This window comes from Salmo salar, chromosome ssa19, assembly GCF_905237065.1.
Source record: "Salmo salar chromosome ssa19, Ssal_v3.1, whole genome shotgun sequence".
NCBI classification, from domain to species: Eukaryota; Metazoa; Chordata; class Actinopteri; order Salmoniformes; family Salmonidae; genus Salmo; species Salmo salar.
In genome coordinates, this window is record NC_059460.1 from 2522178 (window position 1) to 2586157 (window position 63980).

Sequence of the window (63980 nt, forward strand, 5' to 3'; positions counted from 1 at the left end):
TTTATTCTGATTGTGTAATAACATGTTCTTTCTCCCTCTGATTTCCCCCATACCAGAGAAGCTGAACTAGGTTCTCTCATGTTGGCCAGCCCCCTCCCCCCTCATTGTCAGTTGCCGTGCAACAGCAAGTGACAGAGAGTTTAGCTTGCTGTACTACAGTCTGGATGACAGACAACTATCCAGAATATGGTGATAAAGACAGAATGAAAATCCCCTGCCTCTGCCTTTTCACACTCTCCTCCTCCCTCATCCTCTATTTTTGTTGAGGACCTGACTGCTGTGCTGTCTCAGCTTTGTTGTGCTGTAGAGTAGCTGTTGTAACATCACTGTGAGAATGTGCTTTTAGAGTACCCTCCTCTAATACAGTACTGGGCCATTGTGCAGTTTGGACTATTGCCAGATCCTTGTTCGCTCATCCAAGCACTCATACCTGTGGTGTTTTCAATGCTCCCTGATGGTCTCACTTATCGTTTTAGTGATTGTTAGCAGGGTCATTTTGTTACTGTTGTAATTTCTACACAGTTTATATCTGTTTTTACTCATTAAAAACACATTCAATTTAATTGCTGGCCATTGTTCTATCTAAAGTCTTTGATGAGGGAAACAAAAAAGCCAGTATTATACCTTGAATAAGATGAAAATGACAAGCTTTTCTTCCAAATTCTGTTTTGACTCTCAATACATGTAGAATTTAATCACAGATTGAGACAGGAGATTGTGTGATCCATAACTAGCCACAGTCAAAGAAAGCAAAAACAGCTTCTCATGAAAACAATTGAGAGTAACATTTTGTGACTTGTTACTATGCCCTTGTAAACCAATTAAGTCGTGAAGAAAATGCTTGTACTTTGCAGTATTATTGTTTTGAGCACAGCTAGCTAGTATGATGATATTACTCTGAAAATGGAGCAGCAGCAAAAACCTTCCCCTCTGTTATCTTTTTCTCTTTTGAGAGAAATAACACTGATGCTCTCATACAGTAGCTATAAGATGAGAGAGCTGGGAGGTCAGGGGGCTCTATAAGTGTGTACATAGAATCCCCTGTCTCACATATTGTATCTCTGTTTCACCCCCTTAACATCTACTCATATCTTCCCCTCCTCTCATTCTCTCACTGTTTCTCTCTCCCCACCTCCTCTCCCTCTCTCCCACTATCTTAGTCTCTCTCTCACTCTCTCTGTATCTTCCCCCTTTCTCTTCCCTCTCTCCCTCTACATGCTTTGGCTTTGGGCAAAAGAGCGAGTGCTTGCGATTCCAATCATTACTCTTGGTAGGTAAAGGGGGGTTAAAAAAGAGAAAGAGATACTGTTAATTAAAGAAAGAGAGAGACAGGTAAAGAAGGGTGTGAGGGGAAAGAAGAAAAGAGGGGTCTGGAAAGGGAGAGGGAAAAAAGAAAGAGATACTGTTAGTAAGTGTGCGGCAGGCAGTGCTGTGAAGTGGAAAGGGGAAGGCTGCAGAAAAGTGTGGGCTGGGTTAGACTGCTAGCTACTTAAAAGGAGCTGGCTGTGACGGCTCAGCATTCGAGGAACAGACAGTGGCTGTAGGAGAAGAGAAGCAGGAGGGAGACTGGGATGAGAAAAAACCAGGGAAGGTGTTACTCTACTCTCCTCTCACTGCAACAAGTTCATTTTTAGGCACCTTCTCCTCCCTCCCTCCTTCTCCACTTTATTTTCTTGACTTTACTATCCTCTGATTGGAGAGACTGCTCTAGGGCCAGAATGGCCAGAATGGCCAGAATGCTTTGGGCAGCGGTGGTGCTGGTACTGCCACTCTTGGGACTCTGTCAATTTGTCCTGCCACCCGAGTGGGTGCCAGAGGACTACCCTGCCACAGAGGTCGGGGCTGAAAGCTTTGTCACTGCCTACAATACCACCGCCGAGCTTGTCACCTACCAAAACCAAGAGGCAGGCTGGACATACCAGACCAACATTACGGCCCACAACTCCAACAAAAAGGTAGGACTCCTCCCCCGGTCCCCCTTCCCCACTCTGCACACAGCACACAGAGGTGTTTCAATGAAAGGTTGACAGCAGTTGGATTAGTTAGTTGTTAGCCTCTTGAGTCCAGTGCGAACCATTATGTACTAGTTAGAGTTGTGGGTAACACTTTACTGTGGCCCTCCTTATGTATGAATTCATAAAGGCTTTGTAAATGTTGCATAGCTGTTATAAAGGCTTTATGAATGCATAAATAAGGAGGTGGGTACTGTAAAGTCTTACTCAGTTGTGTTTGTCAGGGCTAGACTGGTTCCTTGTATGACAACAGCACCCATAGAGGGTGAAACAGAAACCCCACCTCTTTAAGGAATACCTAGGATAGGATAAAGTAATCCTTCTAACCCCCCCCTTAAAAGATTTAGATGCACTATTGTAAAGTGGTTGTTCCACTGGATATCATAAGGTGAATGCACCAATTTGTAAGTCGCTCTGGATAAGAGCGTCTGCTAAATGACTTAAATGTAAATGTAAATGTAAATGTAATGTTTGTTGGGCTGAGCCCCGCATGGCTTTACAACCAACCCTATTCATCCTCATCCAAAATGATATGCTCAGTTCCTCCCATTTCTGCCAACTCAGCTTGTATGTTTTCTGAAATCATCAAAAGAACCCACCCACATGTGGTTTGAGCGTCTCCGAGTCTTGAATGAAGCCCGAGGGGTGTGGGGTGTGTGTGGAGAGGGTAGAATGGGGGTTGTTGTTTTGTTAGATGCCTATAAGTTCAAATGCCTGATTATTTTCCAAGCATTGTACTGGTATTTGACGAAAATGCAATTTCCCAGGTTGATGCATAACATGGACTTCCTAGTACAAACATTAGAGACACTGCAGTGCGGTTTCAATGGGACTTTTCAGAGTGGAGTAATGAGACATTTGCATGCTAGTGCCGCCTGCTTCTCTTTTACTGTTCCTCCCGTCTCACCATATGCTATCAGGAGACATTTGCATAACCGAATGGGCTGAAGAACAGTGTTAGCTAGAGACTGTGAACATTTTCAAAAAGTAAAGCCATCCAGGCAGTTGGAAGGATCAATGAAACTGCGGAGGTGTGAGGCAGTAATCTGTCGCTCTGAGAGAGAAACTAACACACACATACACACACATGCACAAACACGCATGTGCGCACATACACACACACATACGCGCACCAGGCATCGAGCGTCTCCGCCAGTTAAGAACGCTATTTTTCCCCACACATCAAACATTGGATCAAAGGGAATCAGGGGTTTTGGTGTTCTATAAGATCTGTCAGACAGAGGGTAGCCTTCCTGGTCTCTCTCCGAGTCTCCTCCCCGCAGGCTGTGACGATGAATTAGCATGACCCCCCCATCACGCGAGAGAAAGGCCTATTGACTGGTGGGGATGTACTGTAATGTTAACAGCAACATTCCATTCAACTTGGGCTGGGCCTGGGATTCCTATGTCACTGAGTTAATCTTTGTCTCAGTCCTGTCGTAGTGGATTAGGCGAAAATCTGAAGAAAAAAATGTGCTGTTAAACTGTACCATGGTAAAGCATGGTAAGCAATTAAATGTATTCCCCTTGCACCTCTATGTGTGCACACACACACACACACGCACACACACACACACACACACACACACACACACACACACACACACACACACACACACACACACACACACACACACACACACACACACACACACACACACACACACACACACACACACACACACACACATATGATAACCTTGCAGTCAAGTTATTTGATCTAATTTCAAATGAGCTCAGGCCGAGGAGAGCAAAGGATCAAACAGCAGTCAGATTAGTCCGGAGGGTTAATATCAAGTAGGCTCTAAAAAATGTAATGCTCGAAGATCACCACTGGTTGTGGGCATCAGTTACTTTGAAATGCGGATGGAATATCAACTATCCAAAAAGTACATGAAACGTGAGCACTCAGGGCTGTCAAAGCAGGTCCAAATCCATGGTGTGGTGCTTTCAAAGCGTCTTCTTTCACTTAACTTTCACAGCGCACAAATGAATGAAGCATTCGTTCTCCTCAGAAAATCTGAAATAATATGAAGCGAAGATGCACAATACTTTATGTAGCCAAACACTGAGAGTACCATTTGAAATTGACTGAGATACCTAGTTTTTCAGAATTCCAACGTTCTAATTGAATAGGAACATTTGACTAACTCGTGACAGGATATCTTTCCCTCCCCATTCCCCATTTTACAAATTAACTTTCTCTTGATGAGCTTAACAAGAGTGGACCTTGGGCCCTTTGGTTAATGACACTACACTATACAGTCAGGGCCTCTGAATTACAGTCAAGCTTTCATAAGTGAGTGAACACATTCAACAGCCTTGAGAGAGAGAGAAAGGGGGAGAGGGAGAAATATAGAGAGAAAAAGTGAGAGAGGAGGGGTGGTAGTCAACAGCTTTTCACCTAATCTTTATTATCCTATAGAAAAAGAAAAAGAGAGAAGAGTTCAATCTGATGATATAATTGAGTGTGTGTGGCAGCAAAACCCAGTTTAAGAAAGGGAGAGAGTGGGAGAGAGATCAGAGTTAATGCCTCAACACTGTTACCAGTTTTCCGTCCAGCCCACTGTTAATAATCAGTGGCGGTAGAGACACAGTGGATAAGCTGGACCTCAATGAAAACATCACCTAACAGAAGCTACTGTCTTGTCAGCCCTGACAGGATGTCTATGTCCTGGGCTGTGACAGACAGCCCCAGTGTCCTCCTGACAGTGACTCTATGCTTCTGTGGTTATGATACACAAGTAATGGACTGGAGGTCCTGTTGGATAATCTTCAACCCCGAATACAGTGGACGTAGACAGAGTGCACCGAACATTCCCTGTAGGAAATCACAAACAAGAAAGGCAGCTGGGGAACTAGTAGGTTTTCAATTTGAGTTTTTAATAGCGCGGCAAAAACAACAGTACCCAAATGGGTTAAATGAAAATGTATGGAGAATGCACAAAAGTACACAAAAGGACTGTTTACAATGGGCCAGTCTACCCAGTCTAGGAACAAACACCCAGGAGGAAAAGGAGTTGCTTTGTGTTTTCCCCAAACATGATACTACAGTATAGGGAAACCCAAAACGACTGTAGCTTGTGGCATATTCACCCTAGGCCCACATTGGAGCACACATGGGTGTGTGACTGTGTGTCATCTTGAGGTTATCATTCTCCCTGTTTGGCCGTGTGTCATCTATCTTTGTTATCATACAGTACACCCTGTGTCGCTGGTGAGGCGTTCACTCTACTGTAAAAACACTGTTAACCGATAACAAAACAACACCATCTAATCTGTTTGTAGTAGTCTAGTTCTTGGCAGTATCTGTTCTTGGCAGGTAAAACACGTAAACTGTCAGAAGTAGTCACTAAGGTGAACTGAGGCGGCTTGGCTAAAGCCTCTCAACCCTTTGACGTATCTGTATTCCGCTTCAGTCAGTGTCATAATGGACAGGATAACATGGTATGTGCTATGTGTGTAATGCCTTGACTGACCCAGTCTTCCAGCATCCCTCATGTATCAGCATTATCATACAGCACAGCACAATGTTGAATTGACTGTATTCTACTCTATAGTGGCCTTCCAGGATGATGTCAAGGACAGGTCTCACGTCTCATATTATGAGTTTACGTACTGCCTACGTAGTAAGAGCAAGAGAACTGTATAATGTCTGTGTGCTGTCCTTGAACTGTGAGTGATGCTGCCACTTTCCTAGTTAAGTAGTCGTCTCCACTCCTTAATAAGATGCATACGGAACTTTTTGATCCGGCGGGCCAGGGTTCTCTAGTCTTTATACTCCCACTCAACCCCTGAGCTCTGACTGTTGTCACAAAGAGGGCCTTCTGGCCCACAGCTAACTGTCATGATCCCCATGAATATTCAATATGCTGTGGGCCTTTGCTTGGGATTTAGTGCAATGCAATCAGTCTTACGACACTAGACCAGAAGTAGGGAATAAGACAAATACAGTAGGAAAATGATTATGTGAGTGGCCATGATATAGAAAGGGAGACTGTACAGTTAGTGAATTCCTTGTTTCTGGGAATTAGTTTTGTAATGGCTATTCATAGTTTTCTGAACAAAATATACAGCATCATCAATTTCCCAAATGATTGGATGTCAACGGTACCTGTGTGTTCTACTTCCAACTTGGACCGTGACTACTCAAGATACAGGATGCTGTGACGTGAGGGCCGTTGGGCTGCTACACTATAGTAACCCCGTCACCTGTCTGTGGTTACAGGTGGAATCTGATGGGTTAAAGCAGGCCTTCACCGAAGCCTGGGGGAAGAAGGCCAAAGAAACCTTCTCTGATATGCTGGTGGCCACCTTTAATGATACTCTGCAGAGGCGTATCAAGAAGATCAACATTCTGGGAGCGGCTAACTTACCTGCAGGAGAAAGACATGAGGTCAGTCTCATATTGTTTACATCTTTTTAGAGGAGCGCTATTACAAGCTTTGAGTCAGACTCACAATTAGATGTTGTGTATCAATGTGATACTGAAATGTCAACATGTCTGTAGCAGATTTTATAAAACATAATATGTAGAGTTCAGCTGTTGTAGGAGAGCATCAGGAAGGTCTGAATGGATTCAGAGAGCCATTTTGTCTTTTCACAATCTCCTTATTATTTACCCAGTACAACATCATACTAAGCAAGATGTCTGAAATATACTCTACTGCCAAAGTGTGTCCAAAGCCAGATGAATGCTGGTCTCTTGAGCCAGGTGAGTGGCTGTCTTTGTGTAATTACAGTTATAATTGCAATCTTATGCTTATTGTAAAAAAATGAGGGAACGTTAAGGGAAGAAGGAATAACAAATTAGGAAAAGGATGAGGGCGATTACTTTGAAGAGGTCTCTGGAGGAAGTGGTTCAATTTAAGCTCTTTAGGAACATTGAAATGGCCTACTACTGGTCATTACTACGGTGCAGAGCACACTGACTTCATAAGTCATTCCCAATTACCTAAGTGTTGGTTTAAACCCTGTTTGGGAAACCCTGCCCTACTGTAACACATACTGTGTGTTACAGTACAAATTCAGTTTACATTTCAATCTAGATCATGGAAATGGTTTCTGTTAATGTGTTTACACTCTAAAATTAGAGTCCACTTCCCCCAGATGATTCCTCATTTTACAATCTACTAAAGTTAACATTGGGTGGTCCAGGGTCCCTCATCACAAAACAACGTCAGCCGTTGGATTACCAAACTCACTTTGTTCAGTGGCCTTCAACTTCCCTCTTTCCTCACCTTCACTTCCTATACCCAACCTGTAAAATATATATGTTGTTTTTAGGCCACAATCTGCCTCCGTCGCATCATCATAACTCAAGGCTAATCGCTTAGCAAATGTATATTTTATGCACCTCTCCCACTGAGAGGAGAGCATGAAGTCATCTAAACACTTCTACACCTCATTGTTTAAGAAAAGTTAAGAAAACTACCATTGTTCTCTTTCCGTTGGCGCCATTTGGAAATCCAGAAGTCCCCTGTGTAGGGAGTTTCTGTGTTCTGTAACTGAGGGTCTCTTTGACTTTGCCTCCACAGAGTTGACAGAGATCATGGCCAACTCACGGAGCTACAAGACACTGCTGTACGCTTGGGAGGGTTGGCACAATGCATCGGGTGTGCCACTCAAGGCAGAGTATCCAAAGTTTGTGGAGCTTAGCAACAAGGCCTATAAAGCTGATGGTAAAAATATCACGTTGACCTTACATATGGTTAAACCCCACAACTGTGTCATTGTGAATGTCACTATTTTAGCAGTACGTTTGGTCCATGGTTGTAGTAAGGGAGACAGAGGAGAGGTGGACAAGAGGTGACAGGTAATTGTTGAGAAACATATGGTTGTGTTCTCTCTAGGTTTTGTTGACACGGGAGCATACTGGCGTTCGTGGTACGAGTCACAGACTTTCGAGGGTGACCTGGAGGCTATTTACAAACAGATACAGCCGCTTTACCAGAATCTTCACGCCTTTGTGCGCCGCAAGCTCTACAACCACTACGGCCCAAAATACATCAATCTTAAAGGACCTATCCCTGCTCATCTGCTAGGTGAGTTTACCTTTGAATTTCTTTTTGAACTTATAGCCAATGCAAAATGTTCAATCACTAATTTATCAGCTGTTTTGTCAACTTAATCTCACTCCGTCAAAGCTTAGCATTAATTTTAGGTAGGGCCCTGAGTTTTTCCTGACCACTTGGCCCTGACCTGGGCCCTACTTATAGACGTTACTATCAGACACATAATGTAGGTTAGAACAGGCCCTGCGGTTTCCTGGTCACGTAGTCAGGAAACATCAGATGCTAGCTATAGCCCATTGCTCACAGTGTTTGTGAATAAGGAGGCTCTGCCAGTAGATTTATTAAGCCTCTGGCTAATGCTAAGTGCCTGTGTTTCATTTCTTCAGGAAACATGTGGGCGCAAACCTGGAACAACATCTATGGCATGATGATCCCCTTCTCCAGCAAACCCAATGTGGACGTGACAGATGAAATGATGGCTCAAGTAAGCTGGTGAAATTGGAGATTTGGCTATCAGCTCACTTTACATGTAGATCACTGGGTGGGAAATAGTTGAAAGTTAAGAAATGGCAATATATCTAAAAACAATATCTAAAACTCTCTCTGTGTTTGTTAAAAATAAAATCCCAAACTCTTGTCTAGCCCAGTTGAAATCATTTGTACCAACTCAAAATTAGTCCATTGAAAGTCTGTTAAGCTTGGCTGTATATACCTGAAATACAATGATTTCCTCCTCCTAGAACTGGAATGCTACTCATATGTTCCGGGTGGCTGAGGAGTTCTTCACCTCCCTGGGCCTCATCAAAATGCCCCAAGAGTTCTGGGACAAGTCTATGTTGGAGAAGCCAGAAAATCGGGAGGTGGTGTGCCACGCATCTGCCTGGGACTTCTACAATAGAAAGGACTTCAGGTGAGCAAGTGGAAATGGGGTTATGGAAATTAACTCTGGAGTCGAGAAAAGAGGCTTCAGTTACCCGATGCTATGAAGATGAAATGTCTTCATATGTGATGTTTCCTCACATTCAGGATCAAACAGTGCACCACAGTCAACATGCAGCAGCTTTTCACAGTGCACCACGAGATGGGCCATGTTGAATACTATTTGCAGTACAAGGAACTGCCTTATAGCTTCCGCCGCGGGGCTAACCCAGGTTTCCATGAGGCAATTGGTGACGTCATGTCCCTCTCTGTGTCCACGCCTAAGCATCTGGCCAGCATCGGCCTATTGCCCAATGCGACCAATGACAACGGTACGCAAAGATATATCTATGGCACACGGTTATAAAACAATTCGATTTTTGGTGGTTAGTAAGTTAGTAGGTACAGTGTTGCCAAGTAAGTAACTAACTAAGTAGCTAAGTAAAGTAAGTAAGAAAGTAAATGAGTAAGTAGTATGAAAGTAGTAACTTAAGTAAGAAAGTAAGTTAGTACGTAAGTTAGTAAGTAGTTATTTAGTTAGTTACCTACTTACTTAGTTACTTAGTGAGTAAGTTACTTAGTTACTTAGTTATTGTGGTGGTTATTATTTTTTGTGTGATTTAATTGGCTTGTTCATTGTAGAGAGCGACATCAACTACCTGCTGAAGATGGCTCTGGAGAAGATGGCCTTTCTTCCCTTCGGCTATCTCATTGACCAGTGGAGGTGGAGTGTGTTTAGTGGGCGCACCCCCCCAGAGCGCTACAACGCAGACTGGTGGCACCTCAGGTAAGTGCCAAGAAAACATTTAACATGACGAAAGTTTGTGGAGGGAAATTGTTTATATCCAAGATAATAGTACATTTTATACAATGGGAATATGTTTTTTAAAAAAACATTGTCATTTTGTCTTCCCTTGTTCACTTTTCAAGGACAAAATACCAGGGTATCTGTCCTCCCACCAAACGCACAGAGGAGCACATGGATGCTGGAGCAAAATACCACATTCCAGGAAACACCCCATACATCAGGTAGGATTCTTTTTCAAACCATCTCACTCACTTCTTTCCTCATATCCACATACAGGTATATTTTCATTGATGATTATTATGCACATACACTTCAGGAATAAATACCACTGAGGGAATATAAATATTACAAATACGAATTGATTAATAAAAAAATCGATCCTCAAATGCCATCAATCCTCAAACATTCCCAGAACATTAGCTAAGATTCACATTAAGTTATAGTTTGGGTTTTATCTAACATTAGGATGATAGCCTCCCAAAAACATATTTTAACAAAATAAATGTAATGTTTTAAATGAAATATCCTTGGAATGTTCTCCTAACATTCACTAAAATGTGAACTTTTAAAGAATGCTTTTTTTGCACCCCAAAATAAATATTGTATAATCATCTGGACAGTTCATATTTTGTGATATCCCCACAATGATTCCATAAGACTATTCCCACAACCTAATGAAACATTTTGGGAACCTTTAAAGAACAGACAAAATGTGTTCTGGGCGCGTTCTTGCAATATCAGGTGAATGTTTTATGCAAACAAACCAATTTTGGTTTGCTGGGATGATTGATTCAAGATGTTGTTTGGTCTCCTGCAGATACTTTGTGAGCTTCATTCTGCAGTTCCAGTTCCACAAGAAGCTATGTCAGGCAGCCAATCAGAGTGGACCCCTGCACACATGTGACATCTACCAGTCCAAGGAGGCGGGAAAGATTTTAGAGTATGTGCTCTGTTATTGCCTCTCTTAGAACATTCATTACAGCCATATTAACAATGGTGTTACCTGATCAAGTTAAGAGATGAGACACAAAATATATTTAATCTCAAATGACCCTAAGATGTAGTTCCCCCCTAACTGAATCAGTCATAAAACATTGTCCCTAGACTTGCTAAAGCTAAACCATACAAAGCTACATTAGTAAATGAGGCTTAACACATTTCCCTACGTGGCCTCTGTTGAATTTGAAAGGACGGTCCTTAAATCCGGAGAATCAAAGCCCTGGACACAGGTGCTCCAGGAAGCCATCGGAACAAACAAGATGGATGCCAGTGCCCTGATGGAATACTTTGGTCCCATCATCACATGGCTGGAGGAACAGAATGCAGCGATGAATGAGACCCTGGGCTGGCCAGACTTTAACTGGGTTCCACCCGTACCAGAGGGCTACCCCGAGGATATTGGTAAGCCAGTAAACAGGTTTAACCGAAGGAGGAGGAGGATTTTTCCATCAAATAAAACATGGAGAATTCCAAAAGTCAACCTTTAAATTTGGTGGAGGAAAATGATCATCTTTCAATGTGATTTATATGGTTATTGATGATATAACTGATGACAAGTGCACTATAATTAGCTTTTCAACATGGGTACTTTGCATTGGAAGAAGTCTGCCCCTCCTACTTTTGGCAGATGGATCAACGTTTTTTCCCCACTTGATTGATTCATTCATTTTATTTGTCAGAAAATTAAAAAACATATATACACACAGTACAAAGATTCAAACAGGAAAATATCAAATTCAGTTTATACGATTGTAGGACAAATTGAGGAAAATGTTAATCTATAATCTTTTGTTTTGTTAGATTTTTTATTTATTTAACTATTTATTCTAATTTATTTATTTGTGTATTCATTTTGTTTCTTCTTTTTTTATTTCATTTTCATTTTCTGACTAAGAACTGTGTTACAAACTCTATACCATATATCTATAATTCTAATATGAACACTTCATTGTTGGTGATTCATCTATTTTTGTCGTTGATTGATTCCACTTAAATTTTGATGAAATTGTAGGCAGTGCAATTATTATTGTGATTGTTGTAATAGTTATTATCAATGAACTTGATAACGATAATAATGTTTGTTACTGGTGGTGGGTATTTTTTCCATTGTTTGGACATTACATTTAGAACTCTCATTGTTGCAAACTAAATTGAAACCTCATGCTGAAAATCAATAAAAAGATTCTTCAAACAAATTCACTTCTCTCTTAAATCATGCATGGATGTCACTGGAAGATGAACTTGCATACAAATTCAAGCTATACCCTCAGATCTTAAGTTAGAAACAGGCCGCAGTCACATAGCCATGTAGCTTAAATGTACCTGTACCTTTGTCTTTACCTAGACAAGATTGCAGATGAGGTGCAGGCTAAGAAGTTCCTGGAAGATTACAACAGCACTGCGGAGGGGGTCTGGAATGCCTACACTGAAGCATCGTGGGCCTACAACACTGACATCAATGAGGAGAACAAGCAGAACATGGTAAGAGTTGGTCTGGTGTCTTAATGGAGCATCGCCCTCGCTCATAATGTACACATTGGCAATTGGCTTTCACACAACTAACCCACAGCTCAAAAACTGCTCTTAGTAGTCATGAATCAGGGTTTGGAGGAGCTACAGGATGAGCAGGCTTTTGTTCCAGCCCAGCATTAACACTAGATTCTACTGCACATCCTGCAGCTTTTCTGACCCATTTCTTGCACTTGGACAAATCAATGGACGGTTGTGACGAGTGAGTGTATTCTGTCTCCAGCTACAAAAGAACTTGGACATGTCTATCCACACACTGACCTACGGAAAAGAGGCCCGCAAATATGACACCACAGACTTTCAGGATGGTTCTGTGAAGCGTATCCTGAAGAAACTCAGTGACATCGAAAGAGCAGGACTTCCCGACGAGGAACTGAAAGAGGTAAGAACGGGTTGTGTGCTTTTATTGACCCAATACCTTCAAGATGATCCCCTGTCCACTGACAAAATCAAGGGCAAAATCACACAGTACATTAACCTCAATCGTTAATGAAATTATTCTACAGCTATTTAACAGGTACGTAGGACTATACATTTTTTCTAGGGCAGTTGCAAGTTCTTATGCTGTTGATTGTTTTTTATTAGTACAACAATCTGCTGGCGAACATGGAAACCAAGTACAGTGTGGCTCAGGTGTGCAGAGCTAATGGGACTTGCCATCCACTGGACCCAGGTAAGATCCCACAATACACTTGCTCAATCCTATGCCTGGTTCAGGGCACTAAAACACTTACCTAATTAAAAGGTCCATATATTGTCAATTTTTCTAACTGGTTTGTATTATTAGTCCATGTGATATTTGTTTTACATCCAAGATATAAAAATATATATATATAACAACTTATCTAGATAACATTTGACAAAAGAGGTGGCAACTAACTCAGCAAAACCAGACAAATATGAAACTTCAAAGAGGTTTGTCTCAGTTTTTTTAACTGTGGTCATGTGGTCAAGATACACAAACTTTTTTAAATGGTTGGTCTGGGTCTTGTTTTTTTCACATTTTTGGGTCTTGATCTCATCATGGTCTTTATACACTTGTTCTGGGTCTGAAATGGTTGGGTCTGATCTTGGTCTGAGTCTCGAGAGTTCTGGTCTTGACTCTTTCTCTGGTTTGTGTCTTGTTTCAGACCTCCAGCAGATTATGGCTGAGTCCAGAGACTATAATGAGCTGTTATTTGCCTGGCAGGGCTGGAGAAACGCCTCTGGCAGAGAACTGCGACAGGACTACAAGAGATATGTTCAACTGGCCAACAAAGCTGCCACTCTTAATGGTAAGGTCTTCAAAATAACAGACCCAAAGACATTTCTACAGAGGCTGGCAGTTGGTAGGTTTTCTAATTAGTTCAGGAAGGGTTTCCAGTACTTATATGAAAGAAATAAGCAATGGGGGGCAGCCTTGTCGGCCTCCGCAATCTACTTATGTTCTATTCTGGCATTGAATTGTCCTTCACTCTGATGCTGTTCATAGGACACTCTGATAACGGGGCATTCTGGCGCTCCCTGTACGAGACCCCCACCTTCGAAGAGGACCTGGAGCATCTGTGGAAGGAGCTGGAGCCCCTCTATCTCAACGTGCATGCCTACGTGCGCAGGTCTCTCTACAAAAAGTATGGGGGCAAACACATCAATGTGAGAGGGCCCATCCCTGCCCATCTTCTAGGTGAGACCAAGAGTCAGAATCCAGCATGGATTCCAGCACTAAGGCCAAAACGTTTTTTCTGCATGACCATTGCACATTGATATTCTGCTGTTGTTTTGTGGATGTTCCTTGAGCATGACATTGATTGTAACAGGTCCACCAGGCTAGGGATTGCGCTGGCTCTGAATCTAAACCCCACTGTTTTTAGCTCTGTCAGGGGTGCAAGGCTGAAAGATAGCTAATACCGTTAACATTTGTTTAGTTATGGATATAACAGCATAGCCATGTTTCTCTTGTCCTATCAGGTAACATGTGGGCGCAGACCTGGTCTGGCATCATGGACTTGGCCATTCCCTACCCCGATGCCACACAAGTAGACGCCACACCAGCCATGATAGCCAAGGTAACAAATTTGACCACTACCAGTTTTCTGTTTAACGGTGGGATATTATTGAGTTTCCATGTGACCTGACCAGGAAAACCTTATTGGGTTTTCCCAACTTTCCCCACAGGGCTGGAATGCCACCAGGATGTTCCAAGAGTCAGACAACTTCTTCACTTCTCTGGGGCTGCTGCCCATGCCTCCAGAGTTCTGGGCCAAGTCCATGCTGGAGAAACCCAAGGATGGACGCAATGTGGTGTGTCATGCCTCCGCCTGGGACTTCTACAACCGCAAAGACTTCAGGTAATTTGGAGGGATGTAGAGTCTGTAGCTTTCTTAGTACAGTAAAACACCAGAAACTTTGCAAAGAGCTTTGGAACACTTGGTGTATGCTGTTGAGACTCACATGCATAGGATTGCAGGTTCGAGTTTCACTTGAAGTACCCCCACTCATTGTCGGTATATTCTTACCCATTCAACTTTCAAGATGTGTTTGCGTTCCCCATGAAAAACAAAGATGACTGCACTTTTCGGCCATTAAAATGATGAGTTCATATGCTTAATTTCCAGGATCAAACAGTGCACCGTGATAACCATGGATGACCTCATCACCGTTCACCATGAGATGGGTCATGTGCAGTACTTCCTGCAGTACAAGGACCAGCCCATCTCCTTCCGTGAAGGCGCCAATCCAGGTTTCCACGAGGCCATCGGTGATGTGTTGGCCCTGTCTGTCGCGACTCCCAAGCATCTAAAGGAGATTGGTTTACTGGATGTGGTGGAGGACAACGCAGGTGAGCTCTTACATTTACATTTACATTTACGTCATTTAGCAGACGCTCTTATACAGAGCGACTTACAAATTGGTGCATTCACCTTATGATATCCAGTGGAACAACCACTTTACAATAGTACATCTATATCTTTTTGGGGGGGGGCGGGGGGGGTAGAAGGATTACTTTATCCTATCCCAGGTATTCCTTAAAGAGGTGGGGTTTCATGTGTCTCCGGAAGGTGGTGATTGACTCCGCTGTCCTGGCGTTGTGAGGGAGCTTGTTCTACCATTGGGGTGCCAGAGCAGCGAACAGTTTGACTGGGCTGAGCGGGAATTGTGCTTCCGCAGAGGTAGGGAGGTGAGCAGGCCAGAGGTGGATGAACGCAGTGCCCTTCTTTGGGTGTAGGGACTGATCAGAGCCTGAAGGTAAGGAGGTGCCGTCCCCTCACAGCTCCGTAGGCAAGCACCATGGTCTTGTAGCAGATGCGAACTTCAACTGGAAGCCAGTGGAGTGTGCGGAGGAGCAGGGTGACGTGAGAGAACTTGGGAAGGTTGAACACCAGACGGGCTGCGGCGTTCTGGATGAGTTGTAAGTGTTTAATGGCACAGGCAGGGAGCCCCGCCAGCAGCGAGTTGCAGTAATCCAGACGGGAGATGACAAGTGCCTGGATTAGGACCTGCGCCGCTTCCTGTGTAAGGCAGGGTCGTACTCTGCGAATGTTGTAGAGCATGAACCTACAGGATCGGGTCACCGCCTTGATGTTAGCTGAGAACGACAGGGTGTTGTCCAGGGTCACGCCAAGGCTCTTAGCACTCTGGGAGGAGGACACAATGGAGTTGTCCACCGTGATGGCGAGATCATGGAACGGGCAGTCCTTCCCCGGGAGGAAGAGCAGCTCCGTCTTGCCAAGGTTCAGCTTGAGGTGGTGATCCGTCATCCACACTGATATGTCTGCCAGACATGCAGAGATGCGATTCGCCACCTGGTTATCAGAAGGGGGAAAGGAGAAGATGAATTGTGTGTCGTCTGCGTAGCAATGATAGGCGAGACCATGTGAGGATATGATAGAGCCAAGTGACTTGGTGTATAGCGAGAATAGGAGAGGGCCTAGAACTGAGCCCTGGGGGACACCAGTGGTGAGAGCACGTGGTGCGGAGACGGATTCTCACCACGCCACCTGGTAGGAGCGACCTGTCAGGTAGGACGCAATCCAAGAGTGAGCCGCGCCGGAGATGCACAACTCGGAGAGGGTGGAAAGGAGGATCTGATGGTTTACAGTATCAAAGGCAGCAGATAGGTCTAGAAGGATGAGAGCAAAGGAGAGAGAGTTAGCTTTAGCAGTGCGGAGAGCCTCCGTGACACAGAGAAGAGCGGTCTCAGTTGAATGGCCAGTCTTGAAACCTGACTGATTTGGATCAAGAAGGTCATTCTGAGAGAGATAGCAAGAGAGCTGACCAAGGACGGCACGCTCAAGAGTTTTGGAGAGAAAAGAAAGAAGGGATACTGGTCTGTAGTGGTTGACATCGGAGGGATCGAGTGTAGGTTTTTTGAGAAGGGGTGCAACTCTCGCTCTCTTGAAGATGGAAGGGACGTAGCCAGCGGTCAAGGATGAGTTGATGAGTGAGGTGAGGTAGGGGAGAAGGTCTCCGGAAATGGTTTGGAGAAGAGAGGAGAGGAGGGGATAGGGTCAAGCGGGCAGGTTGTTGGGCGGCCGGCCATTACAAGTCGCAAGATTTCATCTGGAGAGAGAGGGGAGAAAGAGGTCAAAGCATAGGGTAGGGCAACGTGAGCAGGACCAGCGGTGTCGTTTGACTTAACAAACGAGGATCGAATGTCGTCAACCTTCTTTTCAAAATGGTTGACGAACTCATCCGCAGAGAGGGAGGGGGGGGGAGGGGGAGGAGGATTCAGGAGGGAGGAGAAGGTGGCAAAGAGCTTCCTAGGGTTAGAGGCAGATGCTTGGAATTTAGAGTGGTAGAAAGTGGTTTTAGCAGCAGAAACAGAGGAAGAAAATGTAGAGAGGAGGGAGTGAAAAGATGCTAGGTCCGCAGGGAGGCTAGTTTTCCTCCATTTCCGCTCGCAATGAGTCGACAAGACACGGAGCAGGAGGGGAGGACCGTGCCGGCCGGGAGGATAGGGGACATAGAGAGTCAAAGGATGCAGAAAGGGAGGAGAGGAGGGTTGAGGAAGCAGAATCAGGAGATTGGTTGGAGAAGGATTGAGCAGAGGGAAGAGATGATAGGATGGAAGATCCTATCATCTCTTAGCAGGAGAGAGAGAGCCAAGGTTGCGACAGCGCAATACCATCTGAGTAGGGGCAGAGTGAGTAATGTTGGAGGAGAGCGAGAGGGAAAAGGATACAAGGTAGTGGTCGGAGACTAGGAGGGGAGTTGCAGTGAGATTAGTAGAAGAACAGCATCTAGTAAAGATGAGGTCAAGCGTATTGCCTGCCTTGTGAGTAGGGGGGGACGGTGAGAGGGTGAGGTCAAAAGAGGAGAGGAGTGGAAAGAAGGAGGCAGAGAGAAATGAGTCAAAGGTAGACGTAGGGAGGTTAAAGTCACCCAGAACTGTGAGGGGTGAGCCATCCTCAGGAAAGGAACTTATCAAGGCGTCAAGCTCATTGATGAACTCTCCAAGGGAACCTGGAGGGCGATAAATGGTAAGGATGTTAAGCTTGAATGGGCTAGTGATTGTGACAGCATGGAATTCAAAGGAGGAGATAGACAGATGGGTCAGGGGAGAAAGAGAGAATGTCCACTTGGGAGAGATGAGGATTCCAGTGCCACCACCCCGCTGACCAGATGCTCTCGGGGTATGCAAGAACACGTTGTCAGACGAGGAGAGAGCAGTAGGAGTAGCAGTGTTTTCTGTGGTAATCCATGTTTCCGTCAGCACCATGAAGTCGAGGGACTGGAGGGTAGCATAGGCTGAGATGAACTCTGCCTTGTTGGCCGCAGACCGGCAGTTCCAGAGGCTGCCGGAGACCTGGAACTCCACGTGGGTTGTGCGCGCTGGGACCACCAGGTTAGAGTGGCAGCGGCCACGAGGTGTGAAGCGTTTGTGTGGCCTGTGCAGAGAGGAGAGAACAGGGATAGGCAGACACATGGTTGACAGGCTACAGGAGAGGCTAATGCAAAGGAAATTGGAATGAACACTCAATGACACTCAATGACACTCAAATATAACTTTCCACTTTAGAAATGATAATTGATGTAAACTACAGTGGTTCAATGTTACCAGGAATAGGCTCAAACTTAGTTTATTCAGCTAGATAACTTGGTTCAGTATTCTTCCAGCTTCTTCCAGTGCACCGTGTCCTATGACGCCGTAGCTAACTAGCATGCTAGCATCCAATAACACACGGTTAGCACCAATACTTGGTTACAACAAACTACCAATGGATCATTCGTGTCCGTGTCTGGTACCTTTCATAACGCAGAAGTGATTAAACGTTGGCTAGCTAACACAAAGTCAGTCCTGCTAGCTACACAAGTGGACTACACATCTCGAATGTTCAGAAAGTTAAGCTTACGTTGCAAAAATCTTGTTGACTAAAATGATACAGTACTGCTCGCTGGTAGAGTTGTTTAGCTAGCAGTGGCTGTGTTGTTGACTTTGTTTGAAAATGTAGCTGGCTAGCTAACCTCGATAGCTACTCTGTACGACACCTATATCTATGATACAAAGACAACTATGTAGCTAGCTAACATTACACTAATCAAATTGTTCCGTTGTAATGTATTTAGTTTCTACTGTACTGCTAGTTGGTAAGGCTGGCTAGCTAGCAGTGGCTGTGGTGTTGGCTTTGTTTGTAAAACGGCGTCGCTGCGAACGAGTACAGCTGGCTAGCTAACCTTGTTAGTTTCTCAAAGCTACACCTCTATCCTTGATGCAAAAACAGCAAAGACAACTATGTAGCTAGCTAACATTACCTGCTAACATTACACTAATCAAATCGTTCTGTTGTAATGTAATGAAATGTAATAAATGTAATATTACCCGCGGAGCGAAGTACAGCACGACTCCTCACTCCAGCATTACTGTATTAATCGTTTTGACTCTGCCCTGCTTTTTTCCCTGTCATAAATATGAGGAAAATAAAGAAGCAATTTTTGCAAGATACATTTTCAATTCACTACTAAGACCTTCTTCCAACCGGAAAAAATGGTTATGTGATGACAGCATAGCTGCAGACAGAGCATCAACAAAATATAATATTTTAAAGCAATCTGTGTGCCGAACATAAATTAACTAGCTATATGCTGTGATTGCACTGTGAATGTGCTATGCCACTCTAAACGTGAATGTGTCTGTTCATTTCCATAGAGAGTACAATCAATTACCTCATGAGCATCGCCCTGGACAAAATTGCCTTCCTGCCCTTCGGCTACCTGATGGACCAGTGGAGGTGGAAAGTGTTTGACGGACGCATCTCTGAGGAGGAGTACAACAAGGAATGGTGGAATATGAGGTAAAGACTATTACTTTTAGTGAATAACCTCCATCCTCCATATCTCATCTATCTAAAAGAAAGACTGAATTGTTTCTTTGTACTTTGTCTGTCCCTTCCAGAATGAAGTACCAGGGCTTGTGTCCACCTGTGGCCCGCACTGAGCACGACTTTGACCCAGGTGCGAAGTTCCACATCCCTGCTAATGTGCCCTATGTCAGGTACGGTGTCTGCCATGGTGTCTGCCAAATTTATTACTGGAGATGAAAGGAGATGAAATCAGTGGTGCAATGTACATGCTGAAAACAATAGTGAGCCAAATGTTCAACGTTAAGTTACCTAACTTCAATTTGCTCAATTCTCTTTCTTGCTCATAAAACACAAGTAGGCCTACATTGCATTAAATGACATTCGTTCATAAAACAGATTGTTTTGTATGTGAGATGCAGTGGGAACGTCATGTGACTGTGTGTCTTTCTATCAGGTACTTTGTGAGCTTCATCATACAGTTCCAGTTCCATCAGGCTCTGTGTAATGCCGCCGGGCATGTAGGCCCTCTCCACGAATGTGATATCTACCGCTCCAAAGCGGCAGGGAAACTTCTAGGGTCAGTACTGTACACCCGCATACAAGTAGCATTCTATCACCGTGACAGCACTGTCAATATTTTAATGTGATAAACGATGTTGTTTTGAAGTTATCGTTCAGGTATGTAGAATTGTTGTCTGAAACGTATTTGTGAGACGATAGTAAAACAGACAGCCTTTCTGATAGACTCTTGGACTTGTTTTATCTGTTTTATCCATTCCTTGTGTTTTGCAGTGACGTGATGAAAGTGGGTTTCAGTAAGCCCTGGCCTGAAACGATGGCCATGATCACTGGAAAGCCCATCATGTCTGCCAAGCCACTGGTAGAGTACTTCAAACCCCTCACTGACTGGCTGGAAGCAGAGAACAACAAGAACGATGAGGTCAGAGGCTGGCCTGAATACGACTGGAAACCACCAAGTAAGTCTGATAGCTGGTTTTAAACGCTATCTTCAACTACATTCAACTATTCAACTTCATTCATTGAGGGCAATTGCACTTAATTACAACATTATGGATCAGGATTCAGACACCCGCATAACTGATGTTTTGGCATGTCTGAAGTGTAACTGCGTTGGAGCTGTCAAATCGGTCAGCCGATGTTCTTGTGATCATTTGCACAAAGCCACACCCGTCCCACTCGCATTAGAAGTTCAGAACGAGAAAGTGTAGTCTACATAAAAATAATGACGCTCAAATTGAAACTCATTTAACAAAATAATTTTGATTTCTATCAGCCTAATCGAGGTGTAGATTGCGCTTGTGGATTTGACAGCTCTAATGTAGTTTCACCTTGGACAAAGACAAAACAACTGCTATCAATCAATCAAATGTATTTACATCAGCAGATGTCACAAAGTGCTTATACAGAAACCCAGCCTAAAACCCAAAGAGCAAGCAATGCAGATGTAGAAGAAAGGTGGCTCAGAAAAACTCCCTAGTAAGGCAGGAACCCAGGAAGAAACCTAGAGAGGAACCAGGCTCTGAGGGGTGGCCAGTCCTCTTCTGGCTGTGCTGATGGCGATTATAAGAGTACATGGCCATTAAGGCTAGATCGTTCTTCAAGATGTTCAAATGTTCATAGATGACTAGCCGGGTCAAACAATAATTACATTGGTTATAGAGGGTTCAACAGGTCAGCACCTCAGGAGTAGATGTCAGTTGGCTTTTCATAACTGAGCATTCAGAGGTTGAGACAACATGTGAGGTAGAGAGCGAGAGAGGGTCGTAATAGCAGGTCCGGGATAAGGTAGGAGCTCCGGGGAACAGGTAAGGATTCCATAGCCGCAGGCAGAACAGCAGAAACTGTATCAGCAGCACGACCAGGTGGACAGCACGACAGGAACAGCCAGGAGTCGTCAGGCCAGGTAGTCTTGAGGCATGTTCCTAGGGCTCAGGTCCTCCGGGAGGGGAGAGAGAGAGATGAGAGAATTAGAGGGAGCATACTTAACATCACACAGGACATCAGGTAAGATAGGAGAAATACACCAGATAGGACAGACTGACCCTAGCCCCCCGGCACACAGACTATTACAGCATAGATACAGGGGAGGGGTCGAGGGACATCATGGTCCCATCCAACGACACCCCCAGACATGGCCAATCAGGCAGGATATAACCCCACCCACAATTGGCCAAAACACAGCCCCCATACCACCTGTGCCAGACTATACTCAATCATAGGATCTACTAAAGACTTAAAGGTTGAGACTGAGTGTGCGCCTCCCACATGGATCGGCAGACAATTTCATAAAAAGTGAGCGCTATAGGAGATAGCCCTGCCTCCAGCTTAGAAATTCTAGGAACAATAAGGAGACCTGCGTGTTTTGACCTACACATACGTGTAGGTAGCGTACATGTAGGTATGTACGGCAGGACCAAATCGGAGAGATAAGTAGAAGCAAGTCCATGTAATGTTTGTAGGTTAGCAGTAAAACCTTGAAATCAGCCCTAGCCTTAACAGGAAGCCAGTGTAGAGAGGCTAGCACTGGAGTAATATGATTGAATTTGGGGGTTCTAATCAACATTCTAACAGATGTATTTAGCCTTAGCCTTATCCCTCTAGCCGGAGAATAGAACATTGCAGTAGGCTTATCTTGAAGTGACAAAAGCATGGATTAGCTTTTCTGCATAATTTTTTTACAAAAAGTTAAAGATTTTTGCAATGTTACAAAGATGGAAAAAAGCTGCTCTTGAAATATTTTTGATATGTTCGTCTCTTTGTTTTTTTGGACCTAGAACTAGGTCTGTCTCTGTTTTGTCCGAGTTTAAACGTAAAAAGAATTGCTGCCATACACTTATGCCTGAAACACAGGCTTCCAGGGTAGGTCATTTTGGGGCTTCATCATGTTTCATCGATGTATGTATGTATGTCATCTGTATAGCAGTGAAAGTTGACAATGTGTTTCCAAATGACATCACCAAGAGGTAGCATATATAGTGAAAACAATAGTGGTCCTAAAACGGAGCCTTGAGGAACATCGAAACTTACCATTGATTTGTCAGAGGACAAACCATCCACAGAGACAAACTGATACAGGTGGACACCAATCAAGTTGTAGAAACATCTCAATGATAATCAATGGAAATATTGCCTTCAGAAAGTATTCAGACCCTTTGACTTATACCACATTTTGTTACGTTACAGCCTTATTCTAAAATTAATTAAATAACAACAAATCCTGAGCAATCTACAGAAAATACCCCATAATGAAAAAGTGAAAACAGATACCTTATTTACATAAGTATTCAGACCCTTTGCTATGAGACTCAAAATTGAGCTCAGGTGCATCCTGTTTCCATTGATCATCCTTGAGATGTTTCTACAACTTGAATGGAGTTCACTTATGGTAAATTCAATTGATTGGACATGATTTGGAAAGGCACACACCTGTCCGTATAAGGTCCCACAATTGACAGTGCATGTCAGAGCAGGGAGGTGACCAAGAACCCGATGTCCACTCTGACAGAGCTCCAGAGTTCCTCTGTGGAGATGGGAGAACATTCCAGAAGCACAACCACCTCTGCAGCACTCCACCAATCAGGCCTTTATGGTAGAGTGGCCAGACGGAAGCCACTCCTCAGTAAAAGGCACATGACAGCCCACTTGGAGGTTGCCAAAAGGCACCTACAGTAAAGACTTTCAGATCATGAGAGACAAGATTCTTTGGTCTTATGAAACCATGATTGAACCATTTGGCCTGAATGCCAAGCGTCACGTCTGGAGGAAACCATCCCTACGGTATGGTGGTAGCAGCATCATGCTGTTGTGATGTTTTTCGGTGGCAGGGACTGGGAGACTAGTCAGGATTGAGGCAAAGATGAACGGTGCAAAGTAAAGAGAGATCCTTGATGAAAACCTGCTCCAGAGTGCTCAAGACCTTAGACTGGGGCAAAGGTTAACTTTCTAACAGGACAACGACCCTACGCACACAGCCAAGACATTTAAGTCATTTAGACATTACATTTACATTTAAGTCATTTAGCAGACGCTCTTATCCAGAGCGACTTACAAATTGGTGCATTCACCTTATGATATCCAGTGGAACAACCATTTTACAATAGTGCATCTAAATCTTTTAAGGGGGGGGGGGGGTTAGAAGGATTACTTTATCCTATCCTAGGTATTCCTTAAAGAGGTGGGGTTTCAGGTGTCTCCGGAAGGTGGTGATTGACTCCGCTGTCCTGGCGTCGTGAGGGAGCTTGTTCCATCATTGGGGTGCCAGAGCAGCGAACAGTTTTGACTGGGCTGAGCGGGAACTGTGCTTCCTCAGAGATAGGGGGGCCAGCAGGCCAGAGGTGGATGAACGCAGTGCCCTTGTTTGGGTGTAGGGCCTGATCAGAGGCTGAAGGTATGGAGGTGCCGTTCCCTTCACAGCTCCGTAGGCAATCACCATGGTCCTGTAGCGGATGCGAGCTTCAACTGGAAGCCAGTGGAGAGAGCGGAGGAGCGGGGTGACGTGAGAGAACTTGGGAAGGTTGAACACCAGACGGGCTGCGGCGTTCTGGATGAGTTGTAGGGATTTAATGGCACAGGCAGGGAGCCCAGCCAACAGCGAGTTGCAGTAATCCAGACGGGAGATGACAAGTGCCTGGATTAGGACCTGCGCCGCTTCCTGTGTGAGGCAGGGTCGTACTCTGCGAATGTTGTAGAGCATGAACCTACAGGATCGGGTCACCGCCTTGATGTTAGTGGAGAACGACAGGGTGTTGTCCAGGATCACGCCAAGGTTCTTAGCACTCTGGGAGGAAGACACAAGTGAGTTGTCAAACGTGATGGCGAGATCAGAGCTGGCCAAGGACGGCACGTTCAAGAGTTTTGGAGAGAAAAGAAAGAAGGGATACTGGTCTGTAGTTGTTGACATCGGAGGGATCGAGTGTAGGTTTTTTCAGAAGGGGTGCAACTCTCGCTCTCTTGAAGACGGAAGGGACGTAGCCAGCGGTCAAGGATGAGTTGATGAGCAAGGTGAGGAAGGGGAGAAGGTCTCTGGAAATGGTCTGGAGAAGAGAGGAGGGGATAGGGTCAAGTGGGCAACGCAGGAGTGGCTTCGGGACAAGTCTCAATGTCCTTGAGTGGCCCAGCCAGAGCCCGGACCTGAACCCGATCTAACATCTCTGGAGAGACCTGAAAATAGCTGTGCAGCGATGCTCCCCATCCAACCTGACAGAGCTTGAGAGGATCTGCAGAGAATAATGGGAGAAACTACCCAAATACAGGTGTGCCAAGCTTGTAGTGTCATACCCAAGAAGACTCGATGCTGTAAACACTGCTAAATGTGCTTCAACAAAGTACTGAGTAAAGGGTCAGCAAAAATAGGTTTTTAGAAATGTTTAAAAAGTGAAATATTATTCAATGTCATTATGGGGTGTTGGGTGTAGATTGATGAGGAAAAAAACAATTGAATCCATTTTAGAATAAGGCTGTAATGATTTATTTTGTTACTAGATGTTTTTTTAAGCATTATTTATTTGATAATTACAAGATGTTTACTTTTTCAGTTTTGCCTTTTAGTGGTTGTATTTATATATCAAAAATATCAAGTAATCAGAAAACCAAGACAGCTAGTCTGGGAAAGATTTGTCAGGAAATATTCACAAGCATGTGTATTAGTTTGAGGGGGAAAATAAGCTGAAATTTAATTACAAGAATGCAGACTGAAAAGTCAAGGGGTCTGAATACTTTCCGAATGAACTGTATCTACAAAAGTATGTGGACACCCCTTAAAATTTGTGGATTTGGCTATTTCAGCCACACCCGTTGCTGATAGGTGTATAAAATCAAGCACACAGCCATGCAATCTTCATAGACAAACATTGGCAGTAGAATAGCCTTACTGAAGAGCTCAGGGACTTTCAACGTGGCACCATCATATGATGCCACCTTACCAACAAGTCAGTTCATCTGTCCTCGGGTTGCAACACTCAATACCGAGTTCCAAACAGCCTCTGGAATCAACGTCAGCACAATAACTGTTTGTCGGGAGCTTCATGAAATCAGTTTCCAAGGCCGAGCAGCCGCACCCAAACCTAAGATCACCGCAGTGCCAAGCGTCAGCTGGAGTGGTGTAAAGCTCGCCGCATTGGACTCTGGAGCAGTGAAAATGCGTTCTCTGAAGTGGTGAATCACACTTCACCATCTGACAGTCCAATGGACGAATCTGGGTTTGGCGGATGCCAGGAGAACGCAATAATGTTCCAACGTCTAGTGGAAAGCCTTCCCAGACGAGTGGAGGCGATTATAGCAGCAAAGAGGGGACCAACTCCATATTAATGCCCATGATTTTGGAATGAGATGTTTGATGAGTAGGTGTCCACATACTTTTGGTCATGTAGTGTATCTTTCCGACAGATAAGATCTAAACCAGGTTTCCAATCAAAAAGATTGTGGTGATCGATGGTGTTAAAAGCGGCACCAACGCCTAGGAGCACAAGAACAGACTCAGAGCCTTGGTCTGACACCATTAACCTCTTACATCTAGACGTTCCGCTAGCGGAACACCTGCTCCAATATCCAATGATAGGCGTGGCGCGAATAACAAATTCCTCAAAAATACAAAAACTTCAATTTTTCAAACATATGACTATTTCACAGCATTTTAAAGATAAGACTCTCCTTTATCTAACCACACTGTCAGATTTCAAAAAGGCTTTACAACGAAAGCAAAACATTAGATTATGTCAGCAGAGTACCAAGCCAGAAATAATCAGACACCCATTTTTCAAGCTAGCATATAATGTCACAAAAACCCAGAAGACAGCTAAATGCAGCACTAACCTTTGATGATCTTCATCAGATGACAACCCTAGGACATTATGTTATACAATACATGCATGTTTTGTTCAATGAAGTTCATATTTATATCAAAAACCAGCTTTTTACATTAGCATGTGACTAGCATGTGACTAGCATTCCCACCGAACACTGCCGGTGAATTTACTAAATTACTCACGATAAACGTTCACAAAAAGCATAACAATTATTTTAAGAATTATAGATACAGAACTCCTCTATGCACTCGATATGTCCGATTTTAAAATAGCTTTTTGGTGAAAGCACATTTTGCAATATTCTAAGTACATAGCCCAGCCATCACGGGCTAGCTATTTAGACACCCGGCAAGTTTAGCACTCACCAATATCAGATTTACTATTATAAAAGATTGATTACCTTTTGTTGTCTTCGTCAGAATGCACTCCCAGGACTGCTACTTCAATAACAAATGTTGGTTTGGTCCAAAATAATCCATCGTTATATCCGAATAGCGGCGTTCTGTTCGTGCGTCCCAGACACTATCTGAAATGGTAAATCAGGGTCGTGCGCATGGCACAATTCGTGACCAAAAAAATCTAAATATTCCATTACCGTACTTCGAAGCATGTCAACCGCTGTTTAAAATCCATTTTTATGCCATTTTTCTCGTAAAAAAGCGATAATATTCCGACCGGGAATGTCCATTTAGCTAAACAGAGGAAAGTAAACAAAGCTTTCGGTCGACGCGGGCACGAGCCTGAGTCTCACAGTACTGTAACCAGCCACTACCCAAACGCGCTACTTTTTTTCAGCCAGAGCCTGCAAAGCCACGATTCAGCTTTTTACCGCCTTCTGAGACCCTATGGCAGCCGTAGGAAGTGTCACGGGACAGCTAAGATCCTCACTCTTCAATAAACAGAGACAAGAAGAACGACACCTTGTCAGACAGGCCACTTCCTGCATGAAACCTTGTCAGGTTTTTGCCTGCCAAATGAGTTCTGTTATACTCACAGACACCATTCAAACAGTTTTATAAACTTTAGGGTGTTGTCTATCCATATGTAATAAGTATATGCATATTCTAGTTACTGGGTAGGAGTGGTAACCAGATTAAATCGGGTACGTTTTTTATCCAGCCGTGAAAATACTGCCCCCTAGCCATAACAGGTTAAGAGGTCCTTTTCCACCTTCGTGAGTGCAGTCTGAAATCGTATACATTATTTGTCTTGAGGAAGCCAGTGAGTTGCTGAGCAACAGCTTTGTCAAAAATGTTTTAGAGGAATGGGAAATTCGATATAGGCTGATAGTTTTTAACATTACCCAGGTCAAGGTTTCACTTTTTCAGGAGAGGCTTTATTACTACCACTTTTAGTGAGTTTCATAGACATCCGGAGGATAGGGAGCCATTTATTATTTTCAACATAGGAGGGCCAAGCACAGGAAGTAGCTCTTTCTGTAGTTTAGTTCGAATAGGGTCCAGTAGGACAACTGAGGTTTGGAGCAAAATGCATATTGAAAGAGGAGACTAATTTGTTTTCTAATGATCATGATCTTTTCATCAAAGAAATTCATGAATTCATCACTGCTAAAGTGAAGGCCATCCTACACTTGTTGAATGCTGCTTTTTTAGTTAGCTTTGCGACAGTATCAAAAATAAATGTTGATTGTTTTCATTCTCCTTAATCAGGTTGGAAGTGTAGGCTGATCGAGAAGCAGTGATGCCTTTATGATATTGCACGGTACTGTCTTTCCAAGCTATTCATAAGACTTCCAATTTGGTGGAGTGCTATTTCCGTTCCAATTTTCTGGAAGCTTTTTTCAGGGCTAGGGAATTTTCTGTATACCTGGGAGCTAGTTTCTTATGACAACTGCTTTTTTTGCGGTGCGACTGCATCTAGGGTATTACGCAAAGTTCAATTTAGATCATCAGTTAGGTAGTTAACTGATTTTTGTACTCCTAAATCCTTGGGTAGGTGGAGGGAGTCTGGAATGGCATCTATGCGGGTGTCGACTAGTGCAGATCTGATAGAATCTAGCCCTAAAGCTCAATATTGACATTACAGATGTAGGATCTTCATTTGAGCCTTTTTGCTACAGAAGGAAAATAATCCTGCAGCAACAGGAAATGTGAATTATTATGTGAATTATAATGAATAGATATGTATACATACAGTACCAGTCAACAGTTTGGACACACCAACTCATTCAGGGGTTATTCTTTATTTTTACGATTTTCTACATTGTAGAATAATATTGAAGACATCAAAACTATGAAATAACACCTACTGTATGGAATCATGTAGTAACCAAAAAAGTGTTCAACAAATCAAAATATATTTTAGATTCTTCAAAGTAGCCACCCTTTGTCTTGATGACAGCTTTGCACACTCTTGGCATTTTCTCAACCAGCTTCTCCTGGAATGCTTTTCCAACAGTCTTGAAGGAGTTCCCACATATGCTGAGCACTTGTTGGCTGCTTTTCCTTCACTCTGCGGTCCAACTCATCCCAAACCATCTCAATTGGGTTGACGTCGGGTGGTTGTTGAGGCCAGGTCATCTGATGCAGCACCATCACTGTCCTTCTTGGTCAAATAGCCCTTACACAGCCTGGAGGGGTGTTTTGGGTCATTGTCCTGTTGAAAAACAAATGATAGTCCCACTAAGCACAAACCAGATGGGATGGCGTATCGCTGCAGAATGCTGTGGTAGCCATGCTGGTTAAGTGTAAATAAATCACCGACAGTGTCACCAGCAAAGCACTCCCACACCATCACATCACCTCCTCCATGCTTCACGGTGGGAACCACACCTGCGGAGATCATCCATTCCCCTACCACGCATCTCACAAAGACAGATTTTCACCGGTCTAATGTCCATTGCTTGTGTTCCTTGGCCCAAGCAATTCTCTTTCTCTTATTGGTGTCCTTTAGTAGTGGTTTCTTTCAAGCAATTTGACCATAAAGGCCTGATTCACGTAGTCTCCTCTGAACAGTTGATGTTGAGATGTGTCTGTTACTTGAACTCTGTAAAGCATTTATTTGGGCTGCAATTTGAGGTGCAGTTAACTCGAATGAACTTATTCTCTGCAGCAGAGGTAACTCTGGGTCTTCCTTTCCTGTGGCGGTCCTCATGAGAGCTAGTTTCATCATAGCACTTGATGGTTTTTGTGACTGCACTTGAAGAAACTTTCAAAGTTATTGACATTTTCCTGATTGACTGACCTTCATGTCTTAATGTAATGATGGTCTGTCATTTCTCTTTGCTTATTTGAGCTGTTCTTGCCATATTATGGACTTGGTCTTTTACCAAATAGGGCTATCTTCTGTATGCCACCCTTACCTTGTCACAACACAACTGATTGGCTCAAATGCATTAAGAAGGAAAGCAATGCCACAAATTAACTTTTAACAAGGCACACCTGTTAATTGAAATTCATTCCAGGTGACTACCTCATGAAGCTGGTTGAGAAAATGCCAAGAGTGAACAAAGCTGTCATCAAGGCAAAGGGTGGCTACTTTGAAGAATCTCAAATATAAAATATATTTTGATTTGTTTAACACTTTTTTTGTTACTACATGATTCCATATGTGTTATATCATAGCTTTGATGTCTTCACTATTTTCTACATCTAAAAATAAAGAAAAACCCTTGAATGCGTAGGTGTCCAAACTTTTGACTGGCACTGTATGTTTTTTTCCCAATGCATCAGAGCTACCAAAATTCCAATGTAAACTTGAAACCAATGCCTTTGCAGAGAAACAACTGTTGTCAGAGCTTAAGCATTGATTTTAGTGGTTTGAGGCGCCTAGCAATGAAATAAGTCCCTCCAATCCTTCATGTACTTATGAGTTCCTGCTGAAAGGAGGAGTTTGAGATTAGATAGAGGGGAGACAGGACTCAAATGAGAGAAATCCAATAGGTGGAGAGAACAATGGAGAGCAATACACTGGGATGTGGAAAAAACTGAGGAAGAGAACATGATAGAGGAGAAAATAGAATGGGGTTAGAAAAGAGGGGGAGCACAAAATCGAGAGACCTATGTTCTCAGACCCACTGACTGTACAACATTTAAATGGAGGAAAGGATACGAAAAAGATACCCTTTCCTTTCTAAAGATGCATTAAATAAGTTGTTCTGAGTTTCGACACTAGCAATCTTGAAAAGTAATGTAGGATAAGAGTGAGTCTTTTCTAGCGAAGGCTATTGATGGGGGTATGATGCCACAACCTGATTTGCATCACTCACCTCTGTGTGTGTTCCCAGGTGACAGGTCAGAAACGCCCCCCCCAGCCCCAGACGAGGGTAAAGTGGACTTCCTTGGGATGAGTCTGGACGGTGCAGGAGCTGCAGCAGGTCAGTGGGTCCTACTGGTCCTGGGTCTGGTGCTTCTAGTGGCCACCATCCTCCTGGGCTACAAGTACAAGAAATCAAAACGGAGAAATTTGTCCTCATCTGAGCTGGAGCTGAAGTGAGTCCACACTTACTAACCTTATTGGAAGATCCCCTTCACCTGGCAACAGCAGTGTCATCATCAGTGTTTGTTTGAACAGTGCATCCTGATTGGTTCATTTATTATTTTGTTCTGCTTCTCCCCTAAATTTGATGTCTTGTACATTTATTGTACATTTGGAGTCAAAATTATTTTGACTATGCAAAAAACAAAGAAGCTAACAGTTTTGTAATTTATTTGTAATATTTTAAATGCTGAGCCTGGGGAACAAATGCTTCAAGTAATTGTTTGTAAAGTCTAATTGTGTATACATCGTTTTTGTAATATTTGATTTGATCAGTGAATACTTTGCCTTTCTAGAATAAAGAGAGAGAAATGTCAATTTGCTCTGTATTCATTGGCCAATGATGTTCTGTGTGGCAAGATAAGAGGGATTAAAAACAATCAATAACATATTAATGTGTTCAATATTGCAGGTAACAATGAGTAATATATTAAATCAAATAAGGGGTAGTAATAAAACATTTTTTTGTTAATATTTTATTATAGTACATCGAAACAGCACAATATAAATTAACCACCGTACACTATACATCCCCCTTCCTCCCCAGCCACTGTGTGAGTCAATTGAACCTCTGTAGCAATGACCACAGATGAATGGATAAAGAATCTCTTAGCAGAATACCTCTGGTGTCTCAGGTGACGGCTACTGGAGTGGTTACCCAACTGTCTGGATGCATACCAAATGGCACCCTATTCCCTATTTATTGCATTACTTTTGACCAGGGCTCATAGGGTTCTGGGCCCGATTTCCCAAAAGCATTTTAAGGCCAAGTTCATCGTTAGAACCTTCGTAGGTGCATCGATAAATCTCCGAGCTGTTTCCATCTTTAGTAAAAATGCACTTGAAAATGCTCGTTATCAATCAGATCAAGCGTTAACCGGCGATAGCCTACACGCGCATAGCTGATGTTTTGGAGGTGTAACTGCTTTGGAACCTTCAAATCAGTGTGCAGCTGCTCTTGATCATTGTCACGAAACAACATCTCATATTCCAGTGTTCGAACTGGTAAACGAGGCAGCATGGGATTTGTCTTAATTAGACAATGTCCACTTTAGGTAAAATGCCAGGAGCAGCTTGTGGATTTGACAGCTCTAACACAGTTCCACCTCAACACCACAAAAACAACCGCTATGCAGATGTTGGCTTAGGCGGATCTGATTGTATAGATCTGAACAAACAGATATGCTTTCAAAGTGCGTCGTTAGATTTGTAGCTTTTCTTGCCTTTCCCCATCACTTTATACACAGAAGATCTCTGCTAAACATAGAATCAAGCTGTGACAGCCAATAACTTTGTGACGAAGCTGACTACAATTATAAAATTGTCAATGTCTTTGCAATTGTTACAAACGAGCAAAGCATAAAAACATGTTTCAAATGAACTGAGATGACTGCATTAAAAGATACATTCAGTAGGCCTATAGGCTAAACAGGGTTTATACATTTAAATAAATGTCATGTTCAGTCTATTGAGTTATATTTTGCTGATTGTAGGCTACACTGTCAAATTTTTGCCTCAATATACAGTACATTACCAAAACCTGCTCGTCGAACATTTCATTCCAAAATCATGGGCAATAATATGGAGTTGATCCCTCCTTTGATGCTATAACAGCCTCCACTCTTCTGAGAAGGTTTTCCACTAGATGTTGAAACATTGATGCTGGGACTTGCTTCCATTCAGCCACAAGAGCATTATTGATGTCGGGCACTGATGTGTGTGATTAGGCCTGGCTCCCAGTCGGCACTCCAATTAATCCCAAAGGTGTTTGTTGGGATTGAGGTCTGAGCTCTGTGCAGGACAGTTAAGTTCTTCCACAACGATCTCGACAAACCATTTCTGTGTGGACCTCGCGTTGTGCACAGGGGAATTGTCATGCTGAAACAGGAAAGGGCCTTCCCCAAACTGTTGCAACAAAGTTGGAAGCACAGAATCATCTAGAATGTCATTGTATGCTGTAGTGTTAAGATTTCCCTACAATGGAACTAAAGGGCCTAGCCCAAACCATGAAAAACAGCCCTAGACCATTATTCCTACTCCACCAAACTTTACAGTTGGCACTGTGCATTGGGTCAGGTAGCATTCTCCTGGCATCTGCCAAACCCAGAATCGTCCGTCGCACTGCCAGATGGTAAAGCTTGATTTCCACTGCTCCAGAGTCCAATGGTGGCAAGCCACACCACTCCAGCCGACGCTTGGCATTGCACATGGAGATCTTAGCCTTGTGTGCAGCTGCTCGGCCATTGAAGCCCATTTCGTGAAGCTCCCGACATGCAGTTCTTGCGTTGATGTTGCTTCCAGAGGTAGTTTGGAACATTTCATGATGTGTGACAACGTGTGCAATGATGTGCCAAATATGTGATTTAGTGCATTATTATAGGGTAAGCATTAGCCTAAAGTAAGCTACCTAAATATTTGCAGCCATAATGTGATAATATCGCTCTCTAATATCTGTCGTCAGTATTGTGGAATGTTAAGGTAATATTTTAATGGAGAAAGCTGATATGAGAGCAGTGCTGCCTTTCTTTCAATCCTGTCAGTATCGACACATGATCCAACGACGCACTTACCTAACGTTCTTTCTGTGTGCTGTTTTGGGAATCGCTTGCTGCATCTGTTTGTAGGAACAATGCATTTTAAAGCACTTGTAAGCCCAAGGTCCATCGCTATCGGGAAACCTGGCCCTGGTCAAAAGTAGTGCACTACCGTATGTAGGGAATAAGGTGCCATTTTGGATGCAGACAATATCTACTCTCTGTTGACTGAGAACTGCTCTGTGGGCATTAGTTCTGCAGGTTGACCACAATGAGATTTGCTCTGCTGCCTACCAAACATGAAGTGCAGTAAAGAACGACGAAAGAAAACACACAAGTAAAATGTGACAACGTAAATGATTCAGGAGAAATGCAGTCATTCAGTCAGTCAGTCATTTGCACACTAGGGCTCTATTCAATCCGTATCGTGGAAGTTCAGCGCTACAGCGTGATTTAAATTTAAAGGCAATGTTCCCACGTTAGCCGAGACTGCATTCACGGTAAACGCTGCATATGTTCAATCGAACATTACCATCTCGCAACGTGTAGCGCTTCAGCGATAAAGATTGGATAGAGCCGTAGGGTTTACTACTTACTACCAGACAATTAAAACCTAAAATCCCATCAATCACGCTCTATAGGTTGTCTCTAGCCTGCCGATACTGCAGGTTACAGACCTGCAGTATACACTTAGTACAGTGTTACGACTCCCTCTATATGATTACAACTAGATCAACAGCAACGGAGCTCTACTGTCATAACCACACAGTCCAGTGAAATAAATGATAATTTAGTGACGTGCTCATCTTCTGTCAGCCATTCAGAATTCAAGTGCACTCCAACCATCCCATCCCACCACCAAATATTATCTAGTTCAAAAGATGGAGCATAAAAACAAGCAACTACAACGCTATTCTATGTCTTCCTTCTGGGGTGCTTAGCGGTCATAGTGACAAGTAGATATACAGAGGATAGATAGGGCAAGCAGGGTCACCTAAACTATGCACTGCCATTTCATACCACTTCTTTCTCTACTCCTGTAATGTGCTTTCTGTCCAACCAAGATCAACTGCAAGTAACAGGGTCTTTAAACTTCAAATTTCAACTTTTAACCCTGCAAATATACAGTAGATCAAATTAGCCTGTGTTTACAACCAAACTGGGATCTTTGAACACACCCCACCTGCAATGTACAACACTCCTTTCATCAAAATAATTTCAACATTGTGATTTCTGAATCATATTTGGCACATTGCACAAGAAATAACCAAAATATTTTCATGAAATCTATGGAGACAGTGGAGAAAGGTTCCAGAACCAATCAGTCCATGTGCTGTGACCTCCAAGTTGTGTGACATCACAAAAACCCTTTTGTCCTTCCATCACCACACTCCTGAGACTAGTCGAGAGTTCAGGGTCAAAGGTAAGGGTTTCAGTAGTAGTAACGTTGCATCTCTGTCCAGTTGGTGATCCAGTACTTTTTGCCTGCATCCTCCGTCTGGAAGCCAATGTTGAACTGGTAGCACTCCTCATTACGGAATTTCACTCCATAGTACTTTGGCATAATCTGGTAGTAGATGGTCCGCTTGAAGAAGCCAAGCTGTTGGGAAAGACAGACAACACATTAGGGAAAGCCATATTAAAATAGTGTTGATTTTAGAATTGTTGATTTTTTTATGTAACAATTACAAAATCTGGAGGCTAAACTAAGGAATTAGACAAAAATAGACCATGTAGGTCAGTAGAAGAAATACATTTCCCCATAGAGTAAAAAACAGATTGAAGAGGAGAGAGAGTAAAGGCATTCATCAGGAGAGTGAGAGATGCAGTAGAATAGATACTTAGTAAATGAGGTAGAAAAGACAAGGAGAAATTTAGGCAAAGTACAATCTATCAGACTAAAACAGAAGGGTGACATAAAAGCTCATTAGAATTGACAGTGAAGAAAAAAATAGTATAGGAGAAATCGTCCCACAATCTACAAGGCGTTACGTCTAGTGTGCCCGAAGCTGCCAGTGGCAGAGGCCAAAGGACTGCATTACCCAGGAGCCCTAGAGGAGTATCGCATGGTCCCTCAGTGGGGGCCTCTCCTGTCTCAGTAGTCCTCAGTCAGCCTCTCTGTCTCTGAGGGCAGGATCTTCATCTCAGCCTTCTGGGCATTGGCCTCGTACATCTCCCTCCTGCTGGCCCTCCTGAAGAAACCACACTGGGGGACCATGCGATACAGTTTACTGGAGCTAAATGGAGAAGCTAATGGCTAGCTAGCGGTAGCGAACTAGTGCTACTGTCTGTAAAGGGGCAGAACTTATACATACTGTAGGTTATTTAATAGTGGTATCATGCTAAAACTAGCCAAATAGCACAATTGAGTTTAACGGAGTATCACTGTACAGTGCAACAACATATTTGATTAAAAAACAGCCAATATAAAAAGGCACTCACACATATACAGTAGGCTACATATAAATGTTTTTTCCCTTGGTACATTGGGGGAGACGGGATACTATTGTACAGTGAGGGAAAAAAGTATTTGATCCCCTGCTGATTTTGTACGTTTGCCCACTGACAAAGAAATGATCAGGCTATAATTTAAATGGTAGGTTTATTTGAACAGTGAGAGACAGAATAACAACAAAAATATCCAGAAAAACGCATGTCAAAAATGTTATAAAATGATTTGCATTTTAATGAGGGAAATAAGTATTTGACCCCCTCTCAATCAGAAAGATTTCTGGCTCCCAGGTGTCTTTTATACAGGTAACGAGCTGAGATTAGGAGCACACTCTTAACCTGTTAGGGCTAGGGGGCAGTATTTGCACGGCTGGATAAAAAAAAATGTACCCGATTTAATCTGGTTACTAATCCTACCCAGTAACTAGAATATGCATATACTTATTATATATGGATAGAAAACACTCTAAAGTTTCTAAAACTGTTTGAATGGTGTCTGTGAGTATAACAGAACTCATTTGGCAGGCAAAACCCTGAGACATTTTCTGACAGGAAGTGGATACCTGATGTGTTGTATTACCTTTAAACCTATGCCATTGAAAAACACAGGGGCTGAGGAATATGGCACTTCCTATTGCTTCCACTTGATGTCACCAGCCTTTACAAAGTGTTTTGAGTCTTCTGGAGGGAGATCTGACCGAACAAGAGCCATGGAACGATGATGGCCCATTAGACACCTGGCGCGAGTTCATGTTGGGTACCCTCGTTCCAATACGTTATAAAAGAGTATGCATTCGTCCACCTTGAATATTATTCATGTTCTGGTTAAAAAGGCCCTAATGATTTATGCTATACAACGTTTGACATGTTTGAACGAACGTAAATATATTTTTTCCCCTCGTTCATGAAGTGAAGTCCGGCGGGCTTAGATCATGTGCTAACAAGACGGAGATTTTTGGACATAAATTATGAGCTTTTTTGAACAAAACTACATTCGTTATGGACCTGTGATACCTGGAAGTGACATCTGATGAAGAGAATCAAAGGTAATGGATTATTTACATAGTATTTTCGATTTTAGATCTCCCCAACATGACGACTAGTCTGTATCGCAACGCGTATTTTTCTGGGCGCAGTGCTCAGATTATTGCAAAGTGTGATTTCCCAGTAAGGTTATTTTTAAATCTGGCAAGTTGATTGCGTTCAAGAGATGTAAATCTATAATTCTTTAAATGACAATATAATATTTTACCAATGTTTTCTAATTTTAATTATTTAATTTGTGATGCTGACTTGACTGCCGGTTATTGGAGGGAAACGATTTCCTCAACATCAATGCCATAGTCAAACGCTGTTTTTGGATATAAATATGAACTTGATAGAACTAAAAATGCATGCATTGTCTAACATAATGTCCTAGGAGTGTCATCTGATGGAGATTGTAAAAGGTTAGTGCATCATTTTAGCTGGTTTTATGGTTTTGGTGACCCTGTCTTTGAATTGACAAAACATTACACACAACTCTTGTAAATGTACTGTCCTAACATACTCTAAATTTATGCTTTCGCCGTAAAACCTTTTTGAAATCGTAAAACGTGGTTAGATTAAGGAGATGTTTATCTTTCAAAGGGTGTAAAATAGTTGTATGTTTGAAAAATTTGAATTTTGACATTTATTTGGATTCAAATTTGCCGCTCTTGAAATGCACCTGCTGTTGATGGAGTGCACCACGGGGGGGACGCCTGCGTCCCACCTAGCCCATAGAGGTTAAAGGGAGTGCTCCTAATCTCAGCTTGTTACCTGTATAAAAGACACCTGTCCACAGAAGCAATCAATCAATCAGATTCCAAACTCTCCACCATGGAGAGTTTTGGGTGAGAACCTCCTTCCCTAAGCCAGGGCATTGAAAATGGGTCGTGGATGGGTATTCCAGCATGACAATGACCCAAAAACACACAGCCAAGGCAACAAAGGAGTGGCTCAAGAAGAAGCACATTAAGGTCCTGGAGTGGCCTAGCCAGTCTCCAGACCTTAATCCCATAGAAAATCTGTGGAGGGAGCTGAAGGTTCGAGTTGCCAAACGTCAGCCTCGAAACCTTAATAATTTGGAGAAGATCTGCAAAGAGGAGTGGGACAAAATCCCTCCTGAGATGTGTGCAAACCTGGTGGCCAACTATAAGAAACGTCTGACCTCTGTGATTGTCAACAAGCGTTTTGCCACCAAGTACTAAGTCATGTTTTGCAGAGGGGTCAAATACTTATTTCCCTCATTAAAATGGAAATCAATTTATAACATTTTTGACATGTGTTTTTGTGGATTTTTGTTGTTGTTATTCTGTCTCTCACTCTTCAAATAAACATACCATTAAAATTATAGACTGATAATTTCTTTGTCAGTGGGCAAACGTACAAAATCAGCAGGGAATCAAAAACTTTTTCCCTCACTGTTTGCAAGCAATGTGCAAGATACATATCATAACAGTTATACATTCAAACATGATAACCCAAAGAATACAAATACAGGATGAGTATAGGTGGGTTGGCTGACAACATCACGAAAACAATGCGCACGCCTTTATGGGGCAGAAGTCCATGAGTTGTTGTGATTCTGGATGGCCAGATGGCTAGCAACAGTGACAAGTAACTGCCATGTTGGGAATCGTAAGTGGCTAGTTTCGGCTAGCTTCATCTTGTCTTTTTCATGTCAATGCTAATATGGAAAAGATGTGCTAGCTTTGTAACTTACAACTGTAACGATATATTTGAGAGGCAACAAGTGCTCATTGTGCAAATGTACTTATGTTTACAATAAGCATTGGAGACAAAATATAATTTACATGTTGTCAACATTCTAAGCCACATTCTAAGCCAACCCTGTCTGTTTTGCCCCACAGAAGCCACGCGTCGGTTTTGTTGCTAATCAACCAACCAGTCTATACAGTAGGTCTTGATCAAAAAGTAGTCCTTAGGGTTCTCACCCTCCATAGTATGATAGTGATGGGATCCCTGCTACCGCGGCAATGATGATGATCCACAAGGGAACCTCGTAAGTTGTCTCCTCTCCAAGGACTGGGTCAATGTCCACTATGAACTGAAGGATGGAAATTAAAGGGAAGAGGATGGAGAGAGTGAAAGAGAGAGAGGCGAGGAGAAGAATAGCATGATCAATATCCATATAATCCATACCATTTGTCTACATATCATCATCATCATCATCATCAGCTACCATTATCATCAAGGCACTAACCTCTCTGGTCTCACTTTCCATCTTGATGGTGGGGTTGTCCGTCACCAGTTTCAGTGTGACCTGACCTCTAACCTTGATCCTCAAAGCGTTGTTGTAGTCCTGCCAAACACACACAACAAGTTATGTTCATGACACTACTGGATGCAATACAACTTAGCAATTTGACTCTTTTGGTCCAAGAGTATTGCTTTAACCTCTGACCTCTCACCTCTAGCATAGTGTTGTTCCACACCCGTGACCTCACAATGATCTTGGCAGAGGTAGACATGTTGATCAAGGGACAGGTAAACGTCACACAGCGGGCCGTCCACTTTGAACATTCCTTCACAACACAGACAAGCTAAGAATTAGGACCAGGCACTCTATCCGCTCCATAATTTTCAGACTGAAGTGAAAGCTCACCAACGTTGTGTCTATAGCCTCTAATTGACCATACATCTGTCTAGATATTATGTTATATTCAGTATCAGAATGAATAGATCATGGACTAATGGTTAATTATTCTAATCTCCTGTTCTCACCAGTAGATAGGTTTCTTTACGACGTGTCAGCACAGTAATGGCTGCCTGCGGCTCGATGATATGAGGTTGTTCATCCTCCACCCCTCGTTTGGGACGCTTGCTCCTGGGAAGAGAGAGAGACAGACAGGAGAGAAAGAGGGGGAATAAGAGAGAAAAAGTGATTATAGGAAGAGACAAAAAGGAGAGGAGGTGTGGGGGGGGGAAGAACCACATTGCATCACATAATTACTGGTATGGAAATAAAGTCAACTCCTGCATAACTTCCCAAAATATCATTGACCTTTTCAGTCTATCTTTGTGCAGACATAATTCATATTTAGCCTATTTTAGACTTGTGAGTCAGGTCCAAGTCTGGTTTCATTGGGTGTTTTGTTCCAAATAGTATTCCTTATTCCAAATATTAGTGATTAACTGTGGGTGTAAACATAGATTATGTTAGAAGCCCCTCCAATAAATAAAATACAAACATTGCAAGACACGTTACCAGACTAGTTGAGGGACCTTTATTTTGAAAAGGCCTCCGCTGCTGGAACATGTGTCCCTTCCTCCGCCCCCACTGACTGCTTTGTTCTCACTCTTGGTTGTTGCAAGCAGTGAGGCAGTGTGTGAGTTAGGGAAAAAAGCACTGTGTAGCACCACCATAATTACTCACCGCACTGGGGAAAGTAATTGTTGTTGGCAACAACAAAGTATGTTTAAGTAAAAAGCTTATGAATGTGAATTAACTTTGATATGTGAACGAACGTGAGCAACTATAAGCTTTCTCCTGGCTAGTAGCTAGTTAGCTTTACATGTAGATTTGTTCGTTTAGTAATTTTTGCTGTGTCAGACAGGCAGAGAGAGAGGACACAAATCAACAGGTAAGAGATTGAGAAGTGCCTCGCCAAGCCCATAGAGTTCATAGGCAGATGATCTGTCATAGTGTGAATCTATCTGAATGATCATATATGATCTATGATGAAATGATAGCACCTTAAGTCTAGGCTGATGATCTGTCATAGTGTGAATCTATCTGAATGATCATATATGATCTCTGATGAAATGATAGCACCTTAAGTCTAGGCTGATGATCTGTCATAGTGTGAATCTAACTGAATGGTCATATATGATCTCTGATGAAATGATAGCAGCTTAAGTCTAGAGGGGTATTGCATGTGTTAACTTCATAAAGAGGTAAGTACCCCTTGCCGTGGCACACAGAATGGGGCGGGGGCGGCTGTTTCCATTGGTTGAGGTACATTCTCATTCCACCACGTTTGACACAACGTAGCATGCATGATGATACATGAGCAGTCAGCACGTCTTTTCCACAAAATGTACAGTCATTGCACTCTACAGTGCATTCGGAAAGTATTCAGATGCCTTCCTTTTTTCCACATTTTGTTACATTACGGCCTTATTCTAAAATGAATTAAATAAATTAAAAAAATAATCCGCAATCAACACACGATACCTCATAATGACAAAGCGAAAACAAGTTTAGACATTTTTGCAAATGTATTACAAATAAAAAATTGAAATACCTTATTTACATAAGTATTCAGACCCTTTGCTATGAGACTTGAAACTGAGTTCAGGTGCATCCTGTTTTCATTGATCATCAACTTGATTGGAGACCACCTGTGGTAAATTCAATTGATTAGACATGATCTGGAAAGGTACATAACTGTCTACATAAGGTCCCACAGTTGACCGTGCTTGTTGGCGCAAAAACAAAGCCATAAGGTCGAAGGAATTGTCCGTAGAGCTCCGAGACAGGATTGTGTCGAGGCACAGATCTGGGGAAGGGTACCAAAAAATGTCTGCAGCATTGAAGGTCTCCAAGAACACAGTGGCCTCCATCATTCATAAATGGAAGAAGTTTATAACCACCAAGACTCTTCCTAGACCTGGCCGCCCAGCCAAACTGAGCAAACGGGGGAGAAGGGCCTTGGTCAGGGAGGTGACCAAGAATCCGATGGTCACTCTGACAGAGCACCAAAGTTCCTCTGTGGAGATGGAATAACCTTCCAGAAGGACAACCATCTCTGCAGCACCACCAATCAGGCCTTTATGGTAGACTGGGAGACGGGATTGGGAGACGGGTCTGGGAGACTAGTCAGAATCGAGGGAAAGATGTATGGAGCAAAGTACAGAGAGATCCTTGATGAAAACCTGCTCCAGAGCGCTCAGGACCTCAGACTGGGGTGAGGGTTCACCTTCCAACAGGACAGCAACCCTAAGCACACAAAAATGTCTTAAAACCTGTTTTCGCTTTGTCATTATGGGGTATTGTGTGCAGATTGATGAGGGGAAATATTTTGATCCAATTTAGAATAAGGCTGTAAACGTAGAAAAATGTGGAAAAAGTCAAGGGGTCTGAATACTTTCCAAATGCACTGTATGTTTGTACAATTTGGAAAGTGTAATCAAAAAGTCAGCACGCTGTTCTATAACAATGATGTATATGAACCCTGGATTGCTGATGCTATTGGCCATTGAGAGGCTTTGAAGCCTTTTTATTGTTATGTTTAGCTCACATAATATAATCTAAAAGTATGCATTAAGGTGTCTGTAATAAAATAAATGTGTCAAAAATGACTGTAGACATTAATAAATGCATTTCTATATATAGGTTAGCTGGCATCTCACGAAAATGGCGTGTGCGTTTCCTTGAGGCAGAAGTCAGCATGTGGTTGTGATTCTGGATGGCCAAATTGCTTGCAAAAATGACAAGAAATTGCCATTTGGGGAATCGTAAGTGTCTCGTTTCAGCTCATTTCATCTTGTTATTGATACCATGTCTTGTTTTGAGGTGTTTTGACTGATTTCATGTCAATGCTAATATTGCAAAAAAAATTGCTAGTCAGTTTATCCATATTCTTTGGTTCTAGTGCCCTGTTCAGCTGGAGGACGGACATAACATTGGGCAACATTCAGATAGAAATGTATTATGTATAAAAAACATGCCTCTCTGATTCTAAAGAATCATGTCAGTTCAATTCATGGCATTTCTATCAACAACAAGCCCAACACAAACCCACTGAGCTATATAATCCCCGCTCTGCCCATCGCTTGTCTGTTTGGAAAGCCTCGGCGATCCCGCCCACAGCCGACCCGTTCCGTGTGTCGCGCGAGGGGCTTCTCTGGAGGAGAGAGGCAGACTTGATGATACCCATGGTCAGACAGTTTGAGAGAGAGAGGCTACAAACCAACAGGTAAGATAGTGAGAAGTGCCTCTCCAAGCTCATAGTTCATAGACTGAATGATCATAAATTATCTCTGATTAAGTGATAACAGATTAAGTCTCAAGGGTGTATTGAATGTGTGAACTTAGTGCAGAAGAGAGTCAGCCATGATGATATTTTATTTTTGATAATTGTGGAGTGACCTTTTTTTAATTAAAACAGTTAACTGTGCATGTTGCTGGTTATTATTACAGTATAATAACTGTATTATAAGTTGAAAATATGACATTATGTTTCAAATCATACATTATGTAGAGCAGCATTAGTAACAACCTGGCAGGGGCAGAGAAAGAGTACAAAATGGTTGTTTAATTGAATATCTCCACATTAACAGTCAGACTGGTATTCAGTACAGTATGAATGGCCATGGCCCTAAGACTGATTTGACTGTACCAGTGTAAGTGCCCCTCTGCAAGGCCCCCTTAGCCTTGTACATTTGCCCATTTGTATGTTAAGATTTGTCTGTGTCCTTTTCTCAAAAGTCACTAGAAATTAGCATTTAAAACCTGTTTCTGTGGCCTCTATAGACTCTGGTAACTCACCGTGAGGTTGAGCAGATTGACGATGTCCCCTGGAAGGACACAGTGTGTCTCAGTTGTCCCTTTGGTGACGATCTCAGTCAGGTAGAGAAGCCACTTCCCATTGGTCACCTCGTGGGGCCACTCAAACTCCATGACCAGGGTCCCCAGCGCACCCAGAGGCTCTCCCTCCACTGACACCTGGTGGCAGAACGGTGGTATCACAGCCACCACAGGAAAAACACATGGCAACAGAACAGATATAGATATAAAAATGACAATGTATACAGAGCTTACGGGATTCCTCATTCTGTGTGACAACAAAGCATGTCTATTCTACATAAATAATTTATATCTAAATGTTCTGTAATGTGATCCAGTTTATTTGGGGTCTCTTCCCACCAACATCACAAGAAGAAGCAGTGTGGTGTTTATAGTAATTTTAACCGCACATTAGCATTTTTTTCTGCCAACACCTAGCTACACCTAGCTCGCCCACACGACTGCAGACAACTGACAAAATCAGTCCAGAACATATTACTTCACAAAACTGTTCAGCCTACAATTACAGCTCAGACTTAAAGGGAAATATCACTCACTAGCCCACAACATAGCTGACGTTAGCTAAGTGTTGGTGTCTCACCTTGAACTGGTGGTGTTCATAGCTGACTCCCCCATCACCTTCCCGCTGAAGTAGGTCTGGATCAGGGGCTTGTCTCTGTTTAGAGAGTGGGAAGAGAGGACGAAAGGATGGAAGAAGAAGAAGGGGGATGACAATGGAAGTTAGATTGTGAAACAGGCTCATAGCATTGCATTAGGACAACATGGTGTATGTGTCTGAAGTTCCACTTACATGGAAAAGGAAGTCTGGATGGAGCTCTCTATCAGCAGGACCACATGCACAGTGTACAGGCCATTCTGCTCACTCAACCTGGAGAAACAACACCAAGATAAGTGTTTATTTGGTTTGTTTATTTACCCAATTATATTCATATATCCCACTTGGACATAAAGACTGACTGTTGTAAATGAGATAATGATATAAGGATGTAGAGCGACGACAAATATCTCCTGTTACTTACGTAGACAACAGTAACTGAGACTCCCAGGTGTTCAGGTTGATTCCTGATGTTTCAAAGATGAGCTGCAGAGAGACCTGCAAACCATGGGAGGGTCGTGAGATTTCAACTATCACAAATCAACATTACAGTAGAGTAAAACCAATGATGTGATATACTGTATAATCTCTATGGGTTAAAAGAGCATGGCCTTACCATCTCATTGCTCCTCAGTGGATTCCCCAGCTCACAGATAACAGTCTTCTCAGCACTACATTCTACATCAGGATCCTACAAATAAATACACATAATCAAACAAATGTATTTTCTAAAGCCCTTTTTAACTCAGCAGTTGTTACAGAGTGCTATTCTGATACCCAGCCTAAAACCCCAAAGGACAAGCAATGCAGATGCAGAAGCACAGTGGCTAGGACAAACTCCCCAGAAAGGCAGGTACCTAGGAAGAAACCTAGAGAGGAACCAGGCTCCGAGGGGTGGCCAGTCCTCTTCTGGAGATTAAAAGACTACATGGCCATTTATGCCAGATCGTTCTTCAAGACGTTCAAACTTTCTTAGATGACCAGCAGGGTCTAGTAATAACCACAGTGATTATTGAGGGTGCAACAGTTCAACACCTCAGGAGTAAATATCAGTTGGCATTATGACACTATTACCTGTATGTACAGAACATAGTTGACAGAGCAATTAAAGTCAATGGACCTGTCAATTGTCAGACTTCACCCAACCCTTTGTCACTCTCTGATGGGTGTACCTGGGAGCGCACGCCAGAGTTTCTGAGAGTGGAGGGGATGGAGACGTTGAGCATGGCTTGGTGGGCGTCCTCAGCTACCTTCCCAGGGCCAGGCAGGTTAGTTACCTCCACTAGTAGCATCATCTTCTTCACATTATTGCTGTACTGCAGCAATTGGTGGTTCCCCTGGCTGTATGCAAACAGAACATCACAGTTCATATGTAAGGGACCATGGACAAAATATTGCACCAGAGGGAAATCGTGTGAATCTGAAGCACTGGGGTCCAAACCAATTTTTGGTGGGGACCTACATGATTTGATAGAGTTGAGGCTTGATCAATTTTAGATTGATTGAATTACAACATACAGTTCTTAGAGTAACATTGATTTTCAATGTATTCAGACTGACGATCTGCCCGATACCACATGTATAACATATCTTCCTCTGTGTTTTCCACATACCTGGGGTAAGGCTTCAGTCTCTCGTTAGCAAACTTAGCTGTTAGCTGCAGGTTACTGGTGCACTTGTTGTCTGAGCCACACTCCTTCTGAAAGTTGATCTGCAAAAAAAACGGGAAGAAAGAGTTCAAAAACATACTCATCACAACATACTCACTTGAATCAGGTAACATACCGCTTTCCTCTCACTAATTTGTTTGTGGCTCAATACAGGGTAGGAGTCCAGGTTCTGCAGGGCTTTCCTGACTTTGGGTTTCTGTTCATCCAGGGACACATTCAGGGAGAAAACCACCGGCTCCAGTTTGTCCCTCACATATTCCTGGAGAAAATGATACAGATGAGTGTGTGTTCCTGTGTGATCAGTCATATGCGTGCATGTGTGTGTGTGTGTGTGTGTGTGTGTGTGTGTGTGTGTGTGTGTGTGTGTGTGTGTGTGTGTGTGTGTGTGTGTGTGTGTGTGTGTGTGTGTGTGTGTGTGTGTGCCTGTCCTGTGTGATCAGTCATATGTGTGTGTGTGTGTGTGTGTACAGTATTTTACCTCTACTCTGAGCTCCAGCACCTGACACTCGGTCTTGGGAGATGTCATTGTGAGGAGGCCTGTGTAGGTGTCATGCTTATTGTCCAGGAAGTGAACTCGAGGCTTCCGGCGATCCATGTCAGCTTCCACTGTGTACTTCACCGCTACACAGGGAGGAAAGACAAAAGTAGTTAGATGTACAGCCAGGAATAAGTACAGGCCAGGTGTATATACTGTATGAGGATGTATTAGAAAGGGAATGACACTCACTTATGTTTTTCTCGAAATCTTTGTTTCCATTGCTGAGAGTGTAGGAGAAACACAATGTCACGGTCAAACTGTAGAAGACATAGAGAAGAGATGCCAATGCTTCATTTTAAGGGGTCCTTATTTCAATGTAATTACATACAGTATGTAAGTACACTGTAACAAGTATCGTAATTAAATTGTAATAATTCATAGTTACACTGTACTAACAACATGTAGCTGGTGGTAATTGCAGTCTGTAATTACAGAGGCGTAGCAACAAATGCATGTTGCCATGCTTGTTACAAATGTTAAAGTTTCTGATAGCATACGAAAGCACCATACTTCAGCCTGCACAAACCAACTGATAAGTGTTGAAAGCCGACCACCTCATTCACACATCTCTGAAATAAAGGGCTCTGGAGTCTGATCACCAGGCCCAGGTCAAGCTTTCGTTTCAAATTCATGGAAGTCATTACACAATTACAGACAGACAACGTGAAAAACTACAAGTAATCTAGTAAAAACCGTAGAAATCACAGGAGTATAACGAAGTCATTAAACAGCAAATTAAAAACATTGACAGGTCAAGAAATCAGCCTCAAAATCCTTCATCAATGATTTAAAAACCCAAATCAGGACAAGTTCTTCGAGTTTAAAAGTATTTTGTAAGGCCTTCCAAGCCGATGATGCAGAGTACATAAAAGCCCTTTTACCAAATTCAGTTCGGACATTTGGAACAGTTAGCAGGACAAAGTTCTGCGAACGAAGAGAGTACCCACCACATTTCTGAAGAATAAAAATGCCCAAATAAAATGGTAGTAAAGCCAAAATGGCTTTGTAAATACAAGTATACCAGTGACTGAGCCTACGAGTGACTAAAGAAGGCCAGCCAACCCTGGTATATAAAGTGCAGTGGTGCGTAAGGGTTTTGCAGTTTAAAATACATCTCAATGACCCATGGTAAAGGGGGTAAATTGATCTCAAACACTTACGTAGTGGAAGCGTTCATATATAAAATATCACCGTAGTCTACTATAGGCATAAATGTAGCTGATTACAAGCCTCCTTCTGGCTTCAAAAGAAAAACAGGCCTTATTCATAAAATAAATATGCAATTTAAAAGAGAGGCTGTCATCATTTAAAATTCCAAGATATTTATATGAAGTTACAGCCTTAATCTCATTGCCCTGACAGGTAGTAATAGGTGAAAGGTTCAGAGGTCTATTTTTTGGCTTTAGAAAACACCATTAGTTTAGTTTTGTCAGCATTGAGGATAAGCGTTAATTGACACAAGGTATGTTGAACAGTATAAAAGCAGTTTGCAAATCTGGAAAGCTTTGTGAGAGACGAGGCACAACAATAAATAACAGTATCATCAGTATAAAAGTGAAGTTGCGCATTTTGCATATTTTTGTCTAAATGATTTATATAAATACTGAATGAGATGGGACCAAGTACAGAGCCCTGGGGCACACCATTACAGACAGACAATTTACCAGACATAACCCATCAAATTGAGTGCACTGAGTTCTATCAGACAGATAATTAGCAAACCATGCAACTGCATGAGCCGAAAGACTTACGCTCGACAATCTCTGCCTCAGTGTAGCATGATCAACTGTATGAAAAACCTTAGAGAGATCAATAAAAAGTGAGACACAGTGCTGTTTTTTTTTCAAGGGCTTCAGTGATATCATTTAAAACCTTCATGGCTGCTGTAATTGTGCTATGCTTCTTCCTGAAACCCGATTGGTACAGTGATAAAATAGAGTTAGTATATAACAAATGATTTGAGCTGTTCTCTAACAAGGGTTTCAAGTATTTTCCGCCAGCTTTGAGATTGGCCTATAATTATTTTAAAGAGTTGGATCTCCCCCTTTTAAAAGTGGTAGGACAAATGCTGATTTCCAGGTCCTTGGGATTTCATTACATTCCAGGGTTCGATTGAACAGATATGTATGTAGTTCAGCTATGAAATCAGCTGCCAGTTTTAAAAAGTAGGGATCAAGATGATCAGGACCTGCAGGCTTTCTCTGATATAAGCATTTCAGGGCTTTATGTACCCACCTGCACTGACAATGGCAAAAAGCTAAAAGTTTGACTAGCTCTCACAGATTCATCCACACAGGGTTTTAAAGAGACGAAGGACACTGAATCATACAGAATCAAACAGCCTACAAAGTGCTCATTGCAACAATTTAGCATTTCAGTTTTGTCATATGCAGCAACAGAGTCCTTCAATACACATGACGGTAATTCATTAACATGACCGTTACCAGACATACACTACTGTTGAAATGTTTTGGGTCACTTAGAAATATCCTTGTTTTTGAAAGAAAAGCAAAATTTTTTGTCCATTAAAATAACATAAAATTGAGAAATACAGTGTAGACATTACAATGTTGTAAATGACTATTGTATGTGGAAACGGCTGATTTTTTATGGAATATCTACATAGGCGAGAAACAGACGCCTCACAAGTCCTCCACTGGCAGCTTCATTAAATAGTACCCGCAAAACACCAGTCTCAACGTCAACAGTGAAGAAGCGACTCCGGAATGCTGGCCTTCTAAGCAGAGTTGCAAAGAAAAAGCCATATCTCAGACTGTTCAATAAAAACAAAAGATTAAGATGGCCAAATAACACAGACACTGGACAGACAGACGAAGACTGGAAAAAAGTGTTATGGACAGACAAATCTAAGTTTGAGGTCTTCGGATCACAAAGAAGAACATTCGCGAGACGCAGAAAAAATTAAAAGATGCTGGAGGAGTGCTTGACGCCATCTATCAAGCATGGTGGTGGCAATGTGATGGTCTGGGGGTGCTTTGGTGGTGGTAAAGTGGGAGATTTGTACAGGGTAAAGTGGGATCTTGAAGAAGGAAGGCTATCACTCCATTTTGCAACGCCATGCCATACCCTGTGAATAGCGCTTAATTGGAGCCAACTTCCTCCTGCAACAGGACAATGACCCAAAATATGTAATAACTATTTAGGAAAGAAGCAGTCAGCTGGTATTCTGTCTATAATGGAGTGGCCAACACAGTCATTGGATCTCAACCATATTGAGCTGTTGTGGGAGCAGCTTGACCGTATGGTACGTAAGAAGTGCCCATCAAGCCAATCCAACTTGTGGGAGGTGCTTCAGGAAGCATGAGGTGAAATCTCATCAGATTACCTCAACAAATTGACAACTAGAATGCCAAGGGTCTGCAAGGCTGTAATTGCTGAAAAGGAGGATTCTTTGACGAAAGCAACGACACAATTATTATTTCAATTAAAAATCATTATTTATAACCTTGTCAACGTTTTTACTATATTTCCTAATTTGCAACTAATTTCATGTATGTTTTCATGGAAAACAAGGACATTTCTAAGTGTCCCCAAACTTTTGAACAGTATTGTAGACTTAATAGCCTTCCAAAACTTTCTTGGGTCATTCATGTTATCAGTGGTAACAGACATAAAATATTCTGACTTGGTCTTCTTGAGAAGAGAAGTACACTTGTTTCGTAACTGCCTAAAAAGAAGCCAATCAGCATCAGAACATGATTTCCTTGCTTTAGCCCAGGCTAGATTACGGTTGTGAATAATACAAGACAGCTCAGAAGAAAACCATGAATTATCCCGCCCTTTAACCCTGAACCTGCGGAATGGGGCATGTTTGTTTACAATTTGAAAAAAACCATCATGAAATAATTTCCAGGCAGTTTCTACATCAAGAATAAGCTCAATCTTGCTCCAGTCAAAATAAAACAAATCATGAAAGAAAGCCTGCTCATTAAAACTCTTAAAAGTTCTCTTACGAATAAAGTCTGGGTTTGTCTTGGTAACCTTAGAATTTCTAACAGCAACAACAGCACAATGGTCACTTAAATCATTACAGAAAACACCAACTGCAGAATATTTATGTGGAACATTTGTCAATATCAAATCAATCAGGGTAGATTTCTCTGGACATTTGAGATTTGGGTAGATGGGTGAGTTAATCAACTGGGTAAGATTCATAGAATTACAATGCATTTTAAAATCAGACACCGGCTTTACCCAAGACCAGTTGAGATCACCAATCAAGATCATTTCACTGTAAAGAAGTTTAGACATAAGGTGCATCAGAGAAGAAGGTGCATCACAGAGAGCAGAGGGAAGTCTATAACAGCCAATCACAGTTATAGAGAGACCCTTTGAAACCTCAAGATTCAAAGCAAGAAATTCCAACTGTTTATAAACAGTTTCAGAATTTGCCACACTTACAAGAAATTGAGTCTTTACATATATAGCCACACCCCCACCTTTCTTAACTCGATCAGCGCAATACACATTGTAACCATTTATACAAATATCCTTATCAAGAACAGACTTGCTGAGTCAGGTTTCAGAAAACATAATTAAATCAGCATCAGTTGATTTAGCCCAAATCCTAACCCCATCAATTTTAGACAACAGGCTGCGTACATTTAAATGAAAAATACCAAGACCAGAACTAGATTTAAAATCAGAGGGGGTTTGTAGACAATGCATATCAGGGCCGGGGTTAGGTTGCACGTTACCTGATATCAACAAAAGAAGAATAACTAGGCACCTCTGTTTAATAACCTTGCACGGCTTCTCTTTTTTAAGAGACCTACTTCAAGCGAATTCTACAAGTGAGTTTCCAGACAATAGAAAACAGTCCATTTAAAACCATTAGACTTTGGTAGTGACACAAGTTCGTACTGTTCACATCATGCCACAAATGCATCGGCACTTGGACGAGTGGATCGAGGGAAAAATTAGCGAGTTCCCGCACACAAAATGTCTAATGGATGGGATAGCACATTGTCACCCAGCTACCCCAACCCTGGCCAACAGCTTCGACACCCCCTGCAGCTACTTGCCCAAGCCTCCCTAGCTTCTCTTTCAGCCAAATCCAGATAGCAGATGTTCTGAAAGAGCTGCAAAACCTGGACCCGTACTAATCAGCTGGGCTAGACAATCTCGACCCGCTCATTCTAAAATTATCCGCCGCCATTGTTGCAACCCCTATTACCAGTCTGTTCAACACTCTTTCATATTGTCCGAGATCCCTAAAGATTGGAAAGCTGCCGCGGTCATCCCCCTCTTCAAAGGTGGTGACACTATAGAACCAAACTGTTATAGACCTATATCCATCCTGCCCTGCCTTTCTAAAGTCTTCGAAAGCCAAGTTAATAAACAGATCACTGACCATTTCGAATCCCACCGTACGCTTCTCTGCTGTGCAATCCGGTTTCCGAGCTGGTCTTGGGTGCACCTCAGCCACGCTCAAGGTACTAAACGATATCATAACCGCCATCGATAAAAGACAGTACTGTGCAGCCGTCTTCATCGACCTGGCCAAAGCTTTTGACTCTGTCAATCACCGTATTCGTATCGGCAGACTCAACAGCCTTGGTTTCTCAAACGACTGCCTCGCCTGGTTCACCAACTACTTATCAGACAGAGTTCAGTGTGTCAAATCGGAGGGCCTGTTGTCCGGACCTCTGGCAATCTCTATGGGGGTACCACAGGGTTCAATTCTTGGGCCGACTCTTTTCTCTGTATATATCAACGATGTTGCTCTTGCTGCGGGTGATTCCCTGATCCACCTCTACGCAGACAACACCATTCGGTATACATCTGGCCCTTCTTTGGACACTGTGTTAACTAACCTCCAAACGAGCTTCAATGCCATACAACACTCCTTCCGTGGTCTCCAACTGCTCTTAAATGCTAGTAAAACCAAATGCATGCTCTTCAACCGTTCGCTGCCCGCACCCGCCCGCCCGAATAGCATCACTACTCTGGATGGTTCTGACTTAGAATATGTGGACAACTACAATTACCTAGGTGTCTGGCTAGACTGTAAACTCTCCTTCCAGACTCATATTAATCATCTCCAATCCAAAATTAAAACTAGATTCGGCTTTCTATTTCGCAACAAAGCCTCCTTCACTCACGCTGCCAAACATACCCTCGTAAAACTGACTATCCTACCGATCCTCGACTTCGGCAATGTAATTTACAAAATAGCTTCCAACACTCTACTCAGCAAACTGGATGCAGTCTATCACAGTGCCATCCGTTTTGTCACCAAAACCCCTTATACCACCCACCACTGCGACCTGTATGCTCTAGTCGGCTGGCCCTCGCAACATATTCTTCGCCAGACCCACTGGCTCCAGGTCATCTATAAGTCTATGCTAGGTAAAGCTCCGCCTTATCTCAGCTCACTGGTCACGATAACAACACCCACCCCTAGCACGCACTCCAGCAGGTATATCTCACTGGTCATCCCCAAAGCCAACACCTTTTTTGGTCACCTTTCCTTCCACTTCTCTGCTGCCAATGACTGGAACGAATTGCAAAAATCGCTGAAGCTGGAGACTTGTATTTCCCTCACTAACTTTAAACATCAGCTATCTGAGCAGCTAACCGATCGCTGCAGCTGTATATAGCCCATCTGTAAATAGCCCACCCAATGTACCTACCTCATCCCCATATTGTTTTTATTTACTTTTCTGCTCTTTTGCACACCAGTATTTCTACTTGCACATCATCATGTGCTCATCTATCACTCCAGTGTTAATTTGCTAAATTGTAATTACTTCGCTACTATGGCCTATTTATTGCCTTACCTCCTCACGCCATTTGCACACATTGTATATAGACTTTCTTATTTTTTCCTATTGTGTAATTGACTGTACGCTTGTTTTTTTCCATGTGTAACTCTATGTTGTTTTTTGTGTCGCACTGCTTTGCTTTATCTTGGCCAGGTCGCAGTTGTAAATGAGAACTTGTTCTCAACTAGCTTACCTGGCTAAATAAAGGTGAAATTTAAAAAAATATATATATTTTTTTAAATGTGCTTGAGCTCAGGGCGGTTTGCCTGGCACTCCAACAGTTCCTGCCCTACTTGGAGGGGAAGGCATGTCCTGGTCAGATCAGACAACACCATGGTAGTGGCGTATATCAATCACCGGGGGGACTGAGATCATGGCACCTCCACAGAATGGCTCAGGAGCTCTTGCTGTGGGCTCAGACCCGCTTTGCGTCACTGCGGGCAGCGCACATCCCAGAGGGTCTTGAACCGGGCAGCGGACATGCTTTTTAGACTGGAGTATACACCCTCAGGTGGTGTTACAGCTGTGGGAAAGGTTCGGGAGAGTGTAGGTGGACCTGTTTGCGTCTCAGGAGAACACTTATTGTCCCAGCTGGTTCTCAATGTCGAACCCTCCAGGACCTCTGGCTTTAGACTCCCTCGCTTACAATTGGCCGGCAACAACACTTTACGCATTCCCACCATTTCCCCTGATTACAGCTATGCTAGACAGGGTCAGTTTGAAGGGCCACAGGCTGCTCCTGAAAAACGGAAAACGGACATACTGGCTGAGACGACCATGGTTCAGCCTCCTGTTGTCCCTCCTCTTTGGGACCCCATGGCAGCTGCCGCTGAGACGCGACCTGCTCTCTCAGGCTCAGGGGACGCTGTGGCATCCAGCTTTGGGCTTGGCCCCTGAGAGGCGTAAATGGGAAAGTCTAGGAATTCAGGACAATTTGGTGAACATGTTGCAGAACGCCAGGGCTTCCTCCACCAACGTGTCATATCAAATGCGGTGGGGCATATTCTGTACTTGGTGTGAGGGTCATAATGTTGCCCACGAGTCATTAGATGTACAAATAATTTGACACTTTTTACAATCACTGCTTGTTGCGGGCTGTACGGCATCTACTTTGATAGTGTACTTGGCCACAATTTTGGCATGCCATGATGATGGTCCGAGGGACCCATGGGTGGCCAACCATTGCTCTCCAAGTTCATGAAGGGAGTTAGATGTGAGACCTTAACGTGGTGCTATCAGCGCTTGAGACCTTAACGTGGTGCTATCAGCACTTGCTAGACCACCCTTCGAGCCCCTGGGGCTAGCGTCTTTGAAGCACCTATCCATGAAGGTGGCATTCCTGTTGGCTATTACCTCCACTAAGAGGGTTAGTGAACTTCATGCTCTTTCAGTGAGTGCTGAATGTTTCCGAATAGGTGCAGACAAGGGGAGTGTTATCCTCCAGCCTAACCCCTCTTTCTTGCTGAAGATCCTGTCTGACAGATATGTGAACTGGCCCTATCCTTTGTCCGTATATGCACCTCCCATGGCTGCGAGTGGGCTGGATTTTTCCCCAAGTGTGCTGTGCCTGGTGAGGGCACTAAACACTTACATTACACAGACTAAGACAATACGACAGTCAGATCAGTTGTTCGTGTGTTATGGTCAGAGAGTTCTGGGGAAGAGCCTATCGAAATAGAGACGCTCACATTGGATTGTGAACAATATTACTACAGCATATCAGCTGGCCGGCCGCCTGCTGTGGTGTTGCATTCTACTACAGGAGTAGCTACATCGTGGGCCCTGCTCCGAGGAGTTCCCCTTGATGAAATTCGCACCTCGGCCAGTTGGGAATTGTCTAGCACTTTTGCTAGGTACTATGGAGTCAATGTTGGTCGGGACGGCCGTGTTGGGTGTTGGCTCCACTTCCCTGGAGGGGGATGGAGGGACACTTATGACTGCACAGAGCTCAATCCTGCGGGATTTTGCTCGTCTGGCCTTGCCTAGTTCATGATTAATCTAGTATTGTGATACCATATTGGAGTGATCCAATATAGTGCTACATAACAAAGGTTCCATATGCAACCATGGTTAGGTGAGATATTGTATTTCTCCAATCCTCTTGTCAGTGATATACGGCGCCTCAAAAAGGACACAAGGTGGGAGTATTGCGGTGCCGCAGCACTACCCGTACCGGACTAATTTGAAATTCTTACTCATAATGTATTCTGCCGAGCGGAAGGATACCATATTGGAGTCATCCAATAGCTCACATAACCGTAGTTACATACGTAACCTTCGATATCACATATAGAACAAGGGTTTTATCTGTGGCAATATCATTCAACGTTTGAATGGCTACTCCACCAAATCAACTTCCGGAAAGTACAGCTTTCAATGTAGATAGTGTTGTATGTTAAGCCATTATGTATTTGAAGAAATGTTATTGTTTAAAGATCAAGCTAGTTAAAAGTAAGTTAGCTTCATCAACTACTACACTTCAGCACTGGTCGAGTAGTAGTTACCAGTTGGCTAACTACCTATTAAAGAAAATGGATCGTCGACCATGTGTAGCCAAAGTTAACTATACAGAATCGTTGTCTTTGTGGTGGACTAGTTTCCTTTAAAAGGCTAAATCTTTCTAACAGGAGTTAAGGGATGTGGAGTCAGTTGTTTTTAACCTAGTGACATTGATTGCTAGAAACCTCTCTGCGAACCGTGATAGTTAAGTGACGAATTTACTTGCTCTGTACCCTGCCTCAAATATCTGGTACATATCGACACTAACCACAAATGTATCCGGTGGGTCATATTTTAGATAAGAACACAGTCTGTATTGAAACGATTTGCATATCTTTATTTTGTCATTGCTATGTCATTTGTGGTGTCTAGTCCATGCAACAGATGCATTATCCGTAGGGACGTCAAACGTTCAGCCTCTAGTATTGCGGAATTGGACGTTAAGCAGAGGCAAAATGTAATTTAAAATGGAAAACACAGTTCGGACAGGGTGCAAATAATCATGAATTTTTTTTTGTAGAGTACGAACAGACCACGGTGTGGGAAACGTAGCAGTTGCACATCAGCTGTTGTCTGTGCGTGGGCCTGAGAATGCGAGTTTCATTGCAGGCAAAAGTGTGCACAATCTAAGGTAAGTTGTAATGTGCCTAACTTTGATTTAACCTTTCTCTCAGGAATGGACTGACTTCATTGGGGCCGGTATGAGAACGTATTTGAAACCTCTTAATCCTAAAACTCTTGTCCCCATGTTTCCTCCTCGCATAAATTAATGTGTAGTAACAATCCCACAAACATGAGCTATCAACTGTAATGAATTTTTCTCGACAGCTATGAATCTGCAGCTGCCTGTGATGCATAGCGCAGTTGAAACACTTTGATTCAGACTACATCCATTAAGATGTCAATATCTCCATTCTATCCTCTGTCTTTCCCCCTCTCTCTAGATAAGCAAGCACCTCATTGCAGAATCTGTCTGGCTGTCTGTTGGCCTTCTGTTACCCACACACCGCCGAGCATCACCGCCCGTCTTCCCATCATGAACTCTACTGACCTAAGACTGGTGAGACCTTAAATGAGAAAGCATTAACTAGAGCCTTTGCAACTGCCAAACACAATGTCTTTCACCATATACTCTTAGAAAAGAGTTTCTAAATGGTTCTTCGGCTGTCCCCGTTCCAGACACAAATGAGTGAACACATCACTCTGACCATTTTACTCGCCCTAACAGAGCTGGTTAGGCTGTTTTCATGTTATGGAGAGTGTTGGTGACTGTAACTGTGCTGCTGGCAACAATTATATTACATTTTATTTGCCAACATTTACTGACACCGGTCATATTCAATGGGTGTTGCATGTTCGTAAATTCATCAGTTATTCTGCGCTCTGGCACACAGACGACAGTGCTCTGAAATCGTAGTAGATAGCTAAAGTAAATTTACGAACGCACCCTAGGTTGAAGATGACAAAGGTTAAGACAACGGGATTCTAATATCCCATAACTCTTTGCAACAATGGGGCCAGCTATGCTAGTTAGCAACAGTGCTGGTAGTTAGCAACGGCGCTGGTCCCAGATTTGTGACGATGTTGTCTTAACCTGTATATTTTCTACCTAGCTTTTACTTTCTGCTCTGCTCCGATGGGTACACTTGCAGTAGACCCAGTCGGTATTGGATATAACGTCACACGGCCCTGCCCGCCTGTGGGGAAAACAACCTGGGTAACCACAGGTTAACACAGCAAAAACGTAACCTTTTTTCAAACAATTTTCTTGTTTGCTTGTTTTAGTCAATTACAAAACTACATTTAAGAAAAGTACAACATGTCTGAGAATTACTTTTCAACATTGCCTGCTCCCTAGTATTGTCATTACTTAGAAAAACATAATATTGTAGGGCTTCCCTCATGCCCATTTTCATGATGATGCTGGTAGTGAGTGCTAGCTAGCTACCAACCGTAACATTTAGCTAGCCAAGACCAACAACACCAACGAACGGACTATACAGCTACAAGTAGTGATTGGAGTTACAAATGGACTGTACAGTCCACCCATTATGCCATCATTGACTTGAATGGAGACTTCTATTCCGTTCTATTAATTGTATTTCTATGGTGTGACATGAGGTTCTCCGTTCATGAATGTTTGCTAGACTATATTAATCTTTTGTAACACCCTTTGATAATAACTTTTCCCAATGATTTTGTTTCAGAACTGAGGGCAGCTTGACAAAATGGCAGAACACTCTTTGGGGTTATTGAGAGTGTGGACCTACAGTATCAGAGAAGAGGACAAAAGTTAGTGAATGCTGAGGTAAATACTATGCTCCTGCTTTACGGGCCATTATGGCTCGTGCAACGTGGTTCACACATGGCTACTTACGTCACACGCCATCTAATGTATGACCTTCTGTTGAAGCAATACCACAACTTAATTGCTGGTTGGAAAACAACGGCATGGCTGTTATTGTGTGGAATAATACGCCCATCTATTGCTAGAATTGTATAATTGGTATACAGTACGTTGACAAAAGATAAAAGATCCTTTTATTGTCGAGGTTGGTTCGTTTCTAGCATGGTGGTGAGCTCCACATTTTAATCGTTTTTTGTTGTGCTGTTTGCAAAATGACACGTCTAAGAGGCAGAAGTCAAATGCATGAACAGAAGAATGTACAAGATTTAACCTTAATCTGCACTGACTAAAAATGATGCATTACAGTTAGCTCAAGTTACAGTCTAATTCATTTTACTACACATGCATGTATACAATCCTGTGTTCCATGTTTCCCATGATGTCTTTTGAGCACATTCATGTATTACCTTAGTTTGTCCTTGTTTTACAGACAGCATAAGAGTCAAACATGCACATTTGGAAGAGCAGGTGCTGGACCTCGGAGTTGTTCTAAATTATGCACCAGTGGTGTAAAGTACTTAAGTAAAAATACTTTAAAGTACTACTTAAGTATTTTTTGGGGGGGGTATCTGTACTTTACTATTAATATTTTTTGACAACTTGTACTTTTACTCCAGTACATTCCTAAAGAAAATAATGTACTTTTTGCTCCATACATTTTCCCTGACCCCAAAAACTACTCGTTACATTTTGAATACTTAGCAGCACATTGAAAGTCACTGAAAGTCATTCTATTATTTTTATATATATATATATATATAAAAATAATAGAATTTGGCCTTTACTGCTATAGTCCATAGAAACACATTAAATATCACATTCATAAATAGCAAAAAATAAATCATAAGGTTTTGAAGTGTCTGTCCTAAATCTCAGGAAATATTGTTTTTTTGGACACATATTTAACCCATTGTTTTCATAGAGAAAAATGGAGAACACCATATTTCCGGAGAGTCATAATAGTTACAATTTTATGACCATTCAGATGCTACAGATGTTTTCATGAAAATACCGATTTTCGGGATGTCTCAGTCTGAAAAACAGCACTGTAGCTCTGCCACTTTACAATGCGGAAGGCTGATGTGCAGATGGATTGAGACGCAGCCTATGCAACAAAAAAAAAACATCTCTAGCTTAAACTGACAGCTTTTTAATCATGTTAATTAGATTGATGCACCGGTAGTGATGGTGACCAGTGTTCATTGACTATGTACACAGGGCAACAGTCTCTAAGGTGCAGGGTAGAATACCGGGTGATAGCTGGCTAGTAACAGTGACTAAAGTTCAGGGCAGTGGTACTGGGCGAGGCCAGCTAATGATGACTATTTAACAGTCGGATGGCCTGGAAATAGAAGCTGTTTTTCAGTCTTTCGGTCCCAGATTTGATGCACCTGTACTGTCTCCGCCTTCTAGATGATAGCAGGTGAACAGGCCATGGCTCGGGTGGCTGAGGTCCTTGACGTCATTGTGTGTGCATGTGCGTGTAAAGCAAAATAATGTGACATGTATGCCACCTGTTGGGTGGTCTATATCACTACAGTGTTGTTCTGTAATCTCATTGCATGTGACTGGAATCGTGCAGAGACTTTCTCCAGTTTTGCATTTTGCCTCCAGTACCTTCACTTTATTTGGTGTGCTGTAGATTCTGACTAGGATTGGGTGAGCGATAGATTCTGATTATTATGAGACAGGTTTTCGATAAAGGATCAAATATTACAATATCAAGATCAGTCTGGATTTTCAGAGCTTTGAATAGGCCTACACCTTGCCATCTACTGGACAGGTTATGTTACTACGTCTACACTGTCAGAGATAAACAAAGATGAGTAAACTACATGAATTAAAACTAAGATAAAAAATACGACTGAATATCACTTATAAGTTGTTACATGCTTTTATTTGACACTTATCAATATAATAACTGACCCCATACCTATACTGCAGTCAATATAACACAATGTTTTTTAAACCTCCCCATCTTAGTTACATTGACATTTCTCAGGTTAGTGATACAGTATAACCCCCTGAATCCACCCTTCCAGTGGGATCAAGATTATCCTGATTTGCGGCATCAAAACTATCGTAATCAGTTCCTTTGAGTTCTGAAATATTGAAAAACAACATTTAATCCTGATTGCAGTTTTTTTTATCACTTTGGTGCAATTTTCACAAGCATGTGGTACATTTTCACAACTCTAGCAGATGTTGCAGCAGGTGCAGTGAAATGCATTGTTCTACTGCTACTACAGTGCACAAATATAATATCAATACAATACCAATACGCAAATAATCCAGAAAGTCCATTAACCTCTCTTGGGCAGGTCCACCCACGGTTCACACTATTCAACAGCCAGTGAAAAATCAGAGCGCCACATTCAAAACCACAAAATGTCATAATTCAAAGTTCTCAAACAAAGGACTATTTTACACCATTTTAAAGGTACACGTCTCCTTAATGTAACCACATTGTCCGATTTCAAAAAGGCTTTATGGCGAAAGCATAAAGTTAGGTTATGTTAGGACAGTTCCAACACAAGAAAAAGCACACAGCCATTTTCCTAGCAAGGACAGGCGTCACGAAAACCAGCTAAAATTATGCACTATCCTTTGACGATCTTCATCAGATGACACTCCTAGGACATCATGTTACACAATACATGCATTTTCTGTTCGATCAAGTTCATATTTATATCCATAAACCCCATTTTACATTGGCGCGTGATGTTCTGAAAATATTTTGCCTCCAATACTGCCGGTGATCAGCACAACAATTTACAAAAATACTCACCATAAACGTTGGTAAAATATTAAACTGTTGTTCAAAGAATTATAGATGAACATCTCCTTTATGCAAACGCTGTGACAGATTTCAAAAAAGCTTCACGAGGAAAGCACACTTTGCAATAATCTGAGTACTGCGCTCAGAAAAATACACTAGGCAATACAGATACCCGCCATTTTGGAGTCATCTAAAATCATAAATAGCATTAGAAATATTCACTTACCTTTGATCTTCATCAGAAGGCGCTTCCAGGAATCCCAGGTCCACAATAAATGTTGTTTTATTCGATAAAGTCCATAATTTATGTCCAAATATCTCTTTGTTGTTTGCGGGTTCAGTTAGCTACTCCAAGTGTAGGAAGCGCGCGGAAAATGTCACGCCGAAAAGTTTAAAAAAGTTATATTTACGTTCGTTCAAACATTCGTTCAAACATGTCAAACGTTGTATAGCATCAATCTTTAGGGCCTTTATCACTTAGAACTTCAATAATATTCCAACCGGACGATTCTATTGTCTTGAAAAACGTTTTGGAACACAGCTAACTCTCACGTGAATGCGTGCCAATGAAAGCCAGTACCTTCCTGAGTCAACAACTTCCAACTTCTCTGTTCGCTCTCTGTTCATCATAGACGCCTCAAACAACTTTCTAAAGACTGTTGACATCTAGTGGAAGCCTTAGGAAGTGCAAAATAAACCCTTAGTCACTGTGTGTTCGATAGGCAATGACTTGAAAGGACTACAAGCACCAGAATTCTCACTTCCTGGTTACATTTTTCTCTGGTTTTTGCCTGCCATATGAGTTCTGTTATACTCGCAGACATCATTCAAACAGTTTTAGAAACTTCAGAGTGTTTTCTATCCAAATCTACTAATAATATGCATATTCTAGTTCCTGGGCCCGAGTAGTAAGTAGGCTGTTTAATTTGGGTAAATTTTTCATCCGGCCGTGAAAATACTCTCGCTCTCGCTCTCCATATCAAAAATATTTCAAGAGCAGCTTCTTTCCGTCTTCGTAACATTGTAAAAATCTAACTTTTGGTCCAAAAATTATGCTAAAAACCTAATCCATGCTTTTGTCACATCAAGATTAGACTACTACAATGCTCTTTAATGGGTTATGCACATGTATTGCCTAATGTGAACACAGTGTAATTTACAATACTGTAACATACTACAGTCAAAGGGAAATTTTGAAACATGTTTTGCTATTGGATTAACTTTTTGTTAAAATAACTAAATTGAGAAGATAAAATATTGTGTTTTGGCGATTAAACCAATGTACTTAACTATATTTCACAGTAAACTTAGATTTTGGATCAGTGGTTGTGTGGTGAAAGATGTTTGCAAACAAAATGAATGCACAATGAAAGGTTTTGAATGTAAGACTCTGTGTTACCAGTTTTGAGTTTCGTGCTAAGAGTTTAGAAAATTCAGCACTATACTTGTGAAAAAAGTGCCAAAGCGATTTAAAAAAACTGTACAGGTCAGATTGGATTACCAAATCCGATCCCTATCCGGAGGATCAGAATCAAATGTTTCAGTTTTTAAATACCCAGTTGTAACATTTAGGACTAGATTCAATCCGTATCGCAGAAGATCCACATTTATTGCTTGATTTGAATGTAAAGATAATTTACGATTGAGCCGACATGTACAGCAATTACCGTGAATGCAGTTTCTGCCAACGCAGGAACATAACCTTTCAATTTAAATCGCGCTCTAGCATTCATCTTCTGCAATACTGATTGAATCTAGGCCTTAATGCAATCTGATTGCAGAAATCCAATCAGAAAAGTTTGAAAAACTGGGCCCAGATTGACACCAATTGGAAAGCGCAAGCAAGGCAGGCCAAAATCAACATGGCGACAGACAGGTGGCTGAGCTGGAAGAGATGGGTCTCTCATGGGGCACAAGCTGTGGGACGATCTCATAATGGCCAAATATATTCATTTCTTTCACCCCAAAAAAGTATGTGGTGTCATTCTATTGCAAAATTGCAGTCACACATCCGAAAGTCAAGGTGAGAGCAGGCTGCAATGCATCTGGTGAAGGACATACACACTGCACAACCTGCTCCCTCCAAAAAAGGTGATTGCACCACTAGGCTCCTGAGAAACAGCCGCAAACTGTTGTGTAATCCTGACCGTACGAACCGCCTGAGAAACGCCACTCTACTGCTGTCAGAAGGTACAATAACTCTAGCATTTAAATGTTTATAATGTGATCTCTTTTAACAATACATTTTTAACAATTCAGTTTTCCATCATGAAAAGAATGTCCTGATATGTGTCCTGTATTCTATTCATGCCATGTATTGTTTTTTTAGTGAGTTTTTTTTATGCTATTTTCTATGGATTTTTTTATTTTTATTATATACATTTTTCTGTAAATGGTGAGCAAGAATTAACGAAGTCAAAGTCAAGTTACAATGTAATCTTCTCTGGTGACGAGTTTCCCAGAAGCGGCTTTCTAAACGAATGAATTCCCCCCCCCCACAGTTACTACAGTTTGCATCTACTGCCGAACCTTCCATGAATACACCACAAGGGGGTAGTATAACCTCATTCTTTAACTGGTGTGGTTCAATGTGTTGTACTGAAGATGCAATATAATACTGTACTTGGAGGAATTCATTCGAGGAAAATGTTAGGCTTGGACTGGACTGCCTGAGTAACATATGTAAAAAAATATATATATCTTACATGAGTAACACCGACAGGAGTATGAATGCATAGAGGTGAATGCTGTCACTATAGTCTGGTAAAATAAGTGTTTTTATGTCAGCACCTCAACTTTTGCCACAATCATAAAACCAAACACTACGGAGCAGTGTAACTTTATGTACAAAAAAAAAAGTATAATAATTAACAACAAAAAAAATACCTTTTTCTATACCTTTCACTCTTATATGACTTGCAAGAGCAGAAGTGATCATGCTGTGTTTTGTGTTATACATTTACATTTACATTTACATTTACATTTAAGTCATTTAGCAGACGCTCTTATCCAGAGCGACTTACAAATTGGGTTATATAAAAACAATGGCATAGAATTGGTTTTCAAAATTACTAACACATTGGGGTAGCCTATAGCCTTCACATAATGACCATGGATGATGACAATATGACCAAAAATAAACTCTACAGAACCTGGATGTAGTGGTACTTTATACACCTACTTCACGTCATTTTTGAGACCGAATCAATGAGCACTCCTTTCATTAAGCATGACAATTACAGTAGGCCTAACAGTTTTTGT

The 63980-nt window shown here is 42.3% G+C and overlaps 1 protein-coding gene and 1 pseudogene across 1 annotated transcript; one reads left to right on the forward strand and one right to left on the reverse strand.

Moving 5' to 3' along the window:
- The first annotated feature begins 1506 nt into the window (after positions 1 to 1506).
- On the forward strand, positions 1507 to 31200 carry LOC106578314 (angiotensin-converting enzyme). Its single transcript, XM_014156999.2, has 25 exons — positions 1507 to 1955; positions 6241 to 6408; positions 6639 to 6726; positions 7550 to 7693; positions 7865 to 8056; positions 8413 to 8510; positions 8767 to 8936; positions 9053 to 9276; positions 9587 to 9731; positions 9875 to 9973; positions 10570 to 10692; positions 10942 to 11153; positions 12097 to 12233; positions 12505 to 12663; positions 12867 to 12954; positions 13412 to 13555; positions 13753 to 13944; positions 14229 to 14326; positions 14436 to 14608; positions 14876 to 15099; positions 19408 to 19552; positions 19654 to 19752; positions 20016 to 20138; positions 20354 to 20538; positions 30632 to 31200. Exons 1-25 carry the CDS (start codon positions 1719 to 1721, stop codon positions 30838 to 30840), a joined length of 3876 nt encoding a protein of 1291 aa, XP_014012474.2. The 5' UTR covers positions 1507 to 1718; the 3' UTR covers positions 30841 to 31200.
- Positions 31201 to 33095: 1895 nt separating this feature from the next.
- LOC106578321 (integrin alpha-3-like) lies at positions 33096 to 46754 on the reverse strand (annotated as a pseudogene).
- Between the last annotated feature and the right edge of the window lie 17226 nt (positions 46755 to 63980).

What these genes read in the sequence shown, in the direction of transcription:
- LOC106578314 (XM_014156999.2), top strand. Translation starts at nt 1,719, where the DNA reads ATGGCCAGAATGGCCAGAATGCTTTGGGCAGCGGTGGTGCTGGTACTG. An exon ending in ATGCTGGTCTCTTGAGCCAG is followed by an intron (nt 6,727 to 7,549) that starts GTGAGTGGCTGT and finishes TTGCCTCCACAG; the next exon opens with AGTTGACAGAGATCATGGCC. An exon ending in TACAACCGCAAAGACTTCAG is followed by an intron (nt 14,609 to 14,875) that starts GTAATTTGGAGG and finishes CTTAATTTCCAG; the next exon opens with GATCAAACAGTGCACCGTGA.